General features: G+C 41.1%; 1 protein-coding gene across 1 annotated transcript; it reads left to right on the top strand.

The window, feature by feature from the left end:
• Positions 1-43,579: 43,579 nt before the first annotated feature.
• Positions 43,580-48,833, top strand: LOC136862483 (uncharacterized). The gene has a single exon (XM_067138885.2). The coding sequence runs from the start codon at positions 43,632-43,634 to the stop codon at positions 48,513-48,515; it is 4,884 nt and encodes a 1,627-aa protein (XP_066994986.2). The 5' UTR covers positions 43,580-43,631; the 3' UTR covers positions 48,516-48,833.
• The last annotated feature ends 23,256 nt before the right edge of the window (positions 48,834-72,089 follow it).

Here is a 72,089-nt window from a genome sequence, read left to right as displayed (position 1 = left end):
ATAATAATAATAATAATAATAATAATAATAAAATCGAGCTTCGTACATTAGAACCTTAGCGTAACGAAATAATGTGGTCACCTTTAAGTTTATAGCTCCGAAAGTAAAGAACCCATCCGAATCGTTGAGGTGCCAGTTGACCGAAAATTTGAGACACGAGGCAAATATTTACTTTTAGTGAACTGCAGTTAAATATATGATGCATAGAGAGAGTTTCAAACATTTTGCGGTTTTTAGGTATATGTTTTGGTCTACAATCAATAACAAAGAAACCAAAAGGCATACGAAAATGAACAAGGAATCCTAAGATACAGTACCGTAATTTGATGTGTTACATACCCATGAGCCGAGCCGAGTAACTCAGGCGGAAGACTGGTTGCCTCTGCTTTGGAGAGTTCTTTCCCAGCTAAGTCAGGTGGTAATTGAACGTGCTCAAATACGCCAGCCTCGTGTCGACAAACGTACAGGCACCTAAAAGAACTCCCTCAGGACAAACTTCTGGCAGTTCAGCGTAGGAATCCTAAGATACAGTACCGTAATTTGATGTGTTACATAGCCATGAGCCGAGCCGAGTAACTCAGGCGGAAGACTGGTTGCCTCTGCTTTGGAGAGTTCTTTCCCAGCTAAGTCAGGTGGTAATTGAACGTGCTCAAATACGCCAGCCTCGTGTCGACAAACGTACAGGCACCTAAAAGAACTCCCTCAGGACAAACTTCTGGCAGTTCAGCGTCTTCGAAACCCATAAAATTAGTTAGTGGAACGTTAAACCAGTATTATTATTATTATTATTATTATTATTATTATTATTATTATTATTATTATTATTATTATTGCCGTCTTTCCGTAGCTCAGATCGGAATAGGAAGCGCCTGGATTGAATGGGCAAACAAGCAATATTCAAAGCATAAGTTAAGCTAACAAAATTCCAGAAATTTACTTTATTTCTTTTCTACTAAAATTTCAAGTTCATAACCACAGTTTAGCAACTTTTAGAAGAGCAGGCTTGCACGATAAACTTTTACAACAGTGCAACTACATAGGAGCTCCACAAAATAATATGAGAGCTCAAAAGCTCTGACACCGGTACAATCGGAGCCTATTGGCTCCTAATAGGTGCAATTATTAGGGGATTGAGCTCCCTTTTGCTTAAGCATGACCATGGTAATGTCGACCTCCTTCTTCCTCAATTCGAAAAGAGGATATAGGCTTACAATTTTAGGAAGATACCATGTTTCCATTATTACACTTCCGAACACGGTTCACAATCCATTTCACAAACCAAGATAAGCCTCATAATGGGCTAATTATACAATCCTTCAATTAACATTATTGATAACAAATTAACCTTTTAGGTTGAAGAACACCTAAGCTTACACACTAAATACAGAGGCCAAAGGCCTATACTACTTGGTCACAGAAAAACAAATTTAGAAAAGGAAAGTTTACGATAGGCCGAAAACAATTTACAAAGGAGGCGGACACCAAGTCTCCAAAAACGAAAAGGTTAGAATGCTAAGTGGGCTGATGGCCCGACGAAGCAGAGTCTAATCCCGTAGTACGTGATGACAAAGTAGGAGAAACAGTTAAAGCCGAAAACCGCAAATACCGTTTTAGAGATACAAAACTTATTCACCCATTTTAACTTGAATGGGAGAATTGAGAGGGTAACCACTCTTCATCCCTTACATTCAACAAATTTCTCATAAGGGAAATAATTATTCAAATCCGAAGACCACCCTACATTATTATAAGGAAAGAAAGTCCTAACGGTTACATTTTAAATGAAATCTGAGAAAACCTTCCTTACACTTCACACGCAAGTAGGTATACTTAGATAAGTTTATTCCGCCATAACGTATTAGCTGGCCTTCGGTCACAGGGTCCCGAGTTCGATTCCCGGCAGTGTCGGAAATTTTAGCCTTAATTGGTTAATTTATCAGGAACGGGGACTGGGTGTGTATCTCGTCTTCATCATTTCATCCTCATCACGACGCGCAGGTCGCCTTCGGGAGTCAAATCAAAAGACCTGCACCTGGCGAGCCGAACACGTCCTCGGACACTCCCGGCAATCAAATCCTTAGCCATTTCATTTTTTTTCCCGTTGACGTAAAGAACTTTGTTTACGTACACGTCAACACGATCTTGCATTCTTTCTTCTGCCTTTACACAATGCACAACGGGGATCGTACCGTATTTCACGTTCCGGCGCGCCTATCAGAACCTTACGCTCCAATAATTATATCACAGATCCCGCACCGACACAGGTTTTCAGGTCATTTCCATACTCACTCGACCATGGCGCTGATGACGAGAGATATCCCAGTCCCCTAAGGACGTAACAGCAAAAGAACCAGTATTAACGCTGACAGTTCGATACATCTCCAGGGTCCGAAACCGATCGCCAGGGTTGTCTGAAGCACCTGGGATGGAAACAAAATACTAACAACCACAAAACCCGTCTGGTGAGAATGTTACCTAACATGGCATACCCTAGTAGCAGCCTTCAGCTATTATCGTAGTTCAGTTGCTCTTAAACACAAAACCAGTTTGGCAAGTATGTTACGTAACATCTCGTGGTATTGCATCGGTAGCGTTCAGCTGTGACGATAGTACATTTGCTCTTAAATATAAACAGAAACCAGGTTGGCACGGATGGCGCTTAACTTGCCTGTTATCAAAGGAAAGCTATTAATTCACAACAACAAGGCATCATAGCCCTTTTGCTCTCGAAAATAACTTCCGAGGATTACTAAAAGTTTGTTATATAGTGGTTCGTCACATCGTTCTCTACTGCTACAAGAAATATCTGCACGTGTACCCCTAACATTCTGTATATCGATGGCAGAGCCATCTAACAACAGGAGGGAAAAATTACAATATCTCTAAGTTCAGAGTTTTTAGCAGCCCAAGGAATGCATTTAACAGAGACACTGTACCCCGGTGCAATTATTATTATTATTATTATTATTATTATTATTATTATTATTATTATTATTATTATTATTATTATTATTACTATTACTATTATTATTATTATTATTATTATTATTATTATTATTATTATTATTATTATTATTATTATTATTATTATTATTATTATTTATTCTCTATTAATAGTTCCTAGCCATTTCGAAAGACCAAACATTAGGAGGAAAGGTAGGCTACATATATTAAACACAATCATATTTCCCTAGTTCTAAACATTCGTCTTTTGAAAAGGAGAAGCAGAAAATTTAGCGAAGGAGAATAAAGAATAATTGAAATGAATTAAAAAGATGATATATCAATTTCGTTCTTTCATTGAACTGGGAGGCACCTACAGACCCGGCAGCACTCGCCCACCCGATAATACACGAGCGAGCTAGGTGCCCCTCAGGTGCATTCAACAACAAATAAACTGGCTGTCAGCTGTCACGGTACACACGCACCGTTATTAAATGTGCCTATATTCATTTCACGAGCTTCTCGCTGAAACATTGCTCCAGTCGCCTGCTAACACCTTTTTGGGACCGAAGGTGTACTGAACGACTGGTGCATTTTTATAATGAAACTAGCAAATGTACCCGTGCTTCGCTACGGTATTTGATATTGTATACGGATATTGACGTAAATTGACGTACATGCAGCGAACAAGATTTTCTTAAATTGCAAGTATGGACAAAGAATCTGATCCACGTACAACACCTTTTAGGCAATGTCCGCTAGAGTTAGCCTGCAAAACCGACCGTTCATGATATCTCCCTTATTAATCCTCCTGTGGAAAAATTGCACACGAGAAAAAATATTTTAGAAGTGGATTTCCATCAAGGTTGGTCGATTTCCAGTCAGTTTGGTCTTGTATATATTGTGGAAGAGTAAAATCACTGTTTCGGTTCCCTATAAATCCCCGGTCCATTCCGCGAATTTGAAATGGTATGGACCTTAAAACCTACCTTTGGACAGGTGGATGTTAGATACGAAGTTTGGTTGAAGTATCTTCGGTAGTTTTCAAATTATAAGAAATACACTTTTCACGCACCCGCTGTTATGTCCGGTGGGACTTGTACCGAAAAACGGTCCGTTTATTAATTCTCGTATCGAAATGATGCAGATGATGATAATGGTTTAGAAATTGATTATCATTAAGGCAGGTAGTTTTCCATTAAGTTTGGTTGTGTATATTTTGTGGGAGTGCAAAATCACGGTTTCGGTTTCGTATAAACCCCCAGTCGTTTCAGGAAATTGGCCCTAACATATTGGCCCTAAAACCTGCCCAAGCGCAGATGGATTCTAAATACGAAGTTTGGTAGAAATACATCCAGTAGTTTCAAGTTATAGACAAACAGACCAACAGACAAACAAACAGACACCAAAGCTAAAAAGTATGCAGATGGTTATTATTACACCTTAATTGGATAACTGTACGGAAATTTCGCCAAAATAGTCAATGTACTGACACAAGGTCGTTACGATTTTATTCATATATATGTCGTAAACTAGTAATAGGAAACCATTTTTAATATCATTCTTCATGAGTAAATTTTTTATCCTTGAAGTCCCTTGTCTGATGTTGGCGATGATTATGAAAAGAACTTGATTGCGTTCAGCCACTCGAAAGAGATCACTTGCTGTGCGGATGCCTTTCCGTGTTTTGATGCCGTTCAGCTTGGAAATCCCTCTTGACTCATGGTCATATCAACCTTTGACCAGCCTTTTCAGAATCAGTAGAAGAACGCCATACTTACCAAGATAAGTAATGTATTTGTGTGCGTGAGTGCCGGGCTGAGTAGCTGAGGCGATAGAGCGCTAGCCTTATGAGCTCGGGTTCAATCCCGGCTCAGTCCGATGGCATTCGAAGATGCTCAGATATTCTAGGCTTGTGTCGGTAGATTTATCGATACAGCTACCGACACATAAAGAAATCCAGCAAGACAAAATTCTGATACTTCGGCGACTCTGATAATCAAACAAATAGTTAATGGGACACAATATTATTATTATTATTATTATTATTATTATTATTATTATTATTATTATTATTATTATTTTCACATCGCTGTGTCCAACTAACGAGCGCAATTTAACTTACTTAACAGATGAATTTGCTTACTTCTCTTCCCTGATTCTCTTCATCATCTCGCTGCGTTATTCTTCCGTTTTTCCATCCATAGAGTGGTGGTTCTCATCATGGGTTTTCTGGCAAAATGATGTTTGTTCAACAACGTTTAAGCTAGGCCTGTCCCGTACAATTTCACCTGTTATGCTAATTTCTTGAAGGTATTGTTCAATTTCGATTATCCAATTATTCTTGACTTTTAGTGAGGAGGCATAACTAAATATCTTCTTCTCTTCTTTTACAGGTTGCTTTACGTCACACAGACACAAATAGGTCATTCGGCGACGGTGGGAGAGGAAGGAACAAGGAGCGCGAAGGAAGCGACCGTGTCCTTAAACAAGATACAGCCTCAGCATTTGCTTGGGGTGAAAATGGAAAACCACGGAAATCCATCGTCAATGCTGCCGGCAGTGGGGTTCGTATCCACTATCTCACGAATATTCGAAATCGACCGCACTTAAGCGGCTGCAACTATCGAGCTCGGTAAATATCTGTTTAGTAAGTGTTTCATTGTTCACTCTTTGAACACGGCCATAAAATTTTAGTCGTCTTTTTCTAACAGTAGGCTATCCGATATTTTTTTCAGAATATTGCTATAATTGAGGACACCTTTTCATCCACACTCCTTCTGTGCGTATTCAGCCGTAAAATTTTCCTGAGAATTTTCCTTTCTCATTTTTCTGAAGTTGTTGTCAGTGATCTGCTTCCAGTGATCAAGGTTTTTGATGCATATCATGCTTCAGGCTTGATTACGGCATTGTAGTGTTTTAATTTACCGTCCCTATTATTATTATTATTATTATTATTATTATTATTATTATTATTATTATTATTATTATTATTATTATTATTATTATTATTACAACCTGCGACAATAAAGTTCGGTGAATAGTCCTGTACTATCAACATAAATGAACAATGCACGACAGTGACCTTACTGTCCTTCTAAATAGTCCGCTCCCATAACTATGCACTGCTCAGATCGGCGTTTCATGTCCTGGAAACTTTGCAAGAAGGCTTCCTTTGGGATGGTGTTCAAAAGCCTCGTCACTTTTCGGTGGATGTCAGGAATATCGTCAAATCTCTTTCCTTTCAAAGCGAGTTTGTTGCGTGACTTCTCGTCTCTGACCTTTTTCTGACGAGGGGATTTCGGAGAACGCCATTCCATGCTTTGCCGTTTCGTTTCAGGGTTGTACCTGAGACACCAGGTTTCATCCTCAGTAACAATATAGTTCAAGAAATTTGGTATCACATCCGCCGTTTCGAAAAAGTCCTGTGAAGCCTCTAAACGTGCCTGCTTCTGATCGTCAGTCAAGTGATGTGGCACAAGACGAAAACACGTTTTCTTCTTCCCTAACTTCTGCGTAACGATTTGTCGCACGGATTCACGGTTAATCTGCAGTTCATCCGCTATCATTGCGCACAGTTAACCGCCGATCGTTCGTGATTAATGTCTTCACCTTCTCAATGTTTTCGTCACTGACGGCGGTCGCCGGTCTTCCGATACGGGGATTGCCAGAAACACTTTCCCGGCCTCCTCGAAAACGGGCGAACCACTCGTACACACACTTCAAGGACAGTGCTCGATTTTCATAAACACGTACCAGCAACTCATGCGTTTCTTTCGGTGTCTTGCCAAGCTTAAAACAAAACTGTATATTGATCTTTTGGTCATTCATGTTCCTGTTCGTAATTTAGAACCAACGCACTAAACACGCACTGTGTCAAACAAGTCTTACATGGCACACACACGATCCTCAACTGAATAACGTTGGGAGCTGGTGGTGAAAACCTGCTGCTACGCAGGTGCAGAGTTGTGTGTCGCCAGTGTTGCCGGATCGACCGTTCTGACTTCATTCACCGAACTTTATTGTCGCAGGTTGTATTATTATTATTATTATTATTATTATTATTATTATTATTATTATTATTATTATTATTATTATTATTATTATTATTAGCTCTTCCGGTTCCTTAGCTGAATGGTCAACGTAGTCGCCTTTGGATCAGAGGGACACGGGTTCGATTTCCGGCCTGGTCGGAGATTTTAACCCTAAATGGTTAATTCCTTTTGCTCGGGGACTGGGTGTTCGTACTGTCCCGAACATCGCTGCAGATCATACACCACACACAACAGTAACCTCCACCATCGGGCGAGTTGGCCGTGCGACTACGGGCCTGCAGCTGTGAGCTTGTATCCCCACTGTCAGCAACCCTGAAATTGGTTTCCGTGGTTTCCTGTTTTCATTCTAGTCAAATGCTGGGGCTGTGCCTAAATTATGGGCACGGCCGTTTCCTTCCATCGTCGCCATAAGACCTGTCTGTGTCGGTGAGACTTAAAATAAATTCTAAAAAAAGTATCCTCCACTACAATAACTCTCAGTAATTTATACATGGCAGATGTCACCCTCCTTCGTCTGTGGGTCTGCCTTACACAAATTTATATAATAATAAAAATTATAATATTGGACTGAATAATCATTTCGCTGTGAAAGCGTAACTGTTTTGGAATGATTCTAAAATTCGGTAGTTAATTTTGTCAGAAAGATATTGGGTTTGCCACCGAGATTAATAGCATGCCAACAATGTTATGAGAGATGTCATGATTCTCGTCTACTCTTCGAAGGTCGACTACCTGCACATGAATTTGAAATTTTGACTCGGACACTCCCCATTTATGCGTCTAGGCAGCTAATTATTAATAAAGTTGAGACAGATAGTATCTGTGTACATCAATGAACTAATTACAGGCCGTAGAACATTCAGCCATGGAAGGAACTATACGAGAATGAATGGTTTACCACAGTGAAGTAGTTCGCTTTCGTTTTAGATCGAGTGGACTTCTATGATTCAAGCAGTGACCCGTTCTTCATTCACTGTGCCATTTCAGAGTCCGATGACGAACACTTAGAGAAGAATTCTGTATCCGATAGATCATCTTCGTACTCAGAGTGGATGTTTTTCCTTCTCCTCTGAAAAAAGTTTTGTCTTAGGAGTTAACATTCTGTACGCGAACAAGACGATGCGTGGCACTTTCAACAACGTTAACCGTATTCAACCTTCCCGAACACGAAACTGGATGGCTTCCTTGTTAGTCCTTTACTCTATATACTGTCCGACTTGTTGGCTGAACGATCAGCGTACTGGCCTTCGGTTCAGAGGGTCCCGGGTTCGATTCCCGGCCGGGTCGGGGATTTTAACCTTAATTGGTTAATTCCAATGGCACGGGGGCTGGGTGTATGTGTTGTCTTCATCATCATTTCATCCTCATCACGACGCGCAGGTCACCTACGGGTGTCAAATAGAAAGACCTGCACCTGGCGAGCCGAACCCGTCCTGGGATTTCCCGGCACTAAAAGCCATACGACATTTCATTTCTATATACTAATTGATTTAGTTACCTAGTATTTACAGTTATTGAAATTCTCTATTATTATGAACGTAGACATTGTTATCTGTTTGATGGACTGAAACGTTTTATATCAAAACTATCAAATGTACCCGTGCTTCGCTACAGTATTCTATATTGTATACGAATATCCAAGTAAATTACTGCACATGAAGAAATAAAGAATTTTTAAAATGCACGTCTCTTGGCGTTATCCGAGAAAAAGCATAGGGAGGTCAGCAGACATTGTTTCCAATGTAAAGTGCGAGTTGCGGAGTTGTGATGATAACGACAGGTTCACCTGACTACCGCAATTCACTATGCGTAAAGTCAGTGACATTTTGATGGGTAATTTGATTATAATCGGGGGCACCCTTGGAAGGGGGCACCTATACCTAACGATAAAGAGAATCAGGTAAAAGAGTTTTGAAAAAATGCAAGCTCCCTTGCCTCTTGCTAGTCAAATCGAGAAGGAAATTATTCATTACAATGGTACACAGGCGTTGGAGGAGGACCCCATTTCTACTGCCAGTTAAAGTCTGTGTGGGGAGTACTGATTACAACAGTAGACGCCCTCCTGCTGACAGTCACTATTGATTTGTAAAGTATTAATTACAATGTCAGACACACCCCTTCTGGATCGCTACAAATCGACTTAAATAAATAAATGTAGATCGACATGCGGAAGTTTATGCATGTTCACCTTCATCTACAGAATAACTGCTGCTAAATGGTGCATCATATCGAAAAGCGGATTGTACGAAAAGACGCCTCTGGCCTCATTTAGCGATCTAAAAGGCTGGCCCTATGGTATTTCCTCGTACCTCATCTATTTAAAGGTAAAATTGTTTTAGAAACGTTGAATAGGATGAAATTTGTGTAAGGTTTTCACACACAGTGAATTACTTTTCAGATACTTATGCGACAGCTTCAAACATAGAATTTGGCTCACAAATGGCTACTGGGTGGTCCAATGTTCGTGTGGAATTTTATGATCCCATCTTTCCTATAAGTGAATCAAACCATCAATTATACGTGTACAAAGTCCAAAATTTACGTAAATCCAGAAATAGAGCCCAATTTAACGTATAAGGGAAAGAGATACGACAAAAAGTCATAGGACCAAAGATTGTGCTATCCGTTTTGTGCTACGACTTATCGATAAGCCACCAAATACCTCGAAAGGAAAGTCTGCACCGTCATTAAAATTACCTCAATATTTCGATATTTTTCAGGGGTGAACAATAAATTTTTTAAACATCTCGTAAATTTTCTGTCGGTTACAGGCAAACAGCTGTAATTTTGCCAAATTTCTATTTTCTAACTCATCTGGGAGATTGTGCTGCCATCTTGATATGGGGAGGGGTTAAAAGTAAGGACTTTCAGGAAACGTTTAAGCCCATGAACCCTATAGGTTATCGTTTTGGATAAATATCACCGACTGTGTTCTTATGCAGATCTGAAACTTCCAGCGTGTTCCCCTCAGTGAATTTTGAGAATTTTAGATTTTTCTAGGGATCCTGAAGTCATCAGCTTGTCTGGTACCAAGTTTTAATATTCTAAGATGCCTAGAATGGTCTCATTAGCTCACGTCTATTTTCATTTGTATGCCTTAATTTACATATGTATAGTACAGTACTGGCTACAATTTATTAATATGGATTATATTATATTTCAGCCGCTTCCCTAGTGGTTCTAGGGGCGTCTTACTCCCATAGAATGCTTTTCAGGTAGTAAGTGTCCGGCTCCATGGCTAAATGGTTAGCGTGCTGGCCTTTGGCCACAGGGGTCCCGGGTTCGATTCCCGGCAGGGTCGGAAATTTTAACTTTAATTGGTTAATTTCGCTGGCACCGGGGCTGGGTGTATGTGTCATCTTCATCATCAATTCATCCTCACCATGACACGCAGGTGACCTACGGGAGTCAAGTCAAAAGACCTGCATCTGGCGGGCCGAACTTGTCCTCGGACACTCCCGGCACTAAAAGCCATACGCCATTTCGTTTCAGGTAGTAAGTCATACTTGAAAGTCAACTGGAACATACACACGTCCATTATCTCGGTCATTTTTGACAATATACTTTTTCACCCTTTCTCACCCCCTATTCCAAAGGGGGCTGAAGTTGGACTTAAAAAATCCGGAATGTTACTATTCATCACAGCGACCTGGAAAGCTATGGATTCGGCAGTATATACGATTATTATTACATATCACTCCCCCTCCCTAAATGGGGCTAAACTTCAAGTATTAAAAAATCGCGAGTGTTACGATTCATCTCAACGACCCCAAAAACTATGGATTCGACAATATTTTCTAGCCTATTATGTTAATATCTCAATTCCCCCTCGCCCCCCACCACAAAGGGGGATGAACTTGGACATATAAAATATCCGGAGTCACACTATTCATCTCAGCGACTCCGACAACTATGGATTCAGCACTATTTTCGATTATTTTTATATATCACTCTCACATTACCCCCCCACCAGGAATGGGGCTGAACTTTTAAAATATCCGAAGTGTCACCATACATCTCAGCGACCCCGAAAAGAATGAATTCGACACTACTTCCGATGATTTTTATATCTAAGCTCCCTCGACCACCCCCTCCCCGGCCCCTAAGGGTTCCTGGGGTGTCCTACCCCCACGTGGTTTGTCTCCTGATACTAAAAATCCAAAGTGTACAATTCACCTCGGCGACCCCGAAATCTATGTATTTGACACTATTTTCAGTTGTTATATATCACTCCTCCATCGCCCCCATCACGAAGAGGGCTGAACTTGGGCATTAAAAAATTCCGGAGTGTCACTATTCATCTCAGCGACCACGAAAAGTTAGCATTCAACACTATTTTCATTCATTTTTACATCTCAGCCCCTGGCCCCCCTCCCTGCCCCTAAGGGTTCCGGGGGTTTATTAGCCCTACGTGGTTTGTCTCCTGATACTAAAAATCCGGACTGTCACTATTCATCTCAGCGACTCCAAAAACTATGGATTTGACAATATTTTTATTATTTATATATATTACTCCCCCATCGCACCCCACCCCAAAGGGGGCTGAACTTGGACATTATAAAAAATTCCGGAGTGTCACCATTCATTTCAGCGAGCCCGAAAAGTATAGATTCGACACTACTTTCGATGATTTTATTATCTCACCGCCTCGCCCCCCCCGCCCCCCCCCCCCCGCCCTAAGTGTTCCAGGACTGTCTTATCCCCACATGGTTTGTCCCCTGATACTAAAAATCCGGAGTGTACAATTCACCTCGGCGACCCCGAAAACTATGTATTCGACACTATTTTCTTTTAACTTTATATATCACTGTCCCTACCCTAAAGGGAATGTCACTATTCATCTCGGCGACCCCGAAAACTATGTATTCGACACTAGTTTCGTTTAATTTTTTATATCACCCCCCCCCCCCATCTCCCCCACACCAAAGGGGGCTGAACTTGGAATTTAAAAAAATCCGGAGTGTCACTATTCATCTCAGCGACTCGGAAAAGTATGAATTCGACACTATTTTAGTTAATTTGTATATCTGACCCCCCTTGCACCACGCCGCTAAGGGTTCCTAGGCTGTCTTACCCCCATGTGGTTTGTCTCCTGATACTAAAAATCCGGAGTGTACAATTCACCACGGCGACCCCGAAAACTATGTATTCGACAGTATTTTCTTTTAATTTCATATATATCACTCCCCCTTCGCCCCCTACCCAAAAGGGTGGTGAACTTTGCCTTTTAAAAAATCGGGAGTGTCATTATTCACCTCAGCGACCCCGAAAACTGTGGATTCGACACATTTTTCTATTATTTTTCATATTGCCCCCCTGACCCCCTCACATAAGGGAGCTACGAATGGCTTACCCCACAGTGCTCGTCTCCAGATAGTAAGTCGTAAGTGTACCAAGTTTGGTTGAAATTGCTCCAATGGTTTAGGAGGAGATGTGTCATTTTCACACACACACATACATCCATTCGGATCAATAATACGTACTTTTTGCAAGGTCGCTCCCGATTTAGTTGTAAATACTTTTCCTTAACTCAACTTTCCTACTCTCATTCCTCTTCCTCCGCTTTTCCCACATCTGTGGGGTCTCGGGTGCGAACTGCTTCGCACATACGGATTTGGCCATGCTCGACGGCCGTATGCCCTCCTAACGCCAACCTTACATGAATTGCAACACTATTGCGTGTTTCTGTGGTGGTTGGTAGTGTAGTGTGTTGTCTGAATATGAAGATGAAAGTGTTGGGACAAACAGAAACACGCAATCCCCGGACCAGGAGAATTAATGAGACGCGATTAAAACCTACGGCTCGGCCAGGAATCGAACTCAGGACCCTCCGAACCGAAGGCCTCAACGCTGACTATTCAGCCAATGGTTCAGGCTCTTAAATCAACTTTCCTATATTCGTTTGGATTCAGTATGACACTCAGGGCTCAGTTTGTAACTTGGCAGGGTATTTCCTGATGCGCTTCCGGTCACTATACGCTGGTCCACCTAAAAATTCCACACAAGTTACCGGGTTTTCATACCAGGATATTTACGTTGGGTATCGAGTGGCAACCCTTCGTCCTCACCGAAACTTTCTTCGGCATATTACAATGACATCTTGGATTTCATGTACCTCCAAGGGTTTTGGCCGAAGTTCTGAGGCCCGATTTCGGATTTCGGCCACTCTTCCTTACGGCCCACAATTGTTCAGATGAGAATGCCATTCCATGACCCTCTGATATAAAAGTCTTTCCACTCTTTAAAAATATCTTAATTTCTACGTCTTCTTGAAGATTACATTGATTTCATGTCCTCCATAACAACACGCATACACCTTTCCCGTTCTCCAGTACACACTTTATGTTACAGTTATACACACAGAATTGTGAACTTTGTTCTTACCATCCCTTTTAATATTCTAGTAAAGAGAGTCTTCAAACTGGAAAACCACCTAAAAGTAAACCTGAGTAAACAACAATAATGCTTATTATTTTGCAGTACCACACCTTGAAAAAGAACGCATATCTTAAGTAGTTTTGAGATTCGTTATCTGTGAACCACAGTACGTTATTTGTAGTAGTAGTACTTCGAAAATGACCCGTATCGCAGATATTTATGAGAAGCTGTAACTGGGAACCACGATATATTGTTCTATGAGCAAGATAACAGTTGTTTATCAGTATCTTCTGATATTAATCAAAAATGATATTGCAAACAGCAAATCTTAATTGAAGAAAAGAAAGAAAGCTATAACTAGCGCTGTACTCGAGAAATACGTACAATTATAAATATATTTCCAAGGACATATTTGTAAGGATAATTCACTTGTTGACATAAAGCTTAAATTTAATCGAAAAATATTACGTTATTATTTATTATTTTAAACATTAAAAAGTATTTCTGCATTTATTACCAACTCCTATATATACTTGAGTAGTTATTGCAGCATGTAGTTCTTGAGAAGCACGTTATTTCGATCATTCTTAGAATTAAAGTTTAAGAAGAGATTCTTGCCAATTGAATACCCATCAGTCCAGAAATATCTGTCAACAATCGTGGTAAAATCTATAGTATAGTGTTCTTCTGCAGGATTACGAATCATTGATCCGAAGCAGGTTGTCTATTATGCCTGTTGTGAGAAATATAATTGTAAATTCTTGTGGATTTCAAGGCTCATATACAATTTATATTTACGGAACTTTCCTTTCATGTTACGAAGTATAATTCTGACTTCGAATTTGGAGAAGGATACAGTTCATGTTAACCAGTTTTCGTATCCATAGTGTGTGAAAATGAAGGTGAATATTATTAGAGTAATTTGGAATTACAAGTTCCCTTAATGACTGATTGTTATCCAGTGAAATATCTCATCAATACTAGGTTTCTCTAAATTACGTGCTTAACTTGAAACACTTAATTATCATGTTTAATGAAATTCAGATGTACAAAATGTCTGCAGTGGGAAGGAAAACAACTCAAATTTCAGTTTTAGCAAATTACAAACTGTAATAATAGCAGTAGTTTTATTTCTTGCCTTTCAGCGTTGTAACCATTCCGATTACTGTGTTAGCAGAGCATACAGTGATTAAAATCCGGCACATACTCTTCAGCTCATACGTGATGCTTATGCGGCATCAATTACGGGTGACCACAAGGATCCACAAACTAATACAACATTTTTAAACATACTGGCTGGAGGGAAACAACATGAACAGGTCATATGAGCGAAAGAAGTTTGTTCAAAAAATATAATTCGGTATCTCATGTTGTTGTCATTTTATCATTTACTGAAATTAGCCAATCAGATCGCATCGCCAGCGAATTCAAATGGCAGATTCGAACTCCAACATCGGCAGCCCAAAATACGGTTTACCGTGGCTTTCTCATTTTCACACTTTACAAATGCTGGGGCTATACGTCAATGAAGGCCACGACTGTTATCTTCCAAATCCCTTTCCCATCTTTATGTCACCGAAAAACCTTCCATGGTTTGCGCTATATGCCACTATTAAAACAGTAGATTGCCATTACAAGCGAACGTCTTCATATCATCAATCATCATTGATTTGCATTTAGGGCTGTCGCTCCGGTGGCATATTCCCTATCAAATGCTTTTTCTAGTCTTTTCTTAAATGATTTCAAAGAATTTGGAAATGTATCGAACACTCCCCACGATAACTTATTACCGCGCGAGTTGGCCGTGCGGTTAGAGGCGCGCAGCTGTGAGCTTGCATCCGGGAGATAGTGGGTTCGAATCCCACTGTCGGCAGCCCTGAAGATGGTTTTCAGTGGTTTCCCATTTTCACACCAGGCTGTACCTTATTTAAGGCCACGGCCGCTTCCATCCAACTCCTATGCCTTTCCTATCCCATCGTCGCCATAAGACCTATCTGTGTCGGTGCGACGTAAAGCCACTAGGGATAACTTATTCTAATCCCTAATTCCTCTTCCTATAAGTGAACATTTTCCCCAAGTTTTCTTCTTGAATCCTAAATTCCGCTTTTCCCTTACGTCCTTTTTAAAGATCCAAACACTACGTCCATTAGCATTTAGCATTCTATAATACAAGACGCAGTGTCTTAAATCTGTCGATCGATGACCACAGTGCAACAGAAATAATGTCAACGTCAGACCTAATGGAGTGATTATGTTATGCACATACCTTGATAACACACCGCTAATCTTATCAGTCCCCATCCAGATGATAGCACGAATAACCTAGTGTATCAAACGCAACACGTTGGTACGGACATTTTTGTTATTGAAAAAGTGCTGCAAAATCACTACAGGAGTTATTTATTTGAAATTTATTATGTTTCCTAAACGTATGAAATGATTTTATAGATCTCTCGGTGCCAAGAGATAACGGTGATTCCAAATGCAATGAATTACAGTATATCATTGAATGTGAACCAGTGCAACTTACCTCCCTCAGTTTTTAAAGGAAACTTCCTCTACGGGATGCCATCTACATTTCTTTTATTACACTGCATAGTACGCGTAGTTCTACCCGGCATAGAGCAGGTAGATTGTTCAGACTCCTCAGTGATGTGATATGATAATGTGTTTTTTGATACTGAGTGGCTCTATCTCTGCTGAGATAAGAAAGCATCTAGAAGTCGCCGTGTGCTTTTGTGACTGGTGTTCTGTAAGATGAAGAAGATAGCTGAATATTTTAATGGTGGCTGACTGCAACCTACAACATATTCCAAACACAGGGAGAGTTTAGTCTGTGGACCAAAAAAATGGCGTAAGTATATTTCATTACAACTAATAACCTACTTTAGGTAATTTCCTTTATACGTTTATGACAAATACCAGTATTGCTTAATTTGCTACAGTGAGAGACAATGGGAGGATGATATTCTACATAGGCTGTTATGAAGGTGAATCAGTACTGTATAATGGGGAGAAGTCTTAAAACCATCAATATAGTACAAACAGTATGATTAACAATGCACCAGAAAAAAATATGGCTAGCTGAATATACTGAGTAGTTTGATGCTTGTAGTTGTACCATGTCTCCGGCCCGTTTTCCTTTTATGTTAGTGCCTAACTGAGTGATTGAGATGGTAGAACGCTGGCCTTTTGAATTGTAGTTGATGTGTTCGATTCTGGCATTATCTGGTTGTAAATGAAAGTGCTCAATTATACTAGTCTCATTTCGGCAAATTTACTGTCACATAAAAGAACTTCTGTGGGACAAAATTCCGGCACCTTGGCGTCTCCAAAAACCGTAAAATTAGTTCGTGGGATATAAAACCTGAAACTATTATTATTATTATTAATATTATTATTATTATTATTATTATTATTATTATTATTATTATTATTATTATTATTATTATTTTATTATTATTATTATTATTATTATTATTACTAGCTGACCCTTGCGAATATTTCTCACAGTATCGTTATCAGTCACCGAATGCTAATATGTGGAAATAATTAAGTGCAAGTATATTTAATGAAAGGTTATTTTGAAGGTTATTAATAAATATATACCTCATTGTAAAAAGTTGTTATAATTATATATACTGTACAATATGTTTAACTCTGAAGAATTTAGAAAGTACATACGAGTTTAAAAAAGGAGATACTGTCTATGTCAGATGTGAATTTTGTTTTCGAACTTCTTTGAAAACTAGGTATGCAGTTATAATGTGATCATCGACTACTTTTCGGCCGTATGTGCCTTTAACAAAAACATAAATATCACCGAATCTACGAACTCGTAAAAAAGTAAAGTATAAGTGTCATGCAAAAAGCAGGTTCTGGTAAATACAATTCTGCCCTTTGAAGCTTCTGACCTTGTGATTTATTAATGGTCATAATGAAGGTTACTTGACTGGGAACTATTCTCTTATCATGTGGAAAGGCACGGTTGGATCAGAAGGTGTGAGGCTAATGCGGAGTATGTGCACAGTTTTATCAGAGTGAATGAATTTAGAAGTAATGATGTACTCGCGTAAGTGAGTTACCAATAATCTTGCACCATTAATTAATCCCGGATTTGAGCTAAGATTTCTAATTTACATAATAATAGCATTTTACTTTAAAAACACTCCTTGACGTGGTGAACCGGACGGATTTAAGGTGTTCAAGAATTCCAGGGGGTACAATTGAACGTTGTTTATTTCTCCATGTTGAACAGCATCGGAACTGAGGTAAACCTTTACCTCTCCAGGTAACAGATTGGAACTGACATATTCATTAATTGTTGGACAATAATCGCTTTTTGGGCATAAAATCATCGTTGAATAGAATTTCAAAACATTTTCTTCATTGATTTCTGTGGCATTGAATATTTTGCTGATAATATTATAGAAGTACAATAACAATGTTTCGGAATTTTGATCGCTTCATTGTAGTAATCTGTTTGAAATTCTAAATCACCGTTACCCAATTGAAGTAACCATTCAGTGAAAACTGGATCATCATTTGCCCTCATATTTTGAGTCAACTTATGAATTCTAACATGAGACCATTTAACTGTATTTTCAACGATGGCTGTTCTACTGACATGTCTAACAATAGGTAACACCTGACAGAAATCTCCACCAAACAGAATTACTTTGCCTCCATAAGAAAGATTATTATTCTTAGTGTCCTTTAAAAGTCGATCGACAAGGCTGAGCGCGTCTTTCGGAACCATTGAAATCTCGTCCCAAATGATGAGGTCTGAGTCACGAAGAAGTTGTGCATCCTTGGTTGTGAATGCGAATCGATGAGACCGATGTATTCAAGGTGGATACAGGTAGTTCGAAAATAGAATGTACACCTCCCTGGTAGGAGATTGGCAGCAATACCTGTCCATGCAACTGGTAAACCAACCTTGTTTCCACCTCGTAAAATGTGGCACAAAGTTTGGTTAGACAAATGCTTTACTGGAAGCCCCCGGTCCGTCAATGAAGTAACAATAATGGAATTGTATTTCCTACTGCATGTAATACTTTCTCAGCTATTACCTTCTGTTCTACGTTTATCTTTTCATAAGCTGTCTTACTGTCCGTACGTTCTTCTTCTACGTTGTAGGCTTCTCTTATGTTATGCGACGGTCGAAACAGGGGTCGTAGCTTGAATTCAACATTGCCTAGTGGTGTTCCGTCATCAGTGACAGAAACACCAGCCACCTTATTGACTGTAGGTCACTGGATCTTCGAGGATGAAATGCACTGCTAGTAGTGAATCGTGATTTAAAATCAGGTATAGTGTCAGCTACACCTTTTATTCATTTAAAGAAGGATTATGTGTAGCAACCATTACTAGCAATATAACCATTATTTCTTTGCCACAGTTTCTATTGGCTTTATTCTCTGTACGGTATTGTAATGCAGTATCCATATCTACAATGAAAAGACCAGCGTAGGTTGGCGCAACTACTACAGGAGGTTGCAAACTTCCTACAATATGATACACCTGCCCATGTAATTTAAAACAATATATACCTTTGCCATGAATGTCAACCGAGTTAATCTGAACTGAAGCAAATGCCAGAGGATCGTTAAATTATCTAATATTTTCTAGGTAGATATTAGTATAGTCATCATTCGGCTCTATGCAATTTTGAAGCTCCTCAAGAACTTTAATGGCCTTTGTGACAACATGTGGTAGCTGAATTGTCATTGAACTTCCCTGCAAACAACCTTGCGGAGCAATGTACGCACTTTTTGTCCATATCACCAACACTATGTGTGTGCACTTCATTATCTTTAGGGAAAGGACTGGCAGAACAGTGTGTTCTTGTAAGTTTATAAAGTTGCCTTCTTGCACTGATGTTTTTGTGGAGGTAAAGTGGTAAGTTGATGACACAAAGTTGTTATCTTGCATTAATTGTTGTCTTTAAGCATTGAATCTGTCTTCTCTGCGATTGCAATAAGCTTCTCTATCTTTCTGAAGTCGAAGTTGTCTTTGTTCGTCACTTCTGGAATTTCTTCTTCTGCGATCTATGACACGTTCCAGTGGTGCTGAACTATGGTTAAACTATGCATGTTGTCCATAAACTACATGTGTAACATTTGTAGAATATATAAAGCCTTTATATTTGGTAACAGTAGAAAACCTGCGCTAGGTATGGAGAGAGCATTCCTGAGACTGGTCTAAATGATGCTTAGACCATTAAAGGTAATCTCAAGCAAGGTGGGTAAGAATTATTGTATAATATATTCTACAGTAACCACATGGGGAAAAGGAACCCCTCAACTAAACAGTTACATGTTTCCACTTCTCTGCCTATGTGAGCCCGATTAGTTAGCAAAATACCTTTTGGAACACTGATAGATGTAGAATCGTTACTTACATGCAAGTTAAGATGAGAATGCAAGCTAATAAACTACAAATAATACCAATACAGATTATATATTTTCGGAAATATAATGGCATCACTAAGTGACAAATCAACTCGAGCACAAACAGCTGTGTATATTTGACATTAGTCAACCCAGAGGGTTTCCTCTAACCTCTGACAGTCCAGGTTTACCCAAGGTTTATTCATATTCCCTTCACTGCAGCAGCTAAAACTGGTACACTTTTCTGTTTCACATAGTGATGCGTTTATGAAAAGGCTAGTTATTTCATAATTGCGACTGGATGTTTAATTAATTTCAATCAGGTTCTTAAAATTTATTGTCAAATTTTAAGCAAGGTTTAGAATATTTATGAATCTTTAGTTTGTATTTTACGCTCGCTGTGAAAAATACGTTTAGGATCTAGAGGGAGTGGTGGAATGAAATAACACTTCACGTGTTGAACGTCATGGTTCTGTATTGTAATGATTACATCAGGTCAAACGGAGGACGGAATTGGCAATACGAGTATTCTGTGTCATGACAGCAGGATGGCCCGTACGATTTAGTTCAGTACTGCACAGCCTCCTCTCCTGGGGTACTTAATTCCATATCTGTTGTAACTGTCCGTTGAAATTCTGCAGATTGACACTGAGTCGGAATTGATGTATGACTTATGTTATCAGGGACAGATCGCGGGACATTTTCGGTCACAGGAGTACTTCAACACGACACAGGCAGTCCATAAGTGTTATCTGGTTGAAATACCTCATGGGGGGGGGGTTCTTTCTCGCGAGAAGCTACATCAGACCGAAGCCATTTCCGAACAAGATTCTCAACCTCATTTCTAAGCGATACACAGTGGCTAGCTCTACGCCCGGCCAACATTGCCCTGGGAATTTGACCTTCTTGGGGTGAAGGCTGAGTGGACCTCAGTGATATCTGCCGCTTCTGAAGTGGAAATGTTGTTTCTAAATGTTGTTTTATTTTCCTGACGGCGAATCGAACCACTTCGTTTCCAAAAGAGCACTCCAGAGAGTACAATGTCACAGATATATCGCACGGCCATCAGGATCTCTCGAACTACTACTAAAGCTAACCTGAAATCATACACTGCCATTTCCGTACAGACCATGAAGGCCCTTACGGAACATCGGCAGTGAGTGCGATAGAGAGGTTAGCTCTACGCCCAGCTGCCTTTCCTCCTAGGTATCAGTCTGGTACTCACTTTTGGAGAAGGCTGAGTGAACCTCACAGCCACGTGCCACTACAGAAATGGAAATCTCATTTCTTAAAATTATCGACGTCCTTACGGGGAATCGAACCCACTTTCTTCCAGTTAAACTGAGTACTCCTTAACCATCTCGGCTGGGCAACCCCTATACACGAGCAATGGTAGTCCATAGCCTGTTTCCAGTCATTCGACCAGGTCAGGAGTGGAATGAATGAAGCCCCCATCTAGCAGCGAGGATAGTAATTGTGCCGGCTGCCGAAGCCTGTCGCACTCCCCTGGGGCAATGATTAATGAATGTCAGATGGAATTAAATGATATTGGAGAGTGTTGCTGGAATGAAATATGACATGGAAAACCGGAGTACCCGGAGAAAGACCTGTCCCGCCTCCGCTTCGTCTACCACAAATCTCACATGGATTGACCGGGATTTGAACAACGGAACCCAGCGGTGAGAGGCCGGCGCACTGCCGCCTGAGCCACGGAGGCTCTAGCAATGGTAGTGATTACTCGAATCAGTCACCACTGATCTGCATTTAGTGCAGTCGCCCAAGTGGCAGATTCCCTGTCTGTTGTTTACCTATCCTTTTCTTTAGTAATTGCATATAATTTGGAAGTTTATTGAATATCTTTATTGGAAGCATTATTCCAATCCCTAACTCCCCTTCCTCTAAACGAATATTTGCCCCAATTCTGTCCTCATGAATTCCATCTTTATCTTCATAATTTGATCTTTCCTATTTTTAAAATCACCACTCAAACTTATTCGTCTACTATTCTCAGTCCACTCCATCTCTCCACTGACAGCTCGGAACATACCACTTAGACGATCAGCTCGTCTCCTTTCTCCCAAGTCTTTCCAGCCTAAACTTTGCATCCTTTCCGCAACGCTACTCTTTTGCGGAAATTACCCAGAACAAATCGAACTTCTTTTCTTTGGAATTCTTCCATTTCTCGAATCAATTAATCCTGGTGAGAGTCTCATATACGGGGTCTTACAGAGACATATATGCCCTCGTTTATATCCTTACTACAAACCCTAAATACCCTCATAACAATGTGCAGATATCTGTGTCCTTTATTTGCAATGCCGTGTATGTGATTACCCCCAATGGCAATCTTTCCATATATACGTATATATTTTAGTGGAATATTTAAATTACATTTAAACCTTTGTTGTGAATTGGTGGATGCGTGTGTTGTAATCATATCTGACGTGTTGCACAATATCAATTTTACAACAGAGTTAAACAAAAATTGTGTAGAAATTGCATTTATACGTTACGACTTCTTGCTCTACCTATAGGCCTTCTTAACAAACTTACACAGCACTTCGAGTCTTCGCCACTCGATGCCACGAAAATATTGTACAATTGGTAAGAAAATTAGTGAAAGCTGTAATAGTATTCTTCTCAAAATACAGTTTTCTGAATAGCAACAGTCAGTAATTAAGATCTTCTGAAGCATTGCACCTAGAATTATGAAGTCTTTTTTTAACAATTGTTTTAAGGGGATGTTAAAATGTAATGTAAATATTCCACTAAAGTCGGATTTTTTGAGAGGTGATGGTGGTGATTATTGTTTTAAGAGGAGGTACAACTAGGCAACACTAATCAGAGAGGAAAGAAAGAAGGGATGCGACACTTCGAAAAATGAAGGTATTGGTCAAAGAAAGACAAGGCCACGAAGGGAGTGAAAATGAAAGACTCCCTAGGTCTCGATTGCTCTAATACCGTCGGGGTCAGAAAAGAACAAGAGTTGACCAAGGGAGGACGGATAGGATAGATGAAAGTGAGGAGCCTGGCACAAGTAAGTGAAAGCAATGCCAAGAATCAGCTAAGGTCCCCGTGGTCGCCAACCCACGCTCCAAAGTTCATAACCCCTGGAACCCCATTTAGTCGCCTCTTACGACAGTCAGGAGATACCGTGGTTGTTATTCTACCACCCCTACCCATAGGGGGATTCATTTTTCTCATGTTTGTGGTTCTAAAATTGGCAAAGATACTGAGCATTTTTTGACAAACTGTCATTCAATTTTAATTTTTTTCTTTTAGAGGTATAATTCTGCTACCATATACAGTATTTTATTTTTCAAGTACTTTACAAATGTATTAATCAATATCAGTTTCGTCAAACTGAAGAGCATTTCTTTCTAAATCTGCTTACCCTCCCTCGGACTCAGCGAGGCATCCCACCTCTACCACATCAAGGACAGTGTCCTGGAGCTTCAAACTCTGGGTCGGAGGATACAACTGGGGAGGATGACCAGTACCTCGCCCAGGCGGCCTCACCTGCTATGCTGAACAGGGGCCTTGCAGTGGGATGGGAAGATTGGAAGGGATATACAATGAAGAGGGAAGGAAGCAGCCGTGACCTTAAGTTAGGTACCATCCCGGCATTTGCCTGGAAGAGAAGTGGAAAACCACGGAAAACCACTTCCAGGATGGATGAGGTGGGAATCGAACCCACCTCTACTCAGTTGACCTCCCGGGACTGCAGCCCTCATACCACTTTACAAATTTCTGGGGGTGGCAGCTAATCACACTAACCACTACACCACAGAGGCGGACACTGATCTACTCCAATGAATGAAACGTGTTTTGCTGGAAGGAACGCTATGTTGTCGGATTGGTTTCATTATCACCCTCATACGTCCCATTAAACTTACGTTGAACTATTTGCCTCACGAGAAGGGATCGAATGCTACTTTATTCAATATCCCACTTCCATCATTTGGCAGGAATTTGGGAGGTTACGACAGCATGTCGCGTAAACTGATATGAGAGACAGAGAGAGAGAGAGAGAGAGAGGGACCTCGGGAGTAACATACATATTCTCATACAAGTAATAGCAGAAAGAATTTCATGACCGATGTCTGGGAATTCTTTGATAATTTTCTGTTCTAAAAGTAACATGTGAATTGAATAATGAGTCGTCCATATTCCTTCCACCACCACTCCCCCCCCGCCATCCTGCACTGTGCGTGGATGGGAGGCATATAGAATGTCATTAACATTGTCGTAGGAAGCAATTAAAAGGGGATAACATCAAGCTCTATCAACTGATGAGCCTCACCGTTATAATTTGAGTCGAAACCGAAAAGGTAAGCTTCAGATATTACGAACTTCTCAACTAGAGTATTTCCAACCGAATTTTCTATAGTTATCAGTCAAGGTATCGAACACTCCATTGAAACAGAATGGAAACCACGGGGCCTCCATTTCGGTCAGACATTATTCCCAGTTACTTGTGCAGGTCCTTCATTTTTACCTTTTTACATTTTTACCTGTCTGACTTCCAGTCTTGTTTGACGCCGACCCCGAAAGTATCAGTTTCGAGAGCCTTTAGGAGTTTACCAACGCCATAGCCTTGGAGGTCCTTCCCTTCACTTCATCATTATCTCGTCTCCATGGCTGAGTGGTCAGCGTTACGGACTTCCAGCCTCAGAGCCATGAGTTCCATACCTCGCTGCGTCGTGGAATTTGAAGAGTATACGTTTAAATCCTTAGCGTCTGGGACTAGGGTTTGTGTTGTCCTTAACATTACTGAAACTCGCGCACTACACACTACACACAATGGTATCCTCCACCACAATAACACGCAGATTTCCATACAATAGTAATAATCTTGTTGGTTTTCACCTCCCACTAACTACTTGAACGGTTTACTGAGACGACGTGGTGCCAGAATTTAGTCCCACGGGAGTTCTTTTACGTGCCAGTAAATCTACCGACACGAGGCTGACGTGTTTTAGCATCCTCAAATACCACCGGACTTAGCCAGAATTGAATCTGCCAAGTTGGGGTCAGAAGGCCAGCGCCTCAACTGTCTGAGCCAGTCAGACCAGCTATTCCCATGCACAGCAGACGCTGCTCGACTTCATCAATGGATTATACTTACATGGGTTCGTCCGACAGATGTACCCGCATGAAATTATTCTTAGGGTATTATTATTATTATTATTATTATTATTATTATTATTATTATTATTATTATTATTATTATTATTATTATTATTATGTCTTCCTTCTTCGTTATTGACGACTGATCAGCGTGACTGAATTTATTTAGCTGATGTCGTTGCCTTCTTCTTTTTCTCCCAAAATCTCATCTTCTCGCTGTGGCTTTTCTTGCGATCTTCTGATCAGGTTTTGTTGGTGCTAGTACTTGGATGGTGTGTAAAGCGGTGATTGTCGGCCAATTTTCTGAACTTAGCTCTGTCTAACAAAACGTCGTCTGTGATGCGTATTTCCTGAAGATTTTTTCCAACGCCCATTAGTCAATTGCCAATTGCCAATTTTCTGAACTTAGGTCTGTCTAACAAAACGTCGTCTGTGATGCGTATTTCCTGAAGATTTTTTCCAACGCCCATTAGCCAATTGCTTTTTACTTTCATTGATCAAGGTTCAGAATTATTTTGGTCAAACTCCATTCTGAGAATATATGCCTAAAATTTAAAAAGTATTTTCCTAATTATTAATCATATCGTATCGTAATCTGTTTACCCGCCAGGGTCGGTTTTCCGTCGGACTCAGCGAGGGATTCCACCTCTACCGCCTCAAGGGCAGTGTTCTGGAGCTTCAGACTCTGGGAAGAATGACCAGTACCTCTCCCAGGCGGCCTCACCTGCTATGCTGAACAGGGGCCTTGCGGGGTGATGGGAAGATTGGAAGGGATAGACAAGGAAGACGGAAGGAAGCGGCCGTGGCCTTAAGTTAGGTACCATCCCGGCATTTGCCTGGAGGAGAAGTGGGAAACCACGGAAAATCACTTCCAGGATGGCCGAGGTAGGAATCGAACCCACCTCTACTCAATTGACCTCCCGAGGATGAGTGGATCCCGTTCCAGCCCTCGTACCACTTTTCAAATTTCGTGGCAGAGTCGGGAATCGAACCCGGAACTCCGGGGGTGGCAGCTAATCACACTAACCTCTACACCACAGAGGCGGTAATTATTATTATTATCATTAGTATTATTACTATTCGATGGATAGAACTTCTTCGTCTAGTTGTACTTCTTCTTGGAGCAATAATACTAATAATGTTATCCGTATTACGCATCACTGAATAATTTAACGGTTTTCAGAGACGCCGTGATGCTAGAATTTTATTCCATCGAAGTTCATTCAAGAGGCAATAAATATACTGGCACGAAACTGGCGTATCTGTACACCTTAAAAGTAACACCGTACTCTGCTGCGATAGAACCATCGACTTAGGCTGAGTTAGCCAGGCAAAATGCTCATTTATTTATTACTAACTGTTGTACCCGGCATCGCTCGTTCTAACGATTGTAAAGGCTCCAAATTTCCTCAAGTCCCTCGCTTTATAAAATAACACACAGCTTGTGAATTTATATTGTACAGACTTCAAAATGTTATGTCACAGGGTCATAGCCTTCCGTAGCCTTCCAGTCACTAAGTTTCTGAGAATCTGGTATTATAGTCAGCCACTTCGTTTTCCACGCTTATCAAAGACATACATCTCACGCTCGCAGTAAGTACGCAGAGCTCTCAGCCATGATGTCCAAAGACCACTAGCGGTGATTTTGAACCCACGTCACACCTGCTTTCGTTGGAGTGTAGTGACCATTTGGGTACAACAGGGTCGTCGACTCCGCAGTCCTATGCTGTTCGATGATTCGTGTGCTGGGTAGCATTGGCCTGGGTATCACCGTTGTATCTATTGGAGATTTCTCGAACTCTGACACCACGGTCTCTGTGAACAACGAGAGCGACAGCCTTCACTGGCCTCTGGCGTCAATGAGCTGTTATCGGCACATGGCCGGACGATACGTCATTGGGCGCCAGTCGTTACAACTCTTTAGGTATGTCCTTACAATAGCGGTACGAAAATAGCCCACACAATCTGTGCCCATTCGGGGATGCAGGTACCATGGTGCCGTGCCATTAAAATTTACCCTCTTATCAAACGCGGAGAGATCTCCCGCCTTTCCCATTCCGACTCCGGGGACGTTATACCTGGCGACAAAACATGATAGCCTCAGGTTCTGGAAGCGAGCTGGAAGCTAGCAGTCAATCACGCCCTCCACCCTGCTGAGTTAACGAATTCTAAGTGATCATTGCTTGGTGTGGAAAGATTGCCAAATCACTTTCTTCCACACTCTCTTCAGTCTTTAACCTTTCTTTGTGTCGAGTGCAGTGTACGATATGGCAATTCAGGCTATAGTAATCGTAGTAAACCTTCTAAGCCGCTAATAGACACGGGGCTACCGCTGGAGAGCAGTGGTGTGAGGCGAGGTCGAAATTGTTTGTAGCCAAGTATACTAACAGCATGCTTATACGATATATCACTTCGCAGTCTGCTTTCGTGAGCGCACCAGGCAGGTCGTGCTAGCTGCGCTCCTCGCAAGTGGTTACACATTTGACTCGAGCAATCGGAACACAGTGTAGTAAACGTTGTTTGTTTGTGTTACGAATCTCATACTTTTTCAGTTTACTGCAGTGTATTGTACATAAGTGAACAGTGTTTTACTGATGGACGGTGGAACATACGGGGAGGGAGGCCCTCCCCCTATTCAACCGAGCAATGCCATAGCGGATTTTCCCACGCCTTCTTTACACTCTACACTGAAGGCAGCTCTCCTCACCCTCCATGAAGACCAGAATTACGACGTAGAAATGGAGCGTCCAAGCAATTCAGTTCAGAAGCGTCAGATGGATCACCAGCCACACAGCAAGGAAAAAAAGTTAGCGACACCCACTTCTGAATTACGAGGTAAACCATCTTTGCTATCTTCAGATAAACTTTCGAGTACAGTTAACACGCGCCCCTCCCCCTATGCGAACAACAAAAACAATACAAGGACGATTCTCCTGGTCCATTCTATATTTACGTAGATGGTAAGGCAGGCAATATTGGAAAATTTCATCCAATGGGATTAGGGAAATTGCTTTACAGTAGTCTACCAACACTTAGGCCTAGTATTCTGAACATTAGCCCCATTGGACGGAACAGAATCAAGATTGACCTTAAAACAGCTCGCGCTGCTAACTTACTTGTAGAGTCCTCCCTGTTTGCTGAGAAACAATTGGAAGCTTATGTTCCAGCTCATGTAATTACTCGCCAAGGAGTTATCCGTAATGTTGATGTCAGTCTAGGTGACGAAGAGCTCATACAAAACATTTGTTCACCGATTAGCATTCTCAGGGTACGCCGTATGATGAAGAAAATCCATCACAATGGCACACAAGAGAGTATCCCTCTTCAGACATGTGTAGTACAATTCGATTCCCAGTTTTTGCCGGACAGTGTGTCTATTTACGGTATGCGGTGTGAGGTCACCCCATACGTTGCTCCTGTACGCCAATGTTTTAAGTGTTTACGGTTTGGCCCCACTCAGCTATATTTCCGTTCAACAGGAAGATGCGCTAAATGTGGTAATCAGCACCCTGTAGAACAGTGCTCATCCTTGCAATTAGTGTGTGTACATTGTAATGGTGCACATACTGCCACAAGTAAAGATTGTCCAGAATACTCTAAACAGCAGAAGGTGAACGAACTATCAGCTACTAGGAATATTCCTTTCAAGGACGCACTCAACGTTTTGGAACACCGACCCTACGCAGAGGTAGTGGGATCAACCCTTCCCATTGCAGATGAGCGGACCTTTCCCTCGCTCCCACCGCAGCGCTCTAATAAATTTACTGCTTTCAAAAAACCTCGCCTAGCCCTACCACCTGTCTCCCGTGCTTATGAGCAACCACCTCTGTTTTATTCCCCTCATGAACTTCCACAAGGCCCCATCAGACAAAACCCCTACCCACCTCAACCTCATCGTATTCCCTCCCAAACGACCGTGGATAACTCTGTTTCAAAGACTAATTCTCCTTTTGTGGTGGATGTCTTAATATCCAATGTTCACAATCTTATTGTACATATTCTACAAGGAATAACCTCATCTTCGACAGGCCCTCCAACGTCTGAAGAATTACGTGAAATGATTTCTCGGTGCATTAACAATGGCAATTAATCTAAAAATATTACAGTGGAACGCTCATTCTTTGACAGCTAACAAAGACAGTTTATTAAAGGAGATTTATGACAGGCAGATTTCTGTCGTTGCCATATCTGAAAGTTGGACATCTCCAGATCTGGAGGTGCGGTTTAGAGGCTTCAGAGTGTACAAAGATGATCGTGTGGATGGTTACGGTGGAGCAGCTCTCCTTGTTTCCTCTCAAGTACGACATAAGATGATCCATCTGAATTTTAGACAAGTGCCGTCTTTCCAGGCCGTAGCTGTACGGATAGACTTGCCTCCCAAGCCTTTTACCCTGTTATCAATGTATTGCCCTCCTCGATGTGTGATTGAGCTTAACGAATGGTACACTCTGATATCACAACTCGACCCGCCATACTTAATATGTGGAGATCTGAATGCACATTGTGAAGCCTGGGGTTGTGCGTTCACCGATACTGCGGGTACTGCCCTGTTGAACACCCTCGACGAATTTAACTTTGTTATTTTAAATGATGGATCTCCAACTCTCGTCCCTCGACTTGGACAGCGTCCTTCTGCTGTTGATGTTACATTGTGTTCTTCTACACTCTTGAATACAGTGTCTTGGAAAACTTTGCCATATGTCATCGGTTCGGACCATTATGCGATTGAAATTTTGTTGCATACTCTTTATATCTCACCATGCACTATTTACCCATCCACCAAATGGAATACAAAACTTGCAGACTGGTGCGCCTACACTTCTAAAATCGACAACGATCTCCAGTTATTGTGGACTCCGTTAACCCCGTTAGAAGACTATACTGCTTTCCTGAAAATAATAAATTCTGCCGCCCACGTTTCAATACCTGAAAAGCACCCATACACTCTTAAAAGAGGACCTCCAACCCCTTGGTGGGACCGAGGATGTTCATTGATGATTGCAAAGCGTAAGCAAGCTTTTGCCCAGTACCGACACCAACCTACTTGGAATAATTATGTGTTGTACCAACAGACGAATGCCAAAGTGAAACGTTACTTAAAAGAACGAAAACGTCAAAGCTGGAGGAGTTTTTGTGAACGTATTAATAAAGATACACCTCTAACTACAATATGGTCGCAAATCAGAGGCCTCCGGAAAGATAGCCACATTGGGATCATCGCAGACGTCATCCATTCCGTCCAACATTGCAGAGCTGGGAGAACAGTTTGTTGACATTATTGCACCCCCGTTCGTGCCTCCACCCATAGATACAATGGATGACGTCTGCGATGATCCCAATCACTTCCTCACACGACCATTTACATTGCATGAGTTTCAGCGGGCTCTTAAAGACTGTAACAATACTGCTCCGGGAAAGGACAACATACAATACTCCATGCTTAGTAAATTGCCTCTCTCGGCTCAAATTCTCCTTGTCCAGATTTTTAATTCCATATGGACACATGGCCCACTACCGGCAGACTGGACTACTCAAATAGTGGTACCCATCTTAAAGCCCGGTAAGGATCCTCAAGATGCAGCATCTTACCGACCAATAGTTTTATCCTCTTGCGTGGTTAAAACACTAGAGCGGATGGTTAAAAACAGATTAGAGTGGTTTCTGGAACACAACAGGTTACTGCCTGTATCTCAACATGGATTTCGAAGAGGACGCGGAACCATGGATCATCTCAGCATACTCACCACTGACATCGAGCGTACTTTTCAAACTCGGGGTTATCTGGCCGCACTTTGCTTAGACATTGGTTCTGCTTACGACAATGTGGACGTATCTCTACTGCTGCGTAAGTTAGCAGCCTTGAACCTACCAAGAACTCTTATCTTCGGCATTGCAACTTTGATTAAAGAACGCACCATATACGTTCGGAACGGCCCTACTTTTATTGGACCGCGTACAGTCTCTAAAGGCCTTCCACAGGGCAGTGTATTAAGTCCCTTACTCTATGCTATCTACACCTCTGACTTGGACGCAATATTTAGTCCCGCCATCCGTGTTTTGCAATATGCTGATGACGTCTGCATTTATACATCTTCAACCAATTTGACAATTACTCTTCAGCGTCTGCACACAGCATCACAATGTCTTCAAGAATGGACCACACAGAGTGGACTTGCACTTTCTCCTACAAAATCATCTGTCACTATATTCACCAAACAGAAACTGATTCTTCCGTCTCCTACAATTCAACTTGGACCATATTCTTTTCCTGTGAAGTCTACTGTACGCCTCCTGGGGATGCTTTTGGATAGCAAACTCACTTGGAGTGGACATATTGCTTACATCCAGACACGGGCACTGCGTGCACTGAACGTCCTTCGTTTCTTAACCCGCACTTGGTGGGGCGCTGCTCCCGCTTCTTTGCTAATTCTTTACCGTTCCTTGATACGGCCAGTTATTGACTATGGCAGTATGTTTTACAGCAACGCTCCGAAGTATGTTCTGGAGAAATTAAATGTCCTACAATTTCGTGCTCTCAGAGTATGTCTTGGTGCTATGTCGTCAACGCCTACAAATGCTCTACAGGTCGAAGCTCATGAACAACCCCTGCACTTGAGAAGGAAACTACTGGCAACACAATTTCTCCTTCAACGCTCTACTCTGGAGGATCACCCGTTATTCAAGAGCCTACAACTTCTACATAACCAGTATCGCGAACGTCATGGAAAACATCCACCTCTACTTCTAGAATGTTTAAGAGAACTGAAGTTCTGTCTACCCTTGACTTTGAAGTCCCACACAATTCCGGCATTCCATTTTAACTACGCCTGTTCGACATCTCCAGCTTCCACATATTATGTCCCCAGGTACCTACTAGAAAAACCTGCTCCAAATAAACACGTAATTGATTTCATTGAATCTACTTGGTCCGACTTCATCCACATTTATACCGATGGTGCAAAGTTTACAGATTCAGTTGGTTTTGCATATTTTTGCGTGAAAACACAGGCATATGGCCGTTTTTCTCTTCCCTTTGAAGCATCCATCTATACTGCTGAACTTGTCGCCATTCGGGAGGCACTGTATTACTCACAATCCAGAAATTTCCCCAAGATACTTATCATTTCAGATTCTCAAAGTGCTATTAGGGAATTGGGACATCCTCGACGAAACATACGAACACACTCCTACATATATGAAATATTAGAATTATCGTCTGTCATGAAATCGCGCGGAAAATGTGTGTCATTTTTATGGGTGAAAGGACACTCAGGACTTCCATACAATGAACTGGTTGACAGTCTGGCCAAACAAGGTGCACGTACTGGCTTATTCCTTTCATTACGCCTCCCCTGTACTGATTTTTATGTTACTAGTAGAAGGAAAACTTATGTTGAATGGACAGCTCTGTGGAACAGGACTACTCAACACAAAGGACGATACTATGCCTGCATTCAACCAGCTATCCCTCACAAACCATGGTATCAAGACGTCAGATGGGCCCGAGGCCAAGTAACTACCATTATTCGGATGAGGTTCAACCTTGCTTCATTTCCCGCTCACCTCAACAGGATTGGAGTTCTCCAATCAGCACAATGTCCGTGTAGCGCCAGAAACGCGGGAGATGTGAACCACATTATCTTCGAGTGCAGTAGAACTGTATCCTTTCGCAGAGAATTGTTCGCTACCCTTGTGCACCTTCGGGTTCCCTTACCCACAAATATTCAGCTATTACTGGCAACTGGAGACTTACGTGTGTACAGTGCAATTGCAACATTCTTCACAAAAACTGGTGTTAATATCTAAAGTGTGTCTTTATTTCAAGTGTGTTTTGCTTCCTTTTTGCTCTGTTCTAGGTCATTTCTGTTATTTTGTATGTCTTTTAACTTGTTGTCCCTTTTTATTTCTCTTTTCTGTAACAATTTTTATCATTGTACATTATTGATGGCCAAATGTCCTATGGACGAAGGTCAAAATAAAGGAAAAAAAAAAAGATATATCACTATGTCACGTGTTACTCTCCCCACTCCAGGCACGCTAAGGCCGGAATTACACCTACCGAGTACTGGGCCGAGTCACTCGCTTTGTTACTCGGCCGAGTAACTTATTGAGGAGTAGATGTGATTACACGAGGAAGAGGTAGTGGACGAGTCAGTGCGTTGAAACGTTTCAAGGGTGCGGGAACATGGTTATGCAAAGTAGAAAAATGAAGAGATTTTATTAAACACTATTGCAACGTGATCATACCAGCCATAATGGAGGAAATAGAAGATAACATTAGCAAAAACAGTTTTCAATTTTATTTTTTACATCTGGTACACCAAAGTCAGGTAAATTCATAGTTTCTACCAACTTGTGATAAGCAGCATCACGCATGGTTTTGTTTTTGTACACAGCCGATGTGAAGTCCCATAAACATTCGTGTGTTTTGTACTCTTGAATGAACTTTAACGTTATTTCACTACTCCATTTAGCCATTGTCACTGAAGAAATCAAATCACAGCGCGCCAGACAACACAAGAACAATCCTTCACAATTGACTTCACTGATTACACTGAGAGAGTGAGGAGCGAGTAAGGCGCCGAGGTGAGTGGGCAGGTGGTATGGATACTCATTCGGCCTAGCAATTGGGCCACGCTTCTATCCACTTTCTCGCCGAAATCACTCGCTCGCTACTAGACCGAGTACTGATTGTACTTTCACATTAGCCGAGTACTCGGCCGAATGCACTGTCTCGGCCTAGTACTCGGTAGGTGTGATGCCGGCTTAACATTTTCTGGGGCGAGGTAGTCATAAATTTGCAGTCTCGATATGCCGGAATCTCATGGAACAATAAACGGAAACTTACTGTCATAGCTGCAGTATTACCTGATGAAGTATACTTACGATTTTTGGACACACTAACGGCGAAAAAATGCTCTGCTATTAAGTAGGAACTAATTCCTATATTCCTCTCTAATACTGCTTTGACTGGTTGTGCTGTGCTGTTGACCATGTCATTTTCTCCTCATTGTATACGTATTCTTGTCCGGCCCCGCGGTTTAGTGGGCAACGCATCCACTTGTCATCCGGCGGCCCCGGTTTCGATTCCCGGCCGGGTCAGGTATTTTTATTGTAATGATTAGTATCCCTGGCCTGGGGCCTGTGTGTTTGAGACGTCCTTAATCTTCCTTTCCTCACAGACAACATTGCACAGTACCGCCATTCCAATTACACGCAGGTTCATACAATATGATGCCAGGATGAGCAAAAGATCCATATGGGTCGACGCCGCGAACAAACAGCATTTAAAAAAAATGTGTACTCTTGCACAAAGTGAGGCAATAACATGCGTCCTTCACGATGTTTCGCTTTCAGTGGCTAGTGTTACTTATTAGAGAAGTATGAAAATTACTTCCCTTGGATTTGGTTAATGGCACAGATACTGCTTAACGTGAAATAATGCTACATATTTTACAGAGACGCACAGAGTAAGTAGAGAACGATTGAATGTTTTACGTCAGATGATGTACCTATTACCATGAAATAGTGTAAAAAATGTATTTAATAAATTGAAAAATGAAATGTCGTATGGCTTATAGTGCCTGGATATCCAAGGACGGGTTCGGCTCGCCAGGTGCAGGTCTTTCTATTTGAATCCTGTAGGCGACCTGCGCGTCGTGATGAGGATGAAATGATGATGAAGACAACACATACACCCAGCCCCCGTGCCATTGGAATTAACCAATTATGGTTAAAATCCCCGACCCGGCCGGGAATCGAACCCGGGACCCTCTGATCCGAAGGCCAGTACGCTGACCGTTCAGCCAACGAGTCGGACATTAACTAAATTAACCAATTAATATTCATACTAGTGGACCCGTGCTGCGCACCATTTCTTACAAAGAGGTCAGAGGACTCGTCTTGATATATCTGTCGCCGTCATATTGTTTTGCCTGCTCTTTTCCATAGTTTTATGACATTCAATGCTGGTAATGTAGTTTACAGCACTTCTGTCCATACAATGCATTATACTGTAGGAGTGTGTAAATACGTGATGCAAACAACATCCCTACTATACGGCATGGTAAGGTCCATTTTCCTTTACACATCAGCATAGGAAATTGAAAACAATGAAAATTGTTCTGATGGACTGCATATCCATATGTGGCTGGGAGGCGTGGCCAGCCTTAAGGAAAATAATGCGTAGGAAGAGCATGGGGACATACGAGGTTTTAGAAGTAAGCCGGCAAATATCCACAAGATATTCACCTAAACTAATCCGCCCTGGGCTTATTTGGAACTGGAGGTCCCATTCCATTTGTCGCTTTTGTTCTGTTACAGAAAAAGCAAGAAGCTAGAAGACTGCTTATTTTATCCGTAGTTATAAAAATTGCATCATTAATGTAATAGCTAGTTCCTGCGTCCACCACCGAGACACAAATATCTCAACGACTATAAATCGAAGGATTATGAAAGTTAGCATGTAACAGCTCCTAATTTGAAAAGGCTTAGGAATATTTGGTAACTAGAATTTCCAACGGAGGACCTATAAAATGGGAGTTGCGTAAAATATTTTAAGTTGCAATAGGTGTTCTTCCCAATATTGCAGGGCCTTGCAAGCACCCAAAATCTCACACGTGCAAACCGAAGTGCAGAGGTTCTGTGCAACGTGCACCGGCCCGACTCGGCTCGGTTCGGACCTGCGTTTTGTCTCGCGGCGAGTCGCGCAAGTTCGGCTCAACTTGGCTCGTTTGGTGGGGCGCCGCAGAGCAAGTGAGGAAGGGGAAGACAGGCGGAGCGATGGAGAGGAGTGGTGGTCAGCCTAGCGATGTCACATTTCGCACCTTGTGTCGCAAAATGCACCGGTGCATACACCCTGATATGCTCTGCATTATTGTAAAGAGTTTCAGCCACAGTACGTCTACACAGGTGATACTTACCATAGATACAGCACAACAGGAAACGCCTGCAAGACCAGTTCAAGGAAATCATTTCTGAAAGAGGGGGATCGCGCTACTACAAGAAATTGCATTATTCTATCATATACACTGACTGACAGAGCAAATGCAACACCAAGAAGGAGTGGTTCGAAAGGGATGAAAGTTGGGGAAAAAACAGAGACGGCACGGACGAATAATTGATGTTTATTTCAAACCGATATGCAGGTTACACAATGCGCACGGCATCGACTCAGTAGGATGTAGGACCACCGCGAGCGGCGATGCACGCAGAAATACGTCGAGGTACAGAGTCAATAAGAGTGCGGATGGTGTCCTGAGGGATGGTTCTCCATTCTCTGTCAACCATTTGCCACAGTTGGTCGTCCGTACGAGGCTGGGGCAGAGTTTGCAAACGGCGTCCAATGAGATCCCACACGTGTTCGATTGGTGAGAGATCCGGAGAGTACGCTGGCCACGGAAGCATCTGTACACCTCGTAGAGCCTGTTGGGAGATGCGAGCAGTGTGTGGGCGGGCATTATCCTGCTGAAACAGAGCATTGGGCAGCCCCTGGAGGTACGGGAGTGCCACCGGCCGCAGCACATGCTGCACGTAGCGGTGGGCATTTAACGTGCCTTGAATACGCACTAGAGGTGACGTGGAATCATACGCAATAGCGCCCCAAACCATGATGCCGCGTTGTCTAGCGGTAGGGCGCTCCACAGTTACTGCCGGATTTGACCTTTCTCCACGCCGACGCCACACTCGTCTGCGGTGACTATCACTGACAGAACAGAAGCGTGACTCATCGGAGAACACGACGTTCCGCCATTCCCTCATCCAAGTCGCTCTAGCCCGGCACCATGCCAGGCGTGCACGTCTATGCTGTGGAGTCAATGGTAGTCTTCTGAGCGGACGCCGGGAGTGCAGGCCTCCTTCAACCAATCGACGGGAAATTGTTCTGGTCGATATTGGAACAGCCAGGGTGTCTTGCACATGCTGAAGAATGGCGGTTGACGTGGCGTGCGGGGCTGCCACCGCTTGGCGGCGGATGCGCCGATCCTCGCGTGCTGACGTCACTCGGGCTGCGCCTGGACCCCTCGCACGTGCCACATGTCCCTGCGCCAACCATCTTCGCCACAGGCGCTGCACCGTGGACACATCCCTATGGGTATCGACTGCGATTTGACGAAGCGACCAACCTGCCCTTCTCAGCCCGATCACCATACCCCTCGTAAAGTCGTCTGTCTGCTGGAAATGCCTCCCTTGACGGCGGCCTGGCATTCTTAGCTATACACGTGTCCTGTGGCACACGACAACACGTTCTACAATGACTGTCGGCTGAGAAATCACGGTACGAAGTGGGCCATTCGCCAACGCCGTGTCCCATTTATCGTTCGCTACGTGCGCAGCACAGCTGCGCATTTCACATCATGAGCATACCTCAGTGACGTCAGTTTACCCTGCAATTGGCATAAAGTTCTGACCACTCCTTCTTGGTGTTGCATTTGCTCTGTCAGTCAGTGTAATAAGACCAACAAGAGTTACAATTTAAATAAAAAAATAATGAAAGGAGTAAAACTTTGAAATTATAAGTAATTTGACGGCTCAAATAGTTGATATATATAACCTAATTAAATTAATTAGGAACCTAATAAATCATAAAATCAATTCGATAACAAAGCTTAAATCGTCCCAGAAGTTTACCTAAGTTGAGAATTGCATAAGTTGATGACTATCAGCTACATTTAATGATTAAGATTTTTTAAATTTTTTTTATTCTGGTACCAATACGTGTTTTCCAAAGAACACAGACTAGTTCAGAAGTTCTTTGGAAAAAATTGAAATGTTGGTTTCGTAAAAGAAATATCAATGTACGCAAGAATAGGAACATTTTTTATGATGCCACGGCATGCCGGTAGGTTATTAAATACTATGTTTTCCATACAAATAAATGTAATTTCACCATTTTAAAAAGACATGAAAATATTTTTAAATAACTTAAGGAATTTGAATACATAGTGAACTAATGACATAAACTGGTAACAAGTCAGCCATATACCGTATAAAAGATCGAGAGTACGTTCTGCCATGTTGGAATGTCACTTACTTACCAGGATGGCAGGTAATTCCTTTTAAACTACCGATGTCCTTATCACACTTGGTATTTCACTGAACAATATTTAAAACAGATTTCAAATATGGTAACACAGAAAATGAAAATAGATTAGATGCATGACTGAGGTATTTAAAAATATATATACGATAGATTACCGTTGCTGTGCTAAATTTGCATCAGCATGATGTTAAACACCAAAATAAGAATAAAATTATTACCATCCCAGGAAAATAGAAAACTTTCAAACGCACACTAGTTTTTCAGGCCATAAGTCTTAATCAATCCAATCCACTGCCCTGGAAGCCATGGTGAGGCCATAAATTCAGGTACCGGGCCACGTGAGATCCATCACGTAGAGCGGCTCCGCTCCCACCGGCTAGGAAAGTGTTGGCTAGGAAAAGCCACAGCTTCGGCGATGTGCATAGTTCAACAACAATCTTGCGCATGAAATACAAACTACTCCATAGCGCATATCGGAGGAATATTGGGGAAGTTCATTGTTGTAAAACAATGGCTTTTAAGTTTAATATCATTCTTGAGGCAATGCATAATAATAATAATAATAATAATATGCAATGTTTAGATGAGTTCAGTGGATCATGTATAGGTGCCTGACTGATACCGATTTTCAACTACTTCTAAGGTAGCTGTCCAAATAAAACCAATTAACTTATTAACTATTCACAGGTCAAGCTTCGCATTCATTGAATCCTCCCATTTTTAAAAACCTACCGAACTGGGAATAAACGATTTAAAAAATTAGTCGAAATGGGAACTTCGAAAATTCTAAAAAAATTCTAGTAATCTGAAGGCAGGTCATTCCTAACCGGTAAGTTTGTAGGAATATTTGGTGACTGCAAATTCCTTAGAGATCACAACAAATGGGGTTTTATGGAGAAATTAATAATGATAAATATCCTTATCATTCACACTTGGAAGATGACAATTACCAATCATGCCAGTAAAACGCATGGGTACCGAGCTCGATAGCTACAGTCGCTTAAGTGCGGCCAGTATCCAGTATTCGGGAGATAGTAGGTTCGAACCCCACTGTCGGCAGACCTGAAAATTGTTTTGCTTGGTTTCCCCATTTTCACACCAGGCAAATGCTGGAGCTATACCTTAATTAAGGCCACGGCCGCTTCCTTCCCACTCCTAGCCCTTTCCTGTCCCATCGTCGCCATAAGACCTATCTGTGTCGGTGCGACGTAAAGCAACTAGCAAAAAAAAAAAAAATACAAAAAAAAGAACGATGCTATGTTGGAACTTTCCTCAGAAACTTGATATGTTCGAACAGACAGTTTAAAAAGTATTATTCAAGACAGTGATACCGAAAGCCATAGGAAATGAAGATATATGTACAAAACATACTGTACTATTTCCATGATAATCTTCACTGAAGTGCATCTGTTTGGATATACTTATCGAATTGCTCTAATACTTTCTGAATAAATACTTGCGACATATGGCACCAGGGTGAGGAAGAACTGAACCTTGCCACTAGAATTTTAGCAGCTTTACGTTCCACCAACAACTTCTACGATTTTCGGAGACATCGAGGTGGCGGAAGATTTCCCACAGGAGTTCTTTATACTTGCCAGTAAATCTACCAGTACGTAACTTGTGTATTTGGACAGCGGCAAATAACAACGGACTAGGCTGAAATGGAACCCATTAGCTCGGCCTATACATACTGGACAGACATTTTTTTTACGTCGCACTGACACAGGCAAATCTTTGGCGGCAATGGGATGTAAAAAGTTTAGGAACGGGAAGCAAGCGGCTGTGGCCTTCATAAAAGTACAACCGAGCTCGATAGCTGCAGTCGCTTAAGTGTGACCAGTATCCAGTATTCGGGAGATAGTGGGTTCTAACCCCACTGTCGGCAGCTCTGAAGATGGTTTTCCGTGGTTTCCCATTTTCACACCAGGCAATGGGATGGCCGCTCCCTTCCCATTCCTTGCCCTTTCCTGTCCCATCGTCGCCATAAGACATATCTGTGTCGATGCGACGCAAAGCCAACAGCAAAAAAGTACTACCTCAGCATTTGCCTGGTTTGCAAGTAGGAAACCACGGAAAACCATTCTCAGGACAGCTGACGATGGGGTTTGAATATAATCGTCTCCCGAATGCAGAGCTTTACCTATAGCCATAGCGCCTTAGTACGCGCAGCCCCCCACTGGATAATAATAATAATAATAATAATAATAATAATAATAATAATAATAATAATAATAATAATAATAATAATAATAATAATAATAATAATAATAATAATAATAATCTTCAACATGATGTTTTCAGCTAACGGGTGCGGGTGTTTTGACCTGACGTCACTTTGGCTGCCTGCGCATCAATTTAGACCTTCCATTTTACTCTCTTGCTCTAGATTGCAGAGTAAATAAAATTTATCTTGGGATGACTTTAAATGAATTTTGTCGGGCAAACACTAAATGTGTCTCCAGAAACCTGTTACATTCCGGCATTTTACGACATGAATTGTCGAATACACATTTTTCCGCCCTCTAGAAATCCGACTACCTCTGGCAAGTTTCAGCACTCGATCTTGGGATCCAGTAGGCATATATCTACCACTGATCCGCAGAGGGAGATATGGGACGTATTATAAGGCCATTGATATATCGTCAGTTTTTCAAAGGATATGAAGATAGTATTTTAATATTAACCAATACTTATCTACCCAGACGTGACTTGGTGAATTTGATAATATAAATCAATAAACATGTAACAGAGCATGTTGTTAACTCAATGAGTTTAGCTTCTCTCTCTCTCTCTCTTAGTCCAACCCTTCGTAAGGGTGTAGTGGCATCACCCGACAATCCTTTTGGTGATCTTCCTCCAGGAGTCTCTGCTTTGGGCATGGTGACTTGCTTGCTGTAAGCTCATCCTGGTTATGTTCTTGATCTGGTCCATCCATCGTAACGGCGCACGTCCTCTAGGTCTTCGGCCTTCGACTTTTCCCTCTATGATAAGTATTTCCATTGCCTCCTGTCTTCTGTCAATATGACCAAAATATCCGAGTTGTTTTTGGTTGATAAGGGTCGACAGTCTTTTTCTGGTGCCGAGCTGTTGCAGGATCGATTCATTAGTACGGTGTGCTGTCCATGGTATTCGCAGTAATCTCCTATAGCACCACATTTCTAGAGCATCAATCCTGCGACGATCCGCCGTCTTCATCGTCCAAGTTTCTGCTGCATAGGTCGCGATAGGGAAGATCAGAGTTCGCATGAGGGCGAGCTTTGTCTTGGAAGTGATGGAGGTGTCCTTCCAGATGCGAGTAAGTTTTGCTGTTGAATTTCTCGCAATTGCAATGCGCTTGCGGATCTCAGGTTCACAGTCTCCAGTATTTGTGACAATAGATCCTAGATACTCGAAGCGACTGACAACCTCATAATCCGCAATTCTTGTTATGGCAGGTCTGTTGTTATTAAAACGGTCTACAATCATCACTTTGGTCTTTTTATTGTTCTATTGTTTTATTGCTTCTATTTCGGATATAAATTCTGTCAGCTTCAATAGTTCAATAGTTATTTATCAAACAGCTGATATGTTACAGATTCAGAAAGCATAACATAGGCTACTCAATAACGTTTTCTTCCCAAAAAGTAAAATGCGGATTGTGAAAATCAGATATCATCCTGATTCTAAACAGTAATATTATTCATCTTATTACCACTCATACTCAAAATTCCCATATTCGGTTAACTAATACTTACCACAAAGCATGTTTTGAAACCTTGATCTCTGGTATCAGTGTACCGTATACCTACCTATTTTTATGAAATCAATAACTAATCTATACAAATTTAAGCATTCCTTAAGACTATTTGGATTTCATACATAGAGTCATAAACGCTAGTAAAAATTTATCGGCATTGTAAAATATTGTAAGAAATAAGTTTCCTGTTGACAATAAAGTTTCTACAACTTATGAATTTCATAGTCGGTTTCGTATTGACATTAATAATATGCAAACAGTTATTCCTGAAAAGAATTTACTAAACGTTACTACTATTCAATTCTTAAAATCGAACATTTAACAATTTAAAAAAGTGAAACTGCTTGGGGTGCTTCCCTTATCAGTCATCTCCACTCGCTTCTGCAGCAGTCAACTAGTAGTCTTCACAACAAAGCCCGGTGGTGATGGTGGTGATTATTGTTTTAAGAGGAAGTACAACTGCAACAAAGCCCGGCTCCTCGCTGCTTCTTCTTCTGAATCTGGTGCATGGCTCCAAGCATTACCTTCGCCTTCTCTTGGTCTCCATATTTCCAATGAGAGTTTCCGTATCGCTGTGTCTTTGTGTTTGGTAGTAGCCGTCTACGAGGCTCATCGATGTTCAGCTTGGGTGCCTACGTTGATCGACGAGACCTCCATGGCCTTTCCTGTGTGAAAAGTAAAGGTAGACACATCCGTCACTATAAAAGATGTCATCTTGCATGCTCTGGTTTCAGCAGAAGTTCCTTCTATACGAGAGCTCACTGGCTGCGATAAAAGGCCAGACGGAATGACATTTATGCTCTGAAAATGAGGTAGATATCTCCTGTGAGATTTTACCTGTGCCGGCACATTCACTCAGTCCAATCTTCCCCTTTCGTCAATGAGTTCTGGAGGTGCAGCCGCGAATAGGGAAAATGCCAAAGGAAGAAAATACAGCGATTTTTTGGACAAATTCTTCTTTGTGCCAGTAGGTATTGAATCGAGTAGTACCTGGGGCAATAATGACCTCAATTTCATCAAAGAGGGTGGCCAACGGATTGCTCGGATTTCCGGTGATACCAGATCAACTACTTTTCTTATTCAGAGCATCAGCATAGCTCTAATACGTGGGAATGTCACATCAATTCTGAAGACACTACCACCTGGATGAAGTTTCTCCCCTTTAAGACATGACTTGATATTTTGTAGAAATTGAATTTTAATAATAAATATAATACATAATGAAAAAATTATTAAATTGTTCAAAGTTCGCTTTTAAATATTGAATAGGTGGAACCTTTTTAATAAATTCTTTCCAGAATTATTTTTTGCATTAAGAAAGTTTATGTTGTAGTCTTGCTTATTTAAGTACCTTATGATCTAATATTTGAACCTAATGCTCTGTATTACCGGGCGAGTTGGCCGTGCGCGTAGAGGCGCGCGACTGTGAGCTTGCATCCGGGAGATAGTAGGTTCGAATCCCACTATCGGCAGCCTTGAAGATGGTTTTCCGTGGTTTCCCATTTTCACACCAGGCAAATGCTGGGGCTGTACCTTAATTAAGGCCACGGCCGCTTCCTTCCAACTCCTAGGGCTTTCCTCTCCCATCGTCGCCATAAGACCTATCTGTGTCGGTGCGACGTAAAGCCCCTAGCAAAAAAAAAAGGCTCTGTATTAAAGAATGTATCTAACTATATGTTCAATGTCTCTGTCGTGAGGCTCAGGTTGATTGGAATATTTTTAATAAATAAATAAAATAAATAAATAAATAAATAAATAAGTAAATAAATAAATAAATAAATAAATAAATATAATTAAAATGCATTTAATTATATACCCTATCAAATTATTTTTGAAAATCAGCTTACTTGGTTAGAAAATAGGCATGTGTAATCGGCAAATGTTGTGTATTTTTCAGATCCCTGGAGAAGAAACGTGATTCGGGGAACTCTGCATCGGAGGACTACGTACGAAATATGGCTGCCATGCTATACCTCAGAGGATTAAACCACACTCAGCACTTCCTTATTGCTACATATCTTTCTGGAGCTGGCGTTTTCAGTGACAATGTCTTCGTTTTCGTTGAGGATGAGGATGTTGTGGCGTGTTTCATCCGGCAACAGGAGCAGAAAGATAACCCTCACAAAGTGTCGGATCACCTACTCGAATACTTTGTTTCTTTCAAAGAAATTCTTCAATCGTTACCTTGGCTGGAGGAACAATTTGGTTCTGTCGTTAGAAACATTGAAGTTATACACTATACTGATTGCAAGATGAATGCACGCCACAGCGTATCGCACCCTGATCACATATTGGACACGGGAGGGCTTATTCTCAACTTAAATTCAAGCGAATACCCACTTGAATTTTTTGATGAACTGGAGATGTACGATACATTCCTCAGGAAATTTTCCACATTGGATGAAGAAGGTGATCGCCTTCAATTCATTGAAGATATTTTACCAGAAATATATTCTAAGGAAATGAGGAGAAAGCTGGAAAATTTAAAGAGCAATCCAACAAAGGAAGACGCACTGAAGTTAAGTTTAGAAATTGATGGATTAATTAATAAGAAGAAGTTCAAAACTTTCTTGAGTAAGTTTAAAGTTTTCCACTCACAGGCAAACTGTAAGGAAATGGAAAGTGTGGCTAGGGATGAATTTGTGAAAGTGGTTGGCGGAAATCGTGAATTCATGAAGGATATGGACAACATATTTGATGAATTTATGAGGGCAATAGGTGAATGGATGAAAGAGAACAATGTATTTCTGTGTGAAGATTCTAAGCTGTGGAGAAATGTCATGTTGAAGGTAGCGAACATGCTTAGTGAAACGAAGATTAAGGAAGTGAGTGGATGGGGTGTACATTTCACTGAAGAATCTCTTGAAGATCTACGAAATTGTTTAGAAGAGAATAGTGTCGTAAGTGTGCTGTCGGACAGTGAAGATGCTTCTCTCAGTGTACTAAAAGTGCACCAGGCACTGCAAAATGAGACCCACATTCTAGTTGATATGGAAAAACTACTTGATCACCCTTGCGAGGTGTTCAGAACGTGGGAAAGTGCGTGGTGCACAGTACTTGTCGTTCAAAGTAAAAAGGTCAATATTTCTGAGGTCAGCCTTATATGTTCAGAGATTTTACGTATCTTGCAAATTAGTGATTCTCACAAACTCGTTCTAATAGCTCCACGAGGAGATGATGTGGCTAGATCATGTGTTCAGGAAATAGGAACCGAGTGCTGGGAGCACGTTGATACAACCACGTTGGCAGATCTCAGTCCACAATCACAATCATCACTACTCTCAAAACAGGTTGAGTTTCAAGGTGTACTCACAACCCTCGCTACAGTACTGCATCCGTACCCGGAATTACTGGAGAGAATCAGAGGTAATCTTCTGACACACCTGTTATCATCTACCTCTCCCCTCATTATAGGGCATGCAATCCCTCCTGTAATAGGTGACTATCTTCCTAGAACTTTATCCCGTTCCACAAAATTGTCTCGGAAAATATTTGATCACGTTAGTGAAAACACTGTCATAGCAATTTCTGGATGTTCGCCGGAGGAACTTAAAGACCTTCTTCCATATGGTGAAGAGCCTGGTCAGTTTCATCATATTATGGACAAGGAGAGCATTCTATGTGACAGCTCATTTCTCACGGTAAAAGACAGTGTAGAGGAGGATATACTCAGAGATATCACTGACGAGGAGTTCATTGATTTACACTGCCTACAAGTTTCGAGGGATAATATTGAATGGAAATGGTCCAAAGGGGACACAAGGTACCTTAAAGAATACCTCATACCATCTAAAACCAAGTATGTAAAGTGTGAATTGGCAAATGACATCACAGAAAAGGTAGTTCTAGTGAAAGGCGAACCCGGCGTTGGTAAGACTACATTCATTCATGCTTTGGCTAGACAAACTAAAGAGGCTTATCCAAGCACTTGGATTGCCATTATAGATCTCACAGTGTGGGGTGATTACATCAGTAATACACTCTTCGAAGCGCAGGACAAAGTTATCACATTTCTGGAAAATCTTATTGGTATCACTGAGTCAAGGACAGCAACGCTCGATAAGTTGATATTTACTCAAAGTCTGTACAAATGTGGAAATATTGTCATTTTTGTCGATGGCTTTGAACATGTTCCTTCTTATTTGATTGACAAGATTGCATTCCTTTTGAAATTACTGCAAGAGAACAAAATTGAAGAAATGTATATTACATGTGGTCCTGATATCGTCGAAGAACTCCAAGAGAACGTCTTCACCTTGCCGTACACACTAATGCCACTTAATAGTGATGATCAGAAACGTTTCTTGATTAGCAAATGGAGTAAAAAGCTACAAGACATTGATGGGCTAGGGACATTTGTCAACGAAGTACTCCTCATACTAGAAGACTCCATAAGTCAGGTTGAAATGGAACTCACTAATCTCCCCTTATTAACTCTCATGGTGGGGGAAACCTTCCAGGAAGAACTTAACACATACATAACAACAGGAGTAATTACTCTATCCTCTCACTTCAATCTAATCCGTCTCTATGACAAATTTGTCGAAAAAATGTGTCTAATGCTTTTAAAGACCAAACGAAAGAGCTTTGTACTAGATCAGCACATGTTGATTGAGAATAAGTTGAGCCTGTGTGATAAATACAAGACTATATCTCTAATGTCTATTTTATCCACAGAGGATTACGGATCGTTGGACCTAAATTCACTCCACTACAGGTATAACAGGGATATTGTTGATATGAAGAGCGTTAGCGTATACGATGGAAGTCTGATCAATACCACTAACGGAGTGCCGACTTTCAGGTATCCCACTATTCGTGAATACTTTGCAGCAGGTCGGTTGGCTGAGGAGTTCATAGCAATGAGAGAATTTCTCCAGTATCACTTTCTAACAACAAAGTTTAGTGTGTTAAGAGCTTGGTTTGATCGTATACTCTGCAAAGACAGTGAACTCCACATGGCTGTTCTCAACGGGAACACAGGAAAAATGAATACTCTCTTTGCGAATGGGGTGGATGTAAACAGGGCAGATAACGGCGGTAGGACACCTCTACACTTAGCGGCCATGTACGATATGGTAGATTCAGTCAAGGCTCTGATCAGACAAGGGGCTGATGTGGGAATTTCAGACAATATTCTGAAGTGGACTGCACTGAGGTACGCTGATCAGATAGGTGCATGGGGTGCTATAGATATGTTGATAGGATCCAAGTACAGTTCTTCCGATCTCATCTGTACGATGCAAACAATGGAAACCGAATCTCTCCTCAATAAGACGTTATCCTTAGCTTGTGAGAAAGGCTATGTTAGTCTAATTGACTTTCTGTACTCCCATTCCGCTGATGTTAGACAAGTAATTGATTTTGAAGGATCAATAGCACTTCATTTGGCTTCATTAAGTGGAAATACGGACTTAGTACAATACTTGGTACGATACGAGGCAGAAATAACAAAGTATGGTAGACAGTGCCGTAATATTTTGCATTATTTCAACATGAACTGTTTTTCCTTGAGTGGTCACCTTCTACAAAATTCGACTGCAAACTTAAATGTTTCTACAAATGACGGATCTACTCCATTAATACTCGCAGCAAGTAAGGGTCACACCGATACAATTGTAGCTCTAATTAATCTAGGAGCTGATGTTAATATCTCAAGAGTGGATGGAGCTTCTGCTTTACATCTAGCTGCAGAAAACGGACACCACCACACTGTGAAATATTTAATAAAATACGGTGCAAATGTAAATAAAGGAGACAACGAAGGATCAAGTCCTCTCATACTCGCAGCCAAGTCAGGATACACTAAAATTATATTCACTCTTTTACAAAATGGAGCGGATGCCAACTCCATTGATAACGAGGGTTACTCATCCCTCCATTGGTCAGCGAAAGGTGGTTATGTTGAGTCACTTCATTGGCTGATAAAGGCTGGAGTAGATGTTGATATGAAGAACAAGGAGGAGTGCACTGCTCTCCATTTAGCTGCTGAAGAAGGGCATGATGACTGCGCGAAATGTTTGATAGAGGCGGGAGCGGACGCTGAGGCAATAAATAGTGATGATGCTACGGCTGTACACCTGGCTGCTAAAAATAACAGCGTCCACACACTGATATGTCTTTCTGCTAATGGAGCAAATATTAATGTAAAAAACAATGAAAATGCTACTGCTCTCCATTGGGCGTGTCATAAAGGAAACAAAGCTGCTGTCAAGTGTCTTCTTGAACTCGGTGCTCAAACAGATGCAATCAACACCATGGGATACAGTCCTCTACATATAGCAGTCTTAGGAGGTCATGCAGGAGCAGTTAAGTGCCTAATAGAGTCTGGGGTCAAGGTAGAAGGGGATTTTTGCAAACATTCCCCAGTTTTACACATTGCGAGTCGTCGGGGCCACACAGAAGTTCTAAGATACCTAATTGATGCAGGAGGAGACGTGAATATGCCAGACAAAACCGGATCGACACCATTACACTGGGCAGCTTGGGGTGGGCATGGAGAAACTGTTGATTTACTATTGAGGTCGGGGGCTAATACGAGCCTCCTTGATAACAACGGTTCGCTACCTCTTCACTGGGCTGCTGGAGAAGGAAGAACTGAAGCTGTTCGGGTCCTGGTAGAAGCGGGTGCTACTGTCGATTTACCCAACAGAGACGGTGACACTCCACTACACTGGGCTGCGAAGGAGGGTCACGTGGAGGCAGCTCGGGTAATGATCGAAGCGGGGACAGACGTTAACAAAATAAATGCAGAGGGCTCAACACCAATTCAAGTGGCGATGATGGGGCAACATGTGGATATGATAGAATATCTCTCCAAATACAGCACGGATTCGTAATAGCGGGATCAGTTGACCTCAACGTGTGTGCAACTTAAACAGAGACTTCACAGCAACTAAAGTTGCCAATGAAAATGTTTGGTTCTGAATAGGTCGCAACTGGAGAGAGACCAGACCGATGCTATTGGAATCTGACGAAACAACTGAGATTTGTATTACTTTACCCTTTGTGCCCCAATTTATGTAACAAGTTATCCTACATAACTTACGAACATATTTTATCTCACAATGCAAGCAGATATTATTTTTAAAATATTGGGATGTATTCGATGTATCTGAGTGCTATTTTTGGTTTTGAAACTGATAGTTTATTTGTAAATAAATACATTTTCAAAATAAGTAAATTGTTATTTGGTGTTTATACCTTTCCAGTGCTATAAGTCAGCTATGTATACATTTTATTTGCAAAAGTCCATTATTGATATTAAACACGTCCAACTGACCGCAGCAGCGGAGAAGATGGTCTAAATTAGAGCCATTACATAAACTTTTCTATTTAAAAAAAAAAAAAAAATTGCTTTACTTCGCATCGACAGGCATGTTTTATGGTGACGATGGGATAGGGAAAGGTTAAGAGTGGGAAGGAAGTGGTCGTGGTTTTAATTAAGGTAACCCCCGCCATTTGCACGGTGTGAAAATTGGAAATCACAGAAAGCCATTTTCAGGACTGCCGTCAGTGGGGTTTGAACCCAAAATCTCCTGAATGCAAGCTCATAGTCGTGCGACCCTAACCGCACGGCCAACTTGCTCGGTATTATATAAACATAATTTAATGGATATCGGTTTTAATCTAAGGAAATGATGTAATATCAGACCATAGTCTCGTCGAATAACACGAATAGATCAAGTAGTTTAAGTTTAGTTTTCACCGCTAGTCATATGCGAACGCTTGGCAACATCGCACAAAACAGCTAAGAATCATGGGTAGCATCGAGCAATGCGACTTTTTTCTTTCATGTTCCTGTGTGCTGTGCGAAAGGAACAAATTAAATGGCTGAAATAAAGCAGAAGAAGAGCCGTTTAATTGATTCTTGTGCGGGCTAAACACTCAGCTGTTAAGGCATTCTGGTTTCTTTTGTAGTGATAAAGTAGTTTTTACTTAGTATAGTGTAGACATTTGCCGTTCCTGTCTGTGCAATGAATAATTAATTAGAGTTTGGTTTTCGTTGCAGGAATTCTGTTAATATTTTACATTCAGCAGTTCTGTTGATGATTGCTAGAATATGTACTCTAGGTTCTGTAGATTGAGTTTGCATTGTTTCGTATTTATATCGGGCGCTAGAATATGGAATGATTTACACCCTGAAATTAGAAATTGTTCCTCATTAATTACCTTCAAAAGACAGTCTAAAGATTTCCTCTCGAATACGTAGGCTATATTATGTAGTTATGTGTGAATGCGTGAGTGAATGTCTTGAGTAAATAGTCCCCAAAAGTTTACATAAATTACTATTATATGAATTCCACGTAGAGTAGTTAATTTTGAATTAATTTTTGTTCATTTTAGACTTAGGATGTAGACCTTTTAGTTTGAGTGTATATTTAGTTATATTATATACAGTGTATTAAGTTTATTAAGTGTATTAAGTTTCCATTAATTATCAAGCCGCATAATGTGGTTAAGTGTAAGTGAGGGCCGAGAGCCCTAACTTCGAAACAAATAAAGACATCAATAAATAAATAAATAAATAAATAAATAAATAAATAAATAAATAAATAAATAAATAAATAAATAAATAAATAAATAAATAAACGCTGCACAGGCAGTGGATCTATGTGTCATGGCCATCCATCAGTACTTCACATCATAGACTTCACGATTGCTATGTAATATCGCGTCCCACATTTTACTGAAAGACATATTACAGTACCGTTCAAAAGTTGAGGACCCCATAAAATAATGATGAAATGTCATCTTGAACCTAAAATTGTGCTACTAGGCCTCTGTATATTTTCCCCTCTGTCTCGCATCTAATATGATATTTGTCGTCTGATTTTATTGAGTTACAAACAATGAAATTCTAGTTAGAAATTCTAGTTAGAAACAGTGAAATTCTAAGAACTGGAAGATTACCAAAGATTTTCAAGCAGGCTAAATTGCCATCCTGAAACCAGGCAAAGACGGAACAGATGCTTCTCACTACTGGCCAGTATCGCTACTCAGCATGGTCTATACGCTACTAGAAAGGCTTATTCTAAATCGCATTCAAGAGGTCATTGATCAAACCATCCCTGTTTAATAAGGTGGGTTTAGGGAACATCCGAGCTGCTGCGACAAGGTTTTAACATTGACAACTCTAGTTAAAGCTGGATTTCAACGAGGTCTCCGATCAGCTGCAGTTTTTGTGGACCTTACAGCAGCTTATGACACTGTGTGGAGGGATGGCTTGATGTCGAAGTTTATTGAAATCATCCCATGTCAAAAGCTGGTGTTTCTAGTGAACAACATGCTCTCTGGCAGACGCTTTAAGGTATTTCTGAATGGACAATCTAGCAGATGGAGGACTATAAACAATGGCTTACCTCAGGAATCAGTTCTGGCCCCCATTCTGTTTAACTTGTATATTAATTATATGCCAGACACTGACTCATTGAAAACCCATTATGCAGACGACCTAGCGTTAGTCTTCCAGAGTAAAGATCTTATGCACTGTGAGAATGTACTGACAAGTGATCTGACGAAATTGAGTGACTACTCCCACAAATGGAGACTTCAACCTAACCCAAATAAAACTGAGGTTATTGCTTTCCATCTAAATAATAAGCAAGCCCATAGAAAGCTATATGTGACTTTCGACGGAACCGAAGTACCGCATAACTACAATCCAAAATATCTAGGAATCACTCTGGATCGGTCCTTGACATTCAAACTACAGTGCATCACGTTATCTAAGAAACTTGGCTCCAGAGTGAATCTTCTCCGCAAGATTGCCGGAAGTAGCTGGGGTATGGACGCCAATACACTACGCACTGCTGCGCTCGCTCTTGTGTATTCTGCTGGTGAATACTGTGCTCCTGTACGACAAAACAGCGTTCACACAACAAAGATTGATGCCCAGCTTAATGAAGCCATGAGAGTTATCACTGGTACCGTCAGATCTACTCCCATTCAGTGGTTACCTGTCTTAGCTAATATTGTCCAGCAAGATCTAAGAAGGAAAGCAGCTAAGGTAAACTTGCTCAAGAAGATTTCCTCTCATAAGAACTCTCCCTTTACGATGCCCTACAAGACCCACTAACAACTCGTCTGAAATCACGCAAACCACCCTGGACTGATTTTAAAAGTATCAGTTCTTTCGACATGACCTTCGAGTAGCGACGACGTTGGTATGAACATCCACCCAACAACGCTCACTTGGTTCAAGATCCAACAAAGAAGGTTGAAGGATTCCAAATGCCACATCAAACCTGGTCGAAGCTGAACCGAATTAGAACGGGTCAAGGGAGGTGTGGTTACATGTTGAAGAAATGGGGTTTCCGTTCATATGCTGACTGCGACTGAGGGGCAGAAAATGGAACGCATTGTTAAAGAGTGAACGGTGATCTGAGGCTTCTACACCAAGTGACTCCAAGTGCTCTGGACTGGTTGTCAAATCTGGATATTTCCACTTGATATTAGATTTCTTGTGTACTTATAAAGCCATACGATATATATATATTGAGTTACGCCAAGTATTGTAGAAGTTGTAGGACCTAGATTCTTAACTGTTGGAAGGTAACATCAGAAAGCCCAAACTTTTGGAAATATTATGTACTATGCACTCTAATTTGTTTGAAGCATCACCACCAAGATTCCTTTGTAGACTTAAGTGGGGGTCATTTTAGTATAAATATTCCAAAAAATGTGGAGCCAATTTTAATGCGTTTATTTACTTATTTATTAATTTATTTATTTATTTATTTATTTATTTATTTATTTATTTATATTCAAACCAGCGCTAAAGATGGTCAATTTATCCTTGTTCTTGTCATAGGTCTCCGTGTGAGCTATCGCCATCAGAAATGTGTTCTTGGATGCCATCTGCACAGTGCAAATGAAACTATCAGGGCAGATAAGTCTGACGCCGATAGATTGCCCCCAGACCTTGGGGCATACATGAGAAAAGACAAAGAAAATTCAACCACCTTGTCGCTGCTTCGAAAAATATAAACCACGCGAAAAAACGGTACATCATATTTTCGGAATGTTTATATTTATACTAAAATGGCCCCCACCTATTGCTAAGTCTACAACAAAATGTTGCTGGTGATACTTGCAACCAGTTAGAGTACACAGTGCATTATATTACCAAAGTTTTTGATTTTTTTGTGTTACTTTCCAAGAGTTAAAATTTCATAACTTCTCCAGTTCTTTCTCTAACTCAATGAAATCACGCGACATATATCCTATTATATGTGAGAGCTCAGAAAGAAAATTACAGGAGTCTAGTTGCAAAATGTTATCTTTAAAATGATATTTCGGGATTTCTTCATGTGATCTTAAACTTTTGACTGGTATTGTATTTTACAACCATTTGATTTTACCAAAGGTAAATTTAATACTTTTTGGTTTAAATCTCTATATCTTTCTTGTTAGGATACTTATGAAGACCCATTATTATGGGGAGGTGAACATTCTGCAGTTCGTTCATTTACACTCGCAAGGTACCAGGCACAATATTACGCATGGCACTATTAGATTCGTTCCACCAATCGCAAAGGAAACACATTTCCTTAAATGAATTATAGATACCGGTAACATTCTAAATTTAGATTTAAAAAAATTAAAATCTATTTCACTGGCAAGATAGTTTGAGGTTATTGCTACTCTTCGCATTGAAATATTACACTGTTGGCATACGGTTGATCCAGTAGATATTTTTGGGTTGTACACACCTGGAAAGGGCGTCGCTGACGCATAATTATTTAATAAGGTGAGCTGTGTGGATAAAGACACCGAAAGGAACGAGTAATAACGGGTGATCTGAATTTACCAAATGTTAACTGCGAAGGTAATGCGAATGTCAGGAATCATGACCAACAAAATAATGGTAAATACGTTAATCTGGGAAAGGTATCTGAATCAGAACGTTGGAACTAACTAGAAGGGAGATTATTCTGGTCGTAATGTTGATAAAACTAGATGAGCTTTATATAGAGAAATTGAAGTGATAGATGGTATAAGTTATGAGATCAAGAAACAATTTTTGTCGTAGTTAATGTAAATGCGATACAGGACTATTAGGCGGTACCATGTAGTTGATAAGACACGGATGAGGGAGTTTTTGATCTCAGATCACGCTATACTCGGACATTTTTGCTGTATAAATGCTTATGTAAAATCAACTCGCACTGGGCTAAAAAAAATTATTGAGAAATTATCTGGTCTAACTCTTTGATCTCAGTTCAAGGAGTTGTTGTCTATTTCAGATACAGGAACAGCTGGTTTTGAATATAAATTTACTAGTGTTATAACAAGGCACGGTAAAAGGCTGACGTGTTACATTGCTACGTGCAATTTTTGGCCTATGTAGGCTATGTTTACGCTTCCTACACTGAAGTTTAACATCGTTCCACACCAAGATAACCTCTAAATTGCTTACCGCATTACATTATCTCTTTCCTATTTCCCGGATTTCTGGTTACTATGATGATGGAAATGATGATTTTTGTCAGGATCCCCGTTTGCTCGATGAAAGAGGAAATGGAGTGAGAAAAATGAGTGACAGGGTGTTTAAGTTCAGATATCGTGTTGGTAAAGGTACCGTTGAATGGCCAGAAGTGAGGTTGCGTGATATTCTTCTTAAGCCAATCAGGAGAATCAAACCTTTGCAAACATTGGGATTCTTTTCTACAGGAAGCTGTCAGAATATTGTTGGTGCTTGGTTGCATGTAGACACAGTGAGAGTCTGCAGAGCCATCCATCATACGGCCAACGTTATTGGGGCATTGAAACAGAGTTTATCAAAATACCTCCCGAACAAATTGAAGAGGGGAAAATGATGAATGATCTTTTCTATGTAAAGCAATATCGTGGTGTCCTCTATTGTACCCATGAGGGACAATAATACAGTGGTATATAGGAATCGCCATGGATTGTTGTACTTAACAGTTTCAGCTATTTACAATGGAAGGATGAGGTGCCTAAATATCGTAGCAAAATGATTATGATCTGTTCAATATAAAATGGTTAGAACTTCACGAATGCTTGCTCAGGTAGAAACAGGTAACTTTCCACAAAGCTTACTCCTTGGAGGCAATGGCTATGAGTGTTATCACCTGCTGACTCGTGCAATTCCTAACGAAACACCTGCAGATTGAGCTTATAACTGAGCCCACAACATGATTAGATCAGCAATAGCATGGAAGTTTGTGGTTGTATAAAGACGTTTCCCTTGTCCCAGTATGGGCCTAAGAGTGAAGATACGAAATTGATCCCATTTGTTCACGAAATTATTATGTTGGTTACTAATGTTTGAAGTAATTTTTATCTTTCAATTATGCGTTACTTGATTATTTATTTCAACGTCAGAATACCTTTATAATTCCTTCTCTTGTAGATGTGGTATACTTCTTCACCAAATTTCATACTTACATAGTTAAATTTGATATTTTTACATTAGGAATGTTCTGTGTTCTGATCCACGACCGTGCATTTCACGGTTGATTACACGTGTTTTAAAATGTTCGGTTATTTTAATCTCATTGGTGGTTCATTACGTGTTCTGTGACGTTGCGCGTGACACCATTGGTAGCGTGATCACTTTATTATTCTTTCCCATATAATATTAACTTATTTTGTTGCCATTGATGCTTTCACGGCCCGTATTTAGAGACATGATACTGTGTAGGCTTTTGGGCGTATGCCGTGTCAAGAAAATAAGGTGAAATTCTTTACGTTTCGCAGAGAAAGCCAGGAGAAAATATTAACGCGCTAGCAAGGCTCTTGTGATCGAGAGAGTGCGTAACACTCGTAGGGAACTGGATTCAGTCTTCCGAGAGTTGTTTCGGTTACACCTGCAGTTAAGCAACATTCTCACGTGGAAATTGTAGTTGACTTTTGATCGCATTTCTGCTAAACAGGCTGAACGAAAATTCAATCAGGTATCATTCAGACAGAAATCAAAGTTCCTGCGTCTAGCTCAGAAACAGGCGGTCTTTCGTTTCTTGTGAAACTGTTGGCAATCTTTCCAAGAAATCCTTGGACGAGAACGAAACGGCAGTTCTAGCTAGGGGTCTTAATTTCGCTGCCGCTTCCTCTAAAATTCCCACTGAGGAGTTAATTACTTCCGTTGAGGCAGCCATCTACAAACTACCTACGGATGAGGCTGAGGAGTTAAGACAGAAATGTGTGAGACTCATAAGGTCCGCTGTTGTGCCCGCGCCGAATTTAACAAGAGGCGAAAGGAGAGCTCTGAAGAAACATAGAGATGATTCTGAACTGACCATTCTCTCAGCTTATAAGAGTGATGCGACAGTGGTTATGGACACTGACGAGTATAAGTATAAGATCTCGGCTACATTGTCAGAGCTTGTTTACAGATTGAGCTCACGTGACCCCACCACTCGTGTGTCCAACGCCAACGTGAAGCTCCTAACAATCTTCAATTCCAAAAGAAGAGGCTAAGCATCTGTCCCCGGGGGATGCAGTGCCACCTAGATTATATGGACTGCCTATTTCGATAATAAAGCTGTTCCCCTCAGACCTATTGTTAGTGCGATAGGTTCTCCTACGTATGCTCTGGCTAAATACCTAAGCAAATTTCTTCAGCCACACATAGGACGTACTGAAGTATACGCCGGAGACTATCGGTATTTCGTCAACAAGCTGTCAACAATAACCCTTCAACCTAATGCACTGTTGGTGAGTTTCGATGTAGAGTCCTTGTTCACTAAAGTGCCAATTGATTCGGTCATGTCTCTCATTGAACATCTGTTCCCTGAGGACGTTACTAAGCTATTTCACCACTGCATGACTTCCAGCTATTTATTGTGGGGTGAGAATGTTTATGAACAGATGGACGGAGTGGCTATGAGAAGTCCACTTTCGCCCGTAGTGGCTAATTTCTTTATGGAGCATTTTGAGGAGGAGGCTATTGCTTCGGCGCCAGTCAAACCTATGATATGGTGCAAGTATATTGATGATGCATTTGTGAACTGGAAAGAAGGTCCTGAGAAAATTTATCTGTTTCTAAACCACCTAAATCAGCAACATCCTTCAATAAAATTCACTATGGAGATGGATTTGGGCGGATGCCTTCCTTTCTTGGATGTTCTAGTGAGAAAGAAACCGGACGGCTCCTTAGGACATACCGTCTATTGTAAGCCTTCCCACACAAATCGCTACCTTCATGCAGATTCTCACCACCATCCAGCACAAAAACAAGGCATTCTCACGACCCTCGCCAAGAGGGCGAGACGAATTTGTGAGCCATCACATATCCAGGTGGAGATGGACACGCTCAAAGTCGCATTCAAGGGTAATGGTTACAGCGATTTGCAGATTCATAGAGCCTGCATCAGAGAAACGACCAAACAAAGCTCACAGAAGGAAGAAGTGAAGGGAACTGCCTACTTGCCTTACATTCACAGCTCCACAGATCGAATTTCCAAGGTCCTCCGCAAACACAATATAAAAACCGTGTTTGGAACCGCCACTAAAATTGTTGACAGTCTGAGTAAAACCAAGGATAAACTTTTACATCCTGGGGTATAAGAAATTCCCTGTACTTGCGCTAAGGTATACATCGGCCAAACATGCCGGTCCATTGGTACCCGTATCAAGGAACATGAACGTAATATTCGTCTCAACCAACCAGACAAATCGACAATAGCTGAACACGCTCTATCGTCGGGTCATGATGTCATGTTCCAAGATGCTCGACCTCTTACCCACACTAGACACTACAGGTCCAGGATTATACGGGAAGCTGTGGAAATACGTAGAAATCCTAACAATTTCAACAGGGACACCGGCTATCAATTAAGTAATACGTGGTTGCGAGCCATTAAGAATGTACGTAGGTAGTTCCCTTCCCTGTCCTTTCACTATTGTTATTTCGTCTCGGTGTTTCCCAAATTCGTACGTTCCTCGTCGCCAGATGGTTCATTCCAGGCTTGTGTCTATGACATACACCTGTCCATGTCATATGTTACGTACACACGTTATGTGAACCGCTTAGATTGTTTCTGATGGTTCGGTCAGCTTCCGCTTCGAACGCTAGCGTTGTGCCACGTCCTGGGAGCCATCTGGTGGCGAATGGACGTACCATTTCCACTTCTATTATAACGTCTAAAATTTTAAAGAGTCATTGTTTAAGAAGCCTTTCTCGTGGACAGTCGAGATTTCCTCTGAGGACGCAGAGCACAGTTCTCTTCGAAACGTAGAGAATTTCATCTTATTTTCTTAACACGGCATAAGCCCAAAAGCCTATACAGTATCATGTCTATTAACGTATTTTGTTACCATGGGTGTTTATTAGAATCATAATAGATTATATTTTGCTTGATTAATTGTTATTCATGCCTTTGCTGGCGGGATGTAGTGTTTACAGTGCAATATGTCTTCTGGTATAGCCCAAAATAAATGTGTTACTTTCATTGACCTGTCTCAGTCTCGTCATTGGCTTTGACAATATGAAAGTGACCGAGGTATGAGCGATGCTAGTAATACCGTTCCTTATGCAGCCAGTCCCTGTTATGAATGGTGTGAAAATATCACTCACAAGGTCAGTTGGTGCATGCATTTCAATGGGCTTGGCAGATCGATATGTAGTAACAATTTCTAGCCTGGTGGGGGAAGCAACAGGAAACTGCCTCACTCCTCACTTACTTACTATGCCTCTTCAGTGACAGCAGGTGGCAGAGCTGTGGAGGATCAAACCAGCCTTCGGACTTAATACCCAACACACATACAATTGTTGTTCTTGCCTAATCTTCAAATCTTTAGTTTATTTACCTTAGCAGCGCCCACTATTCATACTACTTACATACTTAGCGGGAGCACCGAGAGTCTCTTCGCCACTTTTCTCCAATCCTCATCACTTCTCAACTGCCAGTAAGCTAGCTGCGCACCACGCCATGTGATCGTTCGACCAAACACCAGCCATCTCAACCGTTCCGTTGATACATTTTATCCATGATGTCTCCACTCCGACTCCGATGAAGGCCGCATGAAACTGCTTCTCTTCAATTATTCCACCTGGAGCGGCTCAAGTATTCGTCTTCTAGTCTTCAGCCTGCTTCAATATGAAGACCTAGAACTTCTCCATTGGAATCCAGATTTCCTCGCCAGGATTTTGGACTTAAATATTTCTTCCAGATTCAGGTTTAACCTGTCTGTTATGAGAATTTTACAACTCTATTGACGTTATGTACTGCTTCCACAATTATGCCTGAATTTGGATTATTCCTTGTAACTTCACATTCTTTTCAATGCCATTCTAAAGCCTCGCTATTAAGCCATTATTGTAGGACTTACAGTGTCAAATTTTGTTTAAACCTTTGATAAATACATACATACATACATACATACATACATACATACATACATACATACATACGTACATACATACATACATACATACATACATACATACATACATACATACATACATACATACATACATATCCATCATTATAAACCGATATGTCTTTCAGCGTTCAGTCTGCAAGCCTCTATGAATTTACTCAATGTCACCACAATCCTCTATTTGCAAATAGTGCTGTGGCCTCATTTAGTTCTATACCTCTTATCTTTCAATCGTTAGTAACTGAGTTTAACCATCATCATCTTGGTCTCCCTCTACTTATCTTACCCCCCATAACAGAGTCCATTATTCTCCTAGGTAACCTATCTTCATCCATTCGCCTCACATGACCCCACCACCGAAGCCGGTTTATGGGTACAGCTTCATCATTCGAGTTCATTCTTAACTTAGCCTTTATCTCCTCATTCCGAATACCCGCTTGCCATTGTTCCCACCTGTTTTACCAGCATTCATTCTCGCTACTTTCATGTCTGTTTCTTCTAAGTTACGAATAAGATATCGTGAGTCCACCCGGCTTTCGCTCCCGTAAAGCAAAATTGGTCTGAAAACAGACCGGTGTAAAGATAATTTAGTTCGGGAGCTGATTTCCTTATTACGATACTGTTGTTCACAACTGCGTATTCACTGCATTAGCTTTACTGCACATTATTCAATCTCACTCACTGTACTACCATCCTGAGAGAACACATATCCTAAATACTTGAAATTATCACCTGTTCCAGCTTTAAATCACCAATATGACGTTCAGTTCTCTTGGATTTCTTATCTACTGACATCAATTTATTCTTGCAACGGCTAAGTTTCATATCATACTCATTGCACCTATTTTAAAGTTCCAAGATATTAGGCTGCAGGCTTTTGGCACAATCTGCCATTAAGATCAAGTCGTCAGCATAGGCCAGACTGCTTACTACATTTCCACCTAACTGCCACCTTATGCCTTTCAGCAGATGATCCAGGTAAACTTCAAACAATAAGGATGAAAGATTACAGTCTTGTTTAACCCCTGTAAGTATCCTGAACCAAGAACTCATTCTACCATCAATTCTCACTGCAGCCCAATTGTCAACATAAATGCCTTTAATTGATTTCAATAATCTTCCCTTAATACCATACTCTTCTAGTATGGCGAACACCATTTCCCTCGTTACCGGTACCCTGTCACATGCTTTCTCTAGATCTAAGAAACATAAACATAATTGTCTATTCTTTTCGTATAATTTTTCAATTATCTGGCCCATACTGAAAATCCTATCCTGACAGGCCCTCTGTGGTCTGAAACCACACTGGTTTTCAACAACTTCCTCTCAACCACTGATTGCACCCTCCTTCCAAGATGCCAGCGTATACTTTGCCTGGTATACTAATAAATAAGATACTTCGACAGTTGTTGCAATCCTTCCTGTTCCCTTGCTTATAGACAGGTGCAATTACTGATTTTGTCCAATTTGAAGGTACCTCGCCAACACTCCATGCTATTTTATTACAGTATGAAGCCATTTCATCCCTACCTTCCGACTATACTTCACCATTTCAGGTCGAATTTCATCTATTCCTGCAGCTTTATGACATATTTTCCATTTCTTCAAACGTAATTTCACCAACATCATTTTCCTTCTCCACATGAACTCGGTTGTTCGCGACACAGGAATATTTCCATTTACGTTCAGAAGATTTTCAAAATATTCTCTCCACCTGTCCAGTGTCCCTGGGATATCTTATGAGTTCCCCTGAATTACCCAAAACACTGTTCATTTCCTTTCTTCCTCCCTTCGTATGATTTTTAATTACTGTCCAGAAAAGTTTCCTTGCTACTTGTCCTAGCCTATCCAGGTTATTACCTAAATCTTCCCGTGATTTCCTTTTGGATTTAACGACTATTTGTTTCGCTCTGTTTCTTTCATTTACGTACAATTCCCTTTCGCATCAGCCCTTGTTTGGAGCCATTTGTGATAAGCCTTCTTTTTACGTTTACAAGCTGCTCTCGCTTCAACATTTCACTAAGATGTTCGCCTTTTCCAATCTTTACACACAGTTGTTCCTTGGCATTCCCGTGCTGTTTCTACTACAGCATCCCTGTATGTCACCCATTCTCTTTCTATACCCCTGAAACTGCTTACTGGCCAATGTTGGGAACTTTTCTCTAATTATATCCATTTACTTCTGTCTAATTTACTCGTTCTGAAGATTTTGTATCCTTATTATTTCACTTTCTCTATCCTAGGCTTAGGGATACTTAGTTCACTACAGATCAGATAGTGGTCTGTATCATCAAAAATATCCCCGGAAAGCCCGTGTATTTATTTCCTGAATTCGAAGTCGGTTAAAATATAGCCTACCGAGCTCGATAGCTGCAGTCGCTTAAGTGCGACCAGTATACAGTAATCGGGAGATAGTGGGTTCGAGCCGCACTGTCGGCAGCCCTGAAGATGGTTTTCCGTGGTTTCCCATTTTCACACCAGGCAAATGCCGTCGCCATAAGACCTATCTGTATCGGTGCGACGTAAAGCAAATAGCAAAAAGAATATATAGTCTATTATGGATCTGGTACCCCTAACCTCCCATGTGTAACGGTGAATAGCTTTATGCTTGAAGAATGTGTTCGTAACTGCTAAACCCGAACTAGCATAGAAGTCCACAGCTTCTATTTCTTCCCCAGATTTACCAATAACCCTTTCGTTTCTTTCAGTTCTATTTCCAACTCTCACATTGAAATCGCTCATTAGCACTATCCTCTCCTTGCTGTTGACCCTGAGTACGATGTCACTCATTGCTTCATAAAACTTGTCAACTTCGACCTCATCTGCACCCTAATTCCTCCAACTGCAAATCTACCCACATCATTCTCTCATTTACATGCCTAACTGAAACCATGTTGGGTGCAATAGTATTCCTGATAAACAGCCCTACCCCACACTCTGCCCTTCCCTTTTCGACACCCATCAAGTACACTTTATTGTCTCCTCTCTCTTCCTTACCAGAATAGCATTTACTCCTAGCACATCCAGATGCATCCTCTTTACTGACTCAGCCAGTTCTACTGTCTTTCTTCCATAAGCCCCATATATATTGATAGCTCCCCATCGAATTCCATTTCGTTCGCCACGTTGTTTGCAAGGAGTCCCTCGCCTCTCAAATGGGAGTTACTCCGTTACCCCCATACGCCGAGGCTTGCTTAAAATATTCTGAGCTCGGTAAATTCGTGAAGCAGAATGCTACCCTACTTATACATAGTCCAGGTGAGGATCTCTCCTATAACGGGTTATGGACCACCGGTGGATTTATAGTCATAGCCGCCTGAGCACAAGGAGGGACATGGCTCAGAATATGTCCGAGATGCTCACTCCCAATGCGTAGCAACTGGTATCCCGACTCTCAAGACCACTTAGTTGGCCAGTCAGCCGTTGCCCATGGTTCACGAACTAGGAGGTGACCACAGTTCGACATCATACCGAAAAATATAGCTGTGTACTTACGTCATCATGGCGTTGAGAAACGTACTTTTCATTAAGAAACCGAGCTCGATAGCTGCAGTCGCTTAAGTGCGGCCAGTATCCAGTAATCGGGAGATCGTAGGTTCGAGCCCCACTGTCGGCAACCCTGAAGATGGTTTTCCGTGGTTTCCCATTTTCACACCAGGCAAATGCCGGGGCTGTACCTTAATTAAGGCCACGGCCGCTTCCTTCCACTTCCTAGGCCTTTCCCATCCCATCGTCGCCATAAGACATATCTGTGTCGGTGCGACGTAAAGCAAATAGAAAAAAAAATTCTTTAAGAAAGTACAAAAGTATTTTTTGTGAGAGTTTCATTGTACATTTCTTGAAAAGAAACCATTACCGTCTGTGACTGGTGCCAATTTCGGTTGTAGAAACTTTCTCGTTTTCTCAATATCGCTTTGAATGGCAGGCAGAATTAGGGACTTTATTGATGGATGCGTTCGCTCCATTTGAAAAAAAAAATAATCCTGTATATAATATATTGTAGCTGTATCCTGTGTTTTATGTTCTAGGTTTTATGTTACAGCAACGCGAGGGACGAAGCAGACGGGCAAAAATCACATGAAATTGCCCATAGCAACAAGAGAGCGGAACCCAGAGCCCACACTCAGACTTAGTATAGCCTACTGTAATTATTATATTTTCCTAGCAGTATGTTTTTGTTTACCATTATGTTTTCTCTAGAACCGAAGTGACACGAGTGCCCACCACGGCAATGTCGAGACATCCAAGGGATGAATAAAAGAAGAAGACTTTAAAGAAGGCGTTAGTCCCATCAACATTGCAGGCTTGGCTGTTTCCTTCTCCGTAAACGGAGGCTTGGCACCAGGGAACACTGGCAGATGGACAGTGGGACTTTACCTGTAGTTCCAAAGCCCAGACGCCACTGGACCAGCGCACGGAATCCCGCAGTGCTAAGAAGGTTGATCCCCCATAACAACCGAACATTGCAGAAAAGTAGACATGACTTGTGCATGATACATACTCCTCACTAACATAACCTGGAAACTTCCAGTCCACATCCTTGCATGCGATATCAACAAAATGCCATGGTTTACATGTAGGCACCACTCTACTTCCACCTAAGTGGTTTTGTTCTGACCCTTATTACCCGATTACACAGCTATTGAAACCCATCACCACATCTGGCCTGGTAGCATGCTGAGCATGGGGACAGGCAGATACTCCTATAGTATCACACTCCCAATCCTCCCTGCTATATTTTTTCTTAGAACTAATAGCATGTCGGAGGCGATATACGGTAGATTAGAGTCGATCACCACGTTGGGGGAGCGACTTTAGCCCCCACCCCCGAAAAAGTAAAAAATAAAAAAATGCTCCGTATGTTCACTGCAGAGTGGTTTGAAGTTTAACCCAGGATTTTGGCACGCAATCTAGTGATTAGAAATTGTATATCACCACCTCCCTTACATTACTGGCTAACATTGTGATGGTAAAAGATTTTTCAATCAATGGAATTCGAACCGGCCAACCACGGTGTCAGAACACAACGTTAACACCTTGATGACCGCGGCCACAAACAGACTGTTTACTTTCGTGCCTATCGATAGAGATAATGTGTTTTCTTATCCTAGAATGGAAAAAATGATTCATTTATTTTACTGAAAGATAGCATTTTTCATTAAACAGTATTATGATCTGCATTGCATTGTTCTTATAACCCATATCTGGTACGAGTTGGGAGGCAACAGAATTCAAGATGTACGTATCTCGAACTCATGCCGATATATATATACTATCTGCGCACTTTTTAGCGATATATTCACACCCTAGAGCTGAAGCGGTCGACCTCCGAAATCTTCGAGATTCGTACTGGCAATCTTTGAAACACAAACTACGAATCGCTTATGCATCGCTGTGCGACGTCTGGCGTACACTTTACGTACTAGTACTGTTGTTATTTACACAGCAAAGCCAAACTATAGAATTCACTCTATGAATAAGATTCACATCGAGAAATGTTATATAATGTGTGTGATACAGTTATTGGCTTAACAAAGATTTAGAAAATTCATATCGATCGATCATATTATCGATTCATACCAGATTTCATTTCCATTCAGGTGGTAGTACTTACGGAACCGGAAGGGCTCTCTTCTTACTCCTCAAACCCGTACAGAAAAAAAGTGCGCAGATAGTAGCTGTGTACTTACGTCCTCGTGGCGTATTTTTCTTTAAAATTCTAAAAGTCGTGGTCGTGAGAGGTGCATTAGATTTTTCTTGTATAGAAGACGTAACATTCTATAATTGGTACCAATTTTATTTCTTGAAACATTCTTGTTTCCTCAATATCACTGTGAACAACAGACTGACCAGGGATATTATATTGATAGGAATTATATTCACTGGGGTAATCATATTATCGAGATAGTTAAGAAAGTGTAAAGGTTTCTTCACATGGTATGAGAGTATTTGGGGGTTGTAGTAAGAATGTGAAGGAGAGGGCGTATGAGTCCCTGGTAAGACCACAGTTAGAGTATGGGTCCAGTGTATGGGACCCTCACCAGGACTAATTGATACGAGAACTGGAAAAAATTCAATGGGAAGCAGCACGATTTGTTCTGGGGGATTTTCGACCTAGATACTTCATTGTTCCCCATGAGATACTATCACCCCAATGAAGACAATAAAGAAAAATTCTTGCTTGCGAAACTTACAATTTCACTTGTCATCCCATTTACATTGACACCATTGTCTGCTGTCCATCTTTATTGTATCCTGTGTTCTATGTTTTTTGTTACAGCAACACGAGGGATGAAGTGATGACTCACATCTCAAGAAGGAGACGGACACATAACATTGCCTATAGCAACAAGAGAGCGGAACCCACAGCCCGCACTCAAACTTAGTGTACTGTAATCATTATATTAACCTAGCATGTATGTTTTTGTTTACCACTGTGTTTTCTCTAGACCAGAAGTGACATGAGTGACCACCACAGCAATGCCGGGACACCCAAGGTATGCATAAAAGAAGAAGACTTTAAAGAAGGCGTTACTCCCAGCAACATTGTAGGCTTGGCACCAGGAAACACTGGCAGATGGACAGTAGGACTTTTCCTGTAGTTCTAAAGCCCAAACGCCACTGGACCCGCGCACGGAATACCGCAGTGCCAAGAAGGTTGGTCCCCCATAACAATCGAACATTGCAGAAAAATGGACATGACTTGTGCATGATACATACTCCTCACTAACATAACCTGGAAACTTCCGCCTACGTGGTTTTGTTGTGACCCTTATTACCCGATTACACCGCTATTGACACCCATCACCACATCTGGCCTGGTAGCATGCTGAGCATGGGGACAGGCAGATACTCCTTTAAAAAGAAAAGTCTAAAAGTCGTGGTCGTGAGCCACGCACCGCCACTGAACAACGGGGCAAAGTACGAAATATGGGAAATATTTTGGAGTAATACGGGGTTGATATGATTTTTAGACCTAATTCTCTTTCTGGGTTTGGAAGAGTTCATTCTCTTAGTTATCAAAGGGTGAACGTAAAGTAAAAAAGGTACCTTAATGGGAAGGAAATCATAGTTACCTCTTCGGTGTAGATATGGGCATGTAAGAACCAACGAAAATTTTTATTTTATTTTATTCTCATATGTAAAACAACTCTCCTTTGACTAAACCTCTTCATGCAAAGAGAAGGTATTCTTCTTCTTCTTAATCTGTTTTCCCTCCAGGGTCGGATTTTCCCTCGGACTCAGCGAGGGATCCCACCTCTACCGCCTCAAGGGCAGTGTCCTGGAGCTTCAGACTCTGGGTCGGGGGATACAACTGGGGAGGATGACCAGTACCTCGCCCAGGCGGCCTCACCTGCTATGCTGAACAGGGGCCTTGTGGAGATATGGGAAGATTGGATGGGACAGGCAAGGAAGAGGGAAGGAAGCGGCCGTGGCCTTAAGTTAGGGACCATCCCGGCATTTGCCTGGAGGAGAAGTGGGAAACCACGGAAAACCACTTCCAGGATGGCTGAGGTGGGAATCGAACCCACCTCTACTCATTTGACCTCCCGAGGCTGAGTGGACCCCGTTCCAGCCCTCGTACCACATTTCAAATTTCGTGGTAGAGCCGGGAATCGAACCCGGACCTCCGGGGGTGGCAGCTAATCACACTAACCACTACACCACAGAGGAGGGCGAGAAGGTAATATAAATACCTAATGATTTACGACATAACCGCAACAATTTACTAATTTAGCAAGTAGAGCATATGGGTTCAAACAATATTAAAATGAGCTGATTACTTATTCCTTTATAACTGGGGGGGGGGAGGGGGGTGAGTGGCACTCTCCCCTCCCGCATTTTCTTCCTTGGAGGTTAGCAACTCTGCAAACGCACTAGCGTCGGCTATCTAGGGAAGGTGTGTAAAGATGGAAGCAATTCCTTTGAGTGTTGACTTAAACATTTTAACGACTTTTCAGTCTGTTGAACGTAAAATTCCAATTTAAGAAACGACGTAACATACCTAGCAAGGAAAATATTACATTTTTAACAAAAGGACATAATTAATTCTACATCAGCATTCTGATTTGCCATGTGTGTATACAGTGGCGTGCACTGGATCAAAGCAAGTGAAGCGCTGATTAGTTTCAAATATTCATTACATTGAGGTATTAATTGTTTATGTTTATCTTGTTTGAGCGCTCAGGTTTTCAATCGCTGCTTCAGTTAGCGCTGCGAAGCTGTAAGAGTTTACTCCTACAACGTCCCATTCCCTCAAATCGTTCCTTTATACTGAGCATTCGCAATATATTTCGAACTGAAGCTTGCATCAACTGGCTGTGCTGAAGTTCCTTTGTTCATCACCAGACCATGACAGGTTTTGATTCTGGGTGAAATCTTGGAAATGGAAGAGGGAAGAAGAAATTGCTTGGTAACAGGGTTGCGGTGAAGCTAAGCCAGCACTAAACAATGAGGGAGACACCAGAAACAGGTTGTTCTTACAATGAAATAACAAATACACTAATAGTCGAACATGTAAAATCACTATAATGCACTATAATAATTTAGATATGAATTGACCGGGCAAGTTGTTGGTGCGGTTACGGGCGCGCGGCTGTGAGCTTGAATCCGGGAGATAGTGGGTTCGAATCCCACTGTCGGCAGCCCTGAAGATGATTTTCTGTGGTTTCCCATTTTCACACCAGGCAAATGCTGGGGCTGTACCTTAATTAAGGCCAGGGCCACTTCCTTCCAACTCCTAGGCCTTTCCTATCCCATCGTCGCCATAATACCTATCTGTGTCGGTGCGACGTAAAGCAACTAGCAAAAGGAAAAGAAAAAAGACATGAATTGAATGTATTTCCCCGTGCAGTGCGTAATATTTTTGTAACTTCTATTTTAACTTTGATCATATTTCTTAATTGATCTTCAAATATTACGTGATTATAGTGTATGAAGGATATTTTAGAAACACTTCTTATTTTTGAATTTGCTACTTGATAATTGAATCCTGTGCTTCACCCATCTAGAGGGTCACCGCACCCCGCTTCGTGTGTATATGTGTTCAAAATAGTTTGCGTTGCCTAAATATGTCACCGGTGAATAGCTGATATTATAAACAATTGCAAGAAACATTGGAATGTTAAACTTCTGTGTTCATTGCCCTAATAAATGTGAAATTATCTTCTGAACTTACGTTCGTGGAGCCATAAAAGTAATAAGGTGATTTGTAGGAATCTCAGAATTTCCTTTAGAGTGAACCGTGTTATTCTGTTATAAATAAAGCATTTCTTTCCCGGGTATGTTATCGTGGTTATTGAAACATTGCACTTGTATTCGATGTTTGAAAACTTAAAATTCATATTAGGTAAATGTGACTCAGATGGGGATATATATTCTTCGTTCGTTGTTTGTGCATCTCCTTCTTGAGTACCCAGTCATTTGAGCTTCTGGACTGCAAGACTTTCAGCTACATAGTCCCTCGTACACTAACAACAGACCAGCAATGCTGTTAGTAATGTGCCATCATTTACACATTAATTAAATATAAGCAGTAATCTTGCACTTACGGGAAGTGTTCATTCTCGAAAATAAAAATGAAATGGCGTATGGCTTTTAGTGCCGGGAGTGTCCGAGGACAAGTTAGGCTCGCCAGGTGCAGATTTTTTTACTTAACACCCGTAAGCGACCTGCGGGTCGTGATGAGGATGAAATGATGATGAAGACAACACATACACCCAGCCCCCGTGCCAGCGAAATTAACCAATGATGGTTAAGATTCCTGACCCTGCCGGGAATCGAACCCGGGACCCCTTTGATCAAATGCCACCACGCTAACCATTTAGCCATGGAGCCGGACCATTCTCGGAATAAATTTATATATTGATAGTGTATTTAATTAGATCGTGTTATGTAATTCATTTGATTAGTATAATATCTATTAATAATAATTAACACCCAATCCTTTGTCATTCCTGTATGTTATTGCGATGTTCCATAGCTATTGATATTCGTGTAAAGATGGAAGATAAACTGGTGAACCACCACTGAATACACCATATACAAATTATTCGCATGAGCGAGCCGAAAGCCCTAGGGTGATACAGGAAATGGTTTACCTGCGTTCTTTTGCATACAATACGCTGATAATGGTGTTGCAGTAGTAATATTAACTGTGTCCCTTGTGGCTGGGTAACGCCGCTCGATTCTCGTCGACCAGAGCCATTAGGTTTTATCGCTAGCAGGAAATGAGATATGGAATATTGGTATTCTGGGGACATGCAATTTATTCGTGTCTCATGGGACAAACAAAGCAATGGCATTACACACCATCAGATTAAAACTGTACTGGTCTGTATCTGGGAGAAACGACAGGATTTAGAGGGTGCTAAAATATACGTTATACGCCGGAAGGTGATTTTAACTTGATCGCAAGGTGGGACTGATTAATGGCCACTTTTATGTGCCATTCAGTATTAACTACAACGGCACAATGATATAAATCAAAATCAATTTTATTACCTATCCCCTCATACATCCCTCAATCGTAGAGAATGACGCATGTTGCATTGTTACAAAAATACAGCCAAAATACCTGTACCTAAAACATGCTCAATTGAAAGTAATATTGAACTACCGTCAGTAATAAAACTGGTAGCAAAAGAGGCAATTGAATTACTGTAGCATGTGATTCATACATATTCCGTTGCAAATGCATGGGAAGGCCAAGTGGTATTGATTAATTCCAGTCGGATTCAAGCGAAGTAAAACGTATCTTCATTTATTCAAGGTAAATGAGTTTTGTTTGTGCGATATTAAATTTGCCTTATGCTAAACTATGCATGTGGTCTATTGATTATAAAATAGGCCCAGGTGTACTGTTGTAAATAAAACTGATGACAACATTTTTACCAATACGTCCTCCGTCTAAAGAATTCTCCGAAGCACACAAAACAACGACATGGCCTAATTGAAACGAGGAAACCAACAACAGTTCAACAAACCGTGGAAGGTTCAATACTAATAATTGATTTTACAAAATAGGTGCTTTTGCCTCTCGACTTTTATTGTTTCCCTATAATAATTAAAATGTTAAGAAGAATAAGGTTATGACGATAGATTATGATGATAAATGATGCTGATGCTGATGATGGGTACGGTTTCAGCTAACCTGTCGTGGATATTTTGATTTGATGTCATTTAGGCTGTCTGCGAGTCAATTTTGACCTTTCATTTTATTCTACCAGATGGCAGGGAAAACAGAATTCTCTTGTGGGATCTATGGCCGAGTTTTAATTATTTTTTTCAAATGAGCACCGAATGTAAGCTCAGAGATTTTTTACATGCCGACATAATTCCACTAGAAGTATGCTTTCTTAATGACCTCACGAGGTCTAGTTTAGCTAAGGCTATGAAAATGGTCTTAGTCTACGATACTAAAAGCGAATTTGTTGAATGATACAGACGCATTGTAACAGAAAAATTGAAAAGTAAAAAATACAGTAGAATACATAAATCAATACATAAATAAAATAAAAAAGAACTAAAGAAGGAAACAAATCTGAAATGAACGCAGTCAGTGAAGTGTGGTGTTGGGAAAACACCGAATTATACAATCTCAAAAAGGGTTGACCAGACTGGATTCACAACCTTGAAACTCTAAGGAGAAGTAGCTGTAATATAGTGTGCGGAGTACCTGTCTGCATTTGGTTACATGTACTAAACTCAACAACACACACTGTCACAGCGTAGGAACGTATTAGTCAACTTGCTTCATGACAGTCAAGCTCTGGTACTGCCATTTAGTAATACGTGAGAAAATTCTGATGATATAGTGTGTGTGTTGTTAATATCAGAACCTGCAACGAAATACAGACAGGAACTCGGCGTGCTTCTTGGCGGTCGGTGTACTTCATAGTTTCAAGGTTGTGAATCCAATTTGGTGGCCCCTGTCTTCATGGAAGTAGAGTGGAGGAATATTGCTATTTTGGAAGTAGAATAGCCTATAATCCTTCATAATATCTAAGGTACAAATGGGAGAAAATTTCGTGGTCTAATAACCAGTAACAAGGTTTTAGAAAAGATTTCTCCTGCGAGAGCCAGATGTTGTCACTCTTTCAAGATATTAGCGAGTAATTAGACAAAGGTGTGCAAGTTGATGCTTTGTAATTGATTTCGCTAAAGCATTTTATATAGTACCACATGACATTCTGTTCCGAAAATGACTGGAAATGAAACATTAATAAAAGGGTGGTTCTGTGGATCCGGGAACGTTTTTGACAGAGGGTAAAGGTAGGAAGTAAATACTCTGACGAAGTTTTTATAACCTCGGGAGTAGTAAAGGGTAATGTTATTGGGCCACTCCTATTTACGGCGTTTATCAACGATCTGCCGAACAAAATTCAAAGTGAATACAGATTGTTTGTGGACGACTGCATAATACACAGAAAAATACAGAATCCTAGTGATAATAGGTTATTACAAGCCGATATAAATATACTCCATAAGTGGGCACTGGATAACAAAATGAAAAAAAATTCTCGAAAATGCAGTCTCATAAGAATGGGAAAGAAATATAGGCTATGGGACTTTCAATATTTTCTTGGATCGGACATGCAAGTACCTAGCAATCAACACAAAGAGAGAGCTAAAATGGAACACCCACGTAGGAAATGTAATTACTAAAGCGTAAAAGTCCTTACACTTCGTGATGAGGGGGCAAAAGGGTAGCAGTTCCCAGGTGAAGGCACAGGGCTCATTAGGCCCGTCCTGGAATATGGAGCAGCCGTATGGGATCCATACCAAGCAGGACTCACTAAGGAACTTGAGATGGTACAGTGAAAGGCTGCAATATTGGTGTTAACGGTTTCAACCCTAGAAGTAATGTGGCAAGTACGATATAAAATCTTGGGTGGAAGGCACCGGGGACTAGAAGGAAACGAACACGGTTATGTGCCATGTATAATGCCTACACGAATAATCCAGCTTGGGGAGAGTTGAAAAGTCAACTAGAAAAGCCTTGTTACATAAGAAGGACAGAGCAACCGCATAAAGTAAAAGGTAGATCGCAGAAAACTAACAAT

The sequence above is a fragment of the Anabrus simplex genome, chromosome 1 (genome assembly GCF_040414725.1).
Source record: "Anabrus simplex isolate iqAnaSimp1 chromosome 1, ASM4041472v1, whole genome shotgun sequence".
Classification (NCBI taxonomy): domain Eukaryota; kingdom Metazoa; phylum Arthropoda; class Insecta; order Orthoptera; family Tettigoniidae; genus Anabrus; species Anabrus simplex.
This window is presented reverse-complemented; position numbering and strand designations above follow the sequence as displayed.

Bases quoted from the DNA above. Each gene is read 5' to 3' on its own strand.
- LOC136862483 (XM_067138885.2), top strand. From the start codon at position 43,632: ATGGCTGCCATGCTATACCTCAGAGGATTAAACCACACTCAGCACTTC.